Source organism: Cololabis saira, chromosome 9 (assembly GCF_033807715.1).
Source record: "Cololabis saira isolate AMF1-May2022 chromosome 9, fColSai1.1, whole genome shotgun sequence".
NCBI lineage: Eukaryota > Metazoa > Chordata > Actinopteri > Beloniformes > Belonidae > Cololabis > Cololabis saira.
The window spans coordinates 18,828,241-18,900,329 of record NC_084595.1 but is presented as its reverse complement, the minus strand read 5'-3'; the positions used below and the strand labels follow the sequence as shown (position 1 = coordinate 18,900,329).

The 72,089-nt window shown below is 43.1% G+C and overlaps 1 protein-coding gene across 1 annotated transcript; it reads right to left on the bottom strand.

The window, feature by feature from the left end:
• Positions 1 to 35,351: 35,351 nt before the first annotated feature.
• Positions 35,352 to 55,659, bottom strand: fgf5 (fibroblast growth factor 5). Its single transcript, XM_061729889.1, has 3 exons — positions 55,452 to 55,659; positions 51,684 to 51,787; positions 35,352 to 35,990 (listed from the first exon to the last, which is right to left on the bottom strand). Exons 1-3 carry the CDS (start codon positions 55,657 to 55,659, stop codon positions 35,616 to 35,618), a joined length of 687 nt encoding a protein of 228 aa, XP_061585873.1. The 3' UTR covers positions 35,352 to 35,615.
• Positions 55,660 to 72,089: the final 16,430 nt, after the last annotated feature.

Genomic DNA, 72,089 nt, shown 5'->3' with positions numbered 1-72,089 from the left:
AGGAAAAGTGATAAATCAGCAAGTATTTTCAACTTTGCAAGTACTGTTCACCTAAAATACATTACTTTCTTTGTCACAGCAGTGACTAAACCTTTGGTGATAAGTTAAGAGGTAGATACGTTAAGTACCTTTAGCCCACATTCATTGCATTTCCAACAAATGCAGTTAAACTTGGAAAAAAGTAATTTGGATGAGATTGTATTTAGGGGAATAGGCAATTATTTCTTCCATTTATCTGAACTAGAAAGAAGACTAGCGGATGGATTTTGCACAAAATTGTTGGGTCTGTTACAGCGTGTGTGTGTGTGTGTGTGTGTGTGTGTGTGTGTGTGTGTCTGTGTGTGTTATCATGATTGAGATGCCTAAAATAACAAAACTGTGCAAACAGAAGAAATTATGGAAAATTCAAAACACGTGCAGGACAAGGACTGCTTTGTGTTAGACTGCAGTAAAAATGTGCCGATATGAGAACCTGGAACACGTTAGGAGGACGGATTCTCAGGTTCGAGGAGCAGATAGGAGCTTAACTCGTGTGTTCAATAGGCCTTCGCAAAATAACAGCGTGGGAGATGGTTTGCAACACCGGGGTGGTCTCACCATCAAATCTTATCAAAGATAAACTTGTGGAATTTGATACATTTATAACGAGGATTTTTGGGTGAAAGAAACAAAACTGCATCCAACCTCTTCATACTGCCTGATCACTTGCAATTTGTTGCAGATGTTAGTGCGGCAGTGCACGTTAAACATTAATAAATACTACTTGCATATAGCCAAACTGGCAGATTACAATATTAATAACAGTACATGACACACTACACATGCATGACGCAAGATACAAGTGTAGAGGCCTCCCACAATGCATCTGTGTAATGCAAATACACCAGTGAGGTCAGGCCAAGTTAAACCAAATTAAAAATGACCTCTTACGTAAACAGCTTCAAAGAAAAGCAGCAAAACGCAGACAAATGTGAGTTTAATGTTAAACAGAGGGAAACGTACGTCCCTCCAGGTCCAGTTTTTCAAGAAAGAAAGTGTCTAGGAGCTAGACTTGTCATTCTCGAGACCGGTCTTGGTCTCAAGACCACTTACTTGTCTTGTCTCGGGTCTCTGGGTCTCGCCAGGTCTCGGACTCGGATAATTGAGTTGCCGTTGTCCACCAAGGAGACAGAATCTGTTGATCAGCAGTTCCTTCCTCTTGTTAATGTACAGTCTTCAATCTTTAATATTTAAAAGTCAGGTTTCATCTCCAAATTAAGTCCAATTTAAATCGGTGACATTTACGATGCATTACTTTTCTGAGGTGGAGGGGGGTGTTGGAGGCTGGTTATTTAGTTAGAGGACTTTGGGACTAGTTAGTAGTCGTGTCAATCCTTAAAAGCACTTGAGTCAATCCTTCAATTCTCTGTGTTATTGTGCTGCAGTTGAATACAACCTCATATGGAAACTAGCTGAACCAGGATGGTGCTGATGTTCTACAACTCACGCAGGAGGATACTATTATACAACTATAGCATTCTGAGTAAATTATATATTAGAGTTATTACTTCACTATCATACGATCTGTCTTTTTGGCTTTTTTGGCTTTTGAAATATAGGTGTCAAGGCTTTTGTCTTATATATTTAATTGTTATATATCGTAGACATTTCTGGGGAAGACAAAAGCTGCAGTCCTGGAGGACGGAAGAGCAGGGGCTCTTGCATCTAAGTTACATGCTGTTTACATGCTGAACATCCAGAAAGGCTCTCGGTTGGTGCTACTACCTCCACCGCCCACGTTAGGCTCCATGTGATGTCATCACCGCAAAGCCCATAGAGGCAGGTAGATGGACTTCAGACAAAACCTCATTAGTATCTGGGAAGTGGATGATTTAGAGTCTATCAATACTAAAAAAAATACCAACCAGTACTATAGTTTTCTGCAGAACACTGCTGGGTGCAAGCCATCTAAATCATGCACAATCCCTTCATTGCATGCATTTAGTGATTCCTTCCACATATATAGACATATTAAAACCCAATCTTGGTACGTCCAAATTTAATAAAAGTATTGTATAATCACTTAAAAGCAGCAAAGCTTGACTCCAGGTCGGAATGCAGTGTGAACAGACTGGACATGATTCCCAAAGCAACCAGCACAGAGGAGCCGCAGTGCTCCTCCTGCAAGACAACTTCAGATAAAAATATTTCTATCCGTTCACTTTCAGCTTTCAGAAAAACAGGAATTTTTACGACAATTTTCTGGCAACAGCAATGTGGACGTTCATCAAAGCTGCTTCCCACACTCTGCTGCAAGGTGCTCCGGGGTCTGCTGGAGGTCAGTGTTCTGAGCAAACCAAACAGATACTCTCCGAGCTTCGGCTGCACCTGGGCGCGCTCTCCAAGGAAAACCAAAGAATCTGAGTCTGTTGCAGAGCTCAACTGTACCTGACCGTGTCAGGAAAAACACAAGAACCCTCTCAGTATAGATAAACAAGGACTGCACAGCCACACACCACATGCTCGCCTTCACACACCACTCTCACCGCGGCACTGCCTGCTCACGCCACTAATTATCTCAAACTAATTAAATTAGTGGTAGTAGTCAAAAAAAAAACAACAACAAGAACAACAACATTCCAGAGTTATAAACAACCCTACATCTATAATTAGATGGTAAGGAGTGTACATTTGCATTAAGGACAAGAACGACGAGAAGCAAAACTAGAAAAACCAGAATATGCAACAGAATGACATTACCAACCTGGATAACAAAATAAATTGCCATTTTAAATCTTTGAAAAGAAAACAGTCAATCCACCTGATGATGGAGTAAATTGGGTCCCTAAAGACACACCAAGGTTCTTTTAACCTTCACACGAAAGTGTGCGCAGGTTCGACTAGCAACGTACAAATTACTGCTAAGATACACAGAATGAGACTTCATGGCCTCTGCTTCCACATAGGGGGCTGGTACCTGCTTATTTATGACAAAACAGGAATAAATTATATATATATATATATATATATATATATATATATATATATATATATATATATATATATATACATACATACACACATATATACATATATATAAAGCCCACTTGGAACAAGGTAGTTTTATTAAATATAAAATGGTTGGGGAAAGGGGGCAGGCAGTTGCCTCTTGTGGTATTTGGGGAGGGACTGTGGGGGGGGGGGTTGCATGTGTGTGTGTGTTGGGGGTGCGTGCTGCGTTTCCACTCAACCTGACACAGTATGGATTTTGTTCCCATCCTAATGGAATTGCAGAAATATTTGAGGGGAATCCCATTACGTAGCAATCGGAGTGCTGTAATAACCTACTCTCAGTCATTTTCCCACTGCGGTCGGCCTCCTCTCGCTCTGCCAGGGCTGTCAGGAAGTTATCTTTGAGTTCTTTTCCTGCACTTGCCAGTGTCCTGGAAAATACAACACTTGAACGGTTTAAAATGTTTCCCTTAACCTGGAAAAAAAAGAAAGTCCCGTAAAGTCTTAAAGGATCTTTATTTATGGAGCTTTCCACACTTGAGCGTACTGTGGCTTCAGAGCAGCTATCCTTGCTTTAGCTCGAGTACCTAAACATCATTGAAATGGGTATATATATATATATATATATATATATATATATATATATATATATATATATATATATCTCAATTAAGACATGTATTATTGATTTTCCATGACAAGACATAATACATTTCCTTTCCCTCTTTCCAACATTTATGAGCACAAAGAGCACAAAGACAGAACCTGTAAAGTTCTTCTAGCTCTCCCAAACACACCAGATTTCACTTCTTTGTTAAATACGGTTAATAGGTCAATTACATCTTAAACTGCAATATGCAAATTACTTAACATGATACTGAGGCGGTCTTTTTCACACTTCGCCTGGCCTGTTTCCATGGAAACATGAATTTTGGCACAGACCAACACCCCCACACCTGAAACAACACTGGCACTAATATTTGAAGACTTAACACTGCAGTATGAGTAACGGGACTCTGGCACGCATCCAGAACCAACTGAGCGAAGAAACCGTCAGATCCACACGGAGATAAAATCCCAAAAAAGACAGTAAACAGGTCGCTGAGGATAACAATCCACAAGAAATAATGATTAAATTCTATTTTTATGTTAAAGCTACAGCACAGTGGCACAGTAGCCAATATCACTAATGAACGCTGCTCTTTACAAAGATAATCTGCATTTATTCACTTTTTTTGCTCACTTTCCCTGGGTGTTCCGTCTCCAAATGTGTCCTTTTTATAAATTTTATTACATTTTATTAAGAAAAAATAGAAAGCATTGTGAAAAGCTTAATCCACAGGACACCAGAATGAGAACACATGAAGCAGATATTTACTGCTTACATGATGCTTAAGCTTCAGGACATAACCAATGTCTTTCTTGCAGCCAATATTGAAGATGTTTTTTGCCCAAAAAAATAAAGCTCAGCTCAAGGTGCTTCATATTGTTTCAAAGTAGTCAATTAATTAAAAGTCAATAAAATAATTATCATTGTTGGGAAGAAAAAAAAACAAAAAACAACAAAAAAACGATTGCATCTAAACTTTTCTTCAATATAATGCTCCATCCTGGGCAAAGCACCAGGCGACTGGAAAGGAAAAAGTCCCCCACATCCTCAGTATGACCTCAGGTCCCACCAGGAGCATTTGAGGAGCATACTGGCTAATTGACATCACAAGTTTCCCAGAGGGTTTCAACATCAGGTGAAAATCTTGTAATCTGCTCAGTAAAACAAGTTTTTTCTTGCCATATCGCGAACATCTCTTCATCTCTGTCCAGCCTCTACTGGTTAAGGCATAGCTGATGTAAAGGTCAACACCGGCTGCACTGCAGCACAACACAGAGTACTCTACAAATAAAGTTTGGTTGATGCTTTCATCATAGCAATAAAGCACGACTACATTTCTTCCTTCTCGAGTCCCAGCCTCTTGTATGATTTAACTGGCTCACACTATTTGCATTCCTGCAATGGATGCTTGGATATCTCCTGCATCGATGAAAAGACTTTTTTTTTTTTTTTACCTTGTCTGCACAATACCATGCTGGTAAGAACCTAAAGCATATATATGTGCATTTTTATATAAAATATATATGATATATTTTTAAATATGTAACATATATTTATTTTATTAATATATATATATATATATATATATACACACACACACACACACACACACACACACACACACACACACACATACATACCTACCGCGACTATATGACCCCCAAAACTGCGGCGCGAGCATGCAGGTCAAAGAGCAGATGTGTATGTCTGTGTGGTTTGGTGTGTGTGTGTGTGTGTGTGTGTGTGTGTGTGTGTGTGTGTCCAATAAATGCTCCACCTGAAGTGTATCTATAGTGGGGGAGGGGGGGGGGGCAACCCCGCCACCCGAGAGACCAGAGGCCGACAAGGAAGAACCCAAACCCACCGCCTGCGAGCCCCCCCCCCCACCCGGCGAGAGGCCCGCCTGCCCGTAGAGACAGAGCCGCCCCGGCCGCCGACACGGGCAGGTGCACCCGCCCCCGCGAAAGCGGAACTCCAGGACCAGAGGAGCGCCCGCCGCACCCGCGCAGGCCCGACCACGGAGGGCCCCAGACCCAGGCATACCCATTCATCCATCCATATTCTATAATAATATAGTATACTAACAATAATAATAATAATAATAATAATAATAATAATAATAACCATCCTTGTTATAATATATATGAAAAGAAAATATTAACGTTATGCAAGTTCTGATGAGAGCAACACACATCCACAATTAAATTCAGTAAAACTTGATCACAGCCGTTCAAAGTCAGCGGACCGGAGTACTGATCTCACCGCCGGCACGCAGTGGTTCAGTCCTGCAGTCCACTGCAGTTCTGTTATTGATGTTCTACGCAAGGCTTTAAAGCAATCACAGTTTACAAGAGATGTCTGGGATGGGAGTCAAGTTATTTTGGGGCATTCAAAAAAAAAGGAAAACTGATTTTAGGGACAGAAAACCTCAATCAAAGGCTATAAGACAACCTCGAAGACATCTCACCTTCAACCCTGAAGGCATCATCAACCATTCACCCACGTACTTCTGAGTGGAGCTTCAACAACAACAACAAGAAAAAGAAGACCAATTACTTTCGGCTTAAGGTTTTTTCTCCCACTAAGTGAGTTTTTAACCTGCCATTGTTTATGTTATGTTTATGTAATAATTGCGTGGGGGTCATGTTCTGGGTCTCTGGAAAGATCCTAGAGACAACTTCTCTTGTAATAGTTGCTATATTAATAAAATTGAATTGAAAAATGAATTGAAAATTGAATTGAATTACTTTGAGCCTTTCAAAAACACCATCACCTGGAAGACCAGTGAAGGGTAGTCCTCAACTGAAACGCCTGCATGTTTAGCTTAAAACTTGTCCTTTTCATTTCAAATCCAGACCTGGTTCCTCCAGCGTCCAAATGACCAGACAAGCTAACTCATATTCAACATTAGCAGAACATCAGCTCCACTTTCCGTTCTAGACGGCACTTCAAGTGCCACAACAAGCAAAGAAAAACAGCCAAATTCTGCTTTTAGCAGAACTTTAACTTAATATCACAGTGAAGGGGGGAAAGGGTTTGAATGTCTGAATTTACCAAAAATCTGGAAGGGGAATTGTAATTTATATTAGCCCTTTGGCCCAAGCCCCACAATGAGGGTCTTAGAGGAGTTGCACGGTGGTAAAAGTGCAGGGACAGCACATATTTGGAGGCTAAAACCTCACTTCATCTTCTGAGTGAGTGAAGGATTGCTGCTGGGTCACGGGGGCCCAGGCCCCAAAGTAAACACAGGTGTTGAGGAGCCAAGTGACTGGGGTTACCCCATCCAGTAGCTAAAGCAACACACCAGTCACGGAGAGAGAATCCTTTTTCAGTGAAAAATATGGACCACTGCAAGCTTCCAGTTTCCCATCAATTAGAACATTTCTCATCAAGCCTCATTTAAGACGGATAAAATTTTTACACAAGAAAATTACAAGAAAAGAAAAAAAGGCTATTAGAGACTAATGAATTGGTAATAAGCCGACGGTAACCGAGCCCTGTGTTTTAAATATCCTGTTTCTGTATTATGGTTCGGCAGGTGCGCGGGGGAATTAGAGCGGGCTCGTTGGTAAAATAAACCAAAACCAAGGCAACAAGTCTGTCTTTCGGATATGAAAAGGCCTACTTGCTGTTGTGAGAATCAAAAAATAAGAAAGGAAATACATAAAAAAAAAACATCCTGGACATTTGAACAACTTTCCATCTTGAGTAAACAAAAATGATTAGAGTTTTCCAAATTGGCAACCATAAAGAAAAAATGACAACAAAGAGGGATTGAGACTGGCAACCAACCAGTGTAAAAGTTGGGGGGGGTAGTGTGGTTTATGTTAGACAACGAGTCAAAATGTATTACGACAAAGGCTTGTGTGTTTTAAAGGATTAGACATGAAACACTGCCAGCAGCTTGACACGTTCATAGATTTTGCAACCGTTTTCCTACTCAATCACAAGGTAAACAAACGTGGTTTACGTTACAAAGAAAGTGTTTTGCATTTAAATGAAGCTGCATGAGGCCTTTCTTATGATGCACTGCAATGCTGTACCACTAGACTGATCAGTTCACCCTTTACAATCCAAAATGCACCGACCTCCTTACCCCCCCTTAAATGACTCAATTCACGTTCATACCGAGGAGGAATGTTCACTGCCTCACACTGTCAGCAAACAGGTTTTTCAGTTCCTCTTAGGGACTTTAAACGAAACATCAAAGAAAGGACGTTTTAAGCAAACCGTAGCCACTTACTACACGAGAGTTATTCCTGCCGATCCTCTCCGTTCAGAGATCAAGGCCGGGAGATAAAGACTTGAACTATTATGATCTTAATGGGCTCAAAAAAAATACAAATAAATCACCTTGGCTGGAGGGAGTTAGAGGTGCTTTTATAAATCCCGAAGGGTAAATGGTGCCAGACTCACAAGAAAAAAAATAAAAAAATCAATCAACCAGATACATTCGTCCACATATCGGAAATATAAGGCAAGTTTTTTTCTTTTCTTTTTTTTTTTCAAATATAGCTGGGATTTGTATGTATTGGTTAATGTCACTTTCATACTTCAACACTTGCCAAGCTGCTTGGCTGTTCACACTACATGACTCATAGTCTTGAAGTTGTGGGGGTGCTCACACTACGAGACTGATACCCCTTTTCCACCAAACCGGTTCCAGGGCTGGTTCTGGTTTACAACTCGTTCAACTTGCGAACCAGCTGAGAACCGGTTTGCTTTTCCATAGCTCAGGTGCTAAGGGGAGCCACGCAATTACGTTGCTGCAAACATCAGTTACTTTACTGCGTTGGCACGAAAGTTGAAGCAACAGCAACGTATTTGGTCTAATAGGACTTGGTCCCTCCGTGGACCACATCTCTAAAAGACAGGTTGTCTCCTCCTCAGACCACTGCTGCTTTGCTGCATCCAGATTAATTCTGATTAATCTAAATGCCTCCGTCTCCCAGTCTTTGCTTTTGCCGTTGGTCTTTATAACTCCGCCCCCTCCGCTTACGTAGGCGGTTCTTTCCTCTAGCCCTGCAAAGAGTTGGTGCTAACTTGGAACCGGTTTTTCTGGCCCAGAGCCAGTTCTTTGTCCGTGGAAACAGAAAGCCTGGTTCCAAACTCAGCACTGGCCCAGAACCAGTTTGGTGGAAAAGAGGTATGATATGCAATAGAGGGGGTCAGTCACTACACAATCTCTGAGCAAGTGGGTCCACCAAATGGTCTCCAAACCACGTTCAAAACAAGAAAGTACTATTTAAAAATGGTTCAGGAAACACACACACACACACACACACACACACACACACACACACACACACACACACACACACACACACACACACACACACACACACACACACACACACACACACACACACACACACACACACACACACACACACACACACACACACACACACACACACACACACACACACACACACACACACACACACGGTTTTGAGTAATTACAAAAGAAAAGTGCTTGGTGAGATTGTCATTGGTGGATGTACACCTTCAGTCTGAGAGCTTTGCAACTAACAAATAGGGATTTAAATTCATGCAGTCTGAAACCGACCTAACCCTAACCAAGCACGACTGACGACAAAGCTGAAAAGTAAGAAAGTCCTCGGAAAATCCAAAGTCGGACGGGGCTCTAATCTGATTGTGTGGTTTAAGACTTTGTGGAAAAGCTTTCAATGTCCTTTGTGAAATATCTTGTATAACATCCTATGACAGTTTTGTAAAATGTAGGAATGTTATGATTTCAAAACAGCAGGCCAAAGAAAAATCTCTGGGGTACAAAAAAGAAAAGAATGGGGGTTATTTTACTTTTGAGCCTTTATTGTGAAATACTGTTTTTAACCAATGCAGTGAATAGTTTGGAGTGAGAAGACTCAAGCGCTTTTAAAAAAGAAAAAACAGACCATGTTATCCACTGCAATTTTAGGTTTAATGGAAACTTTTTAATACATTTTTTTTATACACATTTTCACGGTTCTGGCATCACTGAATGTGATGTAATCAGTCATATGACCAGACTATATGACCATTTGAAGAATCTTCTGCTGCCTTCGTCTTCTGTTGACTAGTTTTGTAACGGCACCTGTCGCAATAATTGGTCCAAAACTAAAGATGTTTCCGTCCATCTTCTTCAAAGTTGAGATCTCCTTGCAGGAGAACTAGATCAATGGAAACACCGGTACCCGCAACAGCAACTTGTTGCAGTTTCAGAAATGTTGTGGAGGAAATCTATCTATTATTGGCGATTAAACTTTAAGCCTAATTCATGCTTCTCTGTCAAATTAACGGTTAAATGCAGGGCTCTGTCGCCCAAAGTGCACTTCCGAGATTCTGTGATGACACGTTACGACGACAGACTACAAGGAATGTGATTGGTAGATTTATTCCTTTTCGAATTTTCCGCCAAAATTTCTTTGTCGTCGTTTTCAAGTCGAGTAAAAAGCTAGTTTAATGCCATGTCTGTAAAAATGACTGATGATGAACATTTAGTAGCTATTTATCAACATAATTGGTTTGTGTTCTTGCTCTGAACTACATATGGGGAAAAAAAAGAAAAAGAAACGTGGCACTGAGATCTACGGTGCTGCAGAAAAGGAAGCTAGTTGTGTTATTACAGAGCAACCAATAACAGCAGTCTAAACGGCGTAGGTTATGAGCCTACCCTAAATGATCTGCCTTCATTACTTTTCCACTCCCCTCTCTTGTGCTCACCCCATCTGTCACTGGTCTTCCCTCTTCTGGTGGTAACACTGTCATTCTCACAGTTGTTGACCGGTTCAGCAAGATGGCACACTTCATTCCTCTTCCCAAACTCCCCTCTGCCAAGGAGACTTCTCAGCTGGTCCTGCTCCACATCTTCCGTCTCCATGGCCTTCCCATGGATGTGGTCTCCGACCGGGGTCCGCAGTTCACCTCTATCTTCTGGCGGGAGTTCTGCGCTCAGCCTGGGGCCTCCGTTAGCCTGTCCTCTGGGTTTCACCCCCAATCCAATGGCCAAACGGCGCGCATGAACCATGAAATGGAGATGGCACTACGCTGTATGGTGTCACGGAACCACTCTTCTTGGTCCCAGCAACTCCTGTGGGTTGAGTACGCCCACAACTTCATCAGCTCAGCCACCGGTCTCTCCCCCTTTCAATGCTGCTACGGGTACCAACCCCCACTCTTCCCGGCACTTGAGGGAGAGATCACCTGCCCCTCCGTCCAGGCCTTCATCTGTCGCTGTCGCCGCACCTGGACCCAAGCTCGAGCAGCCCTTCTCCGAGCCTCGGACCGCTACTGCTTGTCGGCCAACTGGCGTCGCACTCAAGCGCCGACCTACCAGGTTGGCCAGAAGGTCTGGCTCTCCACCCGGGATCTCCCTCTCCGGGTGGAATCTAAGAAGTTGGCTCCCAGGTTCATCGGCCCTTTCCCCATCTTGAAGGTCATTAATCCCGCCGCAGTGAGACTTCAACTCCCCCAGACCATGCGCATCCACCCCACCTTCCATGTCTCTCGGGTCAAGCCAGTTTTGGGGAACCCACTGGTGCCCCCCACTCCTCCTCCATCGCCTCATTGATGGAGGACCAGCATACACTGCTCATCGCCTGCTGCGCTCCCGCCATCGTGGCCGGGGGCTCCAATACCTCGTCGACTGGGAATGCTATGGTCCGGAGGAGAGGTCATGGGTCCCTGCTGGTCGCATCCTCTGCCCTCGTCTCATTGCAGACTTCCATCGGGAACACCCTGACCAACCCTCCAGGTCGACCTCCTCTGCTAGGGCTACTCGTCCTGGGCCATCGGGCCTTTCCATGTCGGTCGTCTCAGAGGTGGAGGGGGTCTCTTCCTCCTCCTCGGACAACGAGAGTTAACTCCCCCTGACCCCCTCCGCCCACCCGGCTGAGGTGATGGACTGGTCTGGCTCTGAAGAGTATTAGGCCCTCCTGGCCCCCTCCTCCCGCCCAGCTTGATGTTGCTTTTTGGGACGTCAGGAGCCGTCCCTTGAGGGGGGGGGGGGGGGGGGGTTCTGTCATGATCAGTCCTCTGCTCTGATCTGCCTTCAGTACTTTTCCATTACCCTCTCTTGTGCTCACCCCATCTGCCAGCCACGCCCACCTCGTCACTCACTCCACTTACCTGCTCTCCCAGCTCCTCAGCAATCAAGAAGCTATATAAACTCCACTCTCCTCTTTGCCCACTGCCAGATTGTTTCTTTGCCATGCAAGACTCTCCAGCGTTCTCTGCCCTGACCTTCCGTTGCCGACCCTGCCTGTTGGACTCTGCCTTGTCTCCTGCTCTCCGGTGCCTGACCTTGTCTTCCAAACCTGACACTGATTCCTGCCTGATCCTGGTCCTGCATTCCTGCCTGCTCTTCGCCTCTGTTGGGAAATAAAGTGAATCACACTACTACCACTTTGTGCTCTGTGTGCTGCTTTTGGGTTCTCTGCCGGCCGTAACAAAATCAAGCATTACTCTTGTCGCTTTGTAATTACACCAAGCAGTAGGTGGAGGTGTTGGCTCTTTTTGCGGCACCGTAGCCCAGAAGTATCCGACTTCCTTTCCCTTACTTCCTCTGTGTGGGTCAGACATGGCAACAGAGCAAATGAGACAGATTTTATGTGAATTGGAGATTGTAAATATGGAGAAACAGTATTTTTTTACTGACATTACAGAAATCTGCTTAAAGACAAAGTAGAAGTGGGAGATATGCAGTAAGAAATACCGTACCAGCAGGCTAAAATCCCGTTTTCTGCATCGACTCAAAGACACAGTAACATTTCTGAAGAGGCTCCCCAGTATGGCAGACATACGTTGTTGGTTCAGTGTAAAAGGATAAACCATGCTTCAATTAAGGCTGGCAATTAAAGTGCCATGTGTTGACAGGATGAGCTTTCGAGCCTAATCAACTCCATAAGTGACCTTTGAAATCTGAGTGATGTGGAAAAGAAAGAAGAAAAAAAAAAAAGAGGCAGTGAAGTCTACCTCGTGATGAGAGACATGAAATCAAGCAGCCAAAACCACAGGATTAGTGGTTAAACAAAACAAATAAAAAAAATAAGGCAAAAACAAACAAACCAACAAAACAAACAAAAAAGTTACAGCTTGAAACATTTGCTGCATAATTCTTGTAATGAGCTCTTGCTCCCACAGTGTTGCACTCCGACAGGACTTGCCATCGTCCAAGCAACACTTCTGATTATTTCACAAACTCTTTAAAAAAAAAAGAGAGAGTCACATGACCAGAAGTCGAACCAGAATCCCACCAGCTGCTCTTGGTCACTCTCATTGTAGACGGGAGTTTATGTAACGCTCCGGCCATCTCTGTTGGGGGTGAACAGCTGTTGCTGCATGGCGACTGCACTCCAAGTGTGTTTACACATGTATAAACACACCGCTGCACTGCATACCGGAGCCCAGAGCCCCTTTCCTGTGCCATATGCCTACATCTTTGCAGCCACTTATTCTTACGATAAGTTACCGAGAGAAGCAGAATGAGATTTTTAGTTGTATATTTTTGTTTAGACCGTTTGTATCGTGCATACCAAAGGAAGTGTGTACGTGACATATACATTTTATTTAAATTATATGGCCTCTCACAATAACAAAATGCAACAAAAGGAAATTACCACTAGACTGATCAGTTCACCCTTTAAAATCCTTTCTGGGGCTAATGCAGAGGAATCTTATGAACCCAGATTTGGGGATTTTCACATCCAATTTGACTGCAGTTTTCACTCTCATGAAGCAGTTTAATCCCACTTGACAACCAAAGTCAGTCGTGTCCTGTATACCACATGTGTAGGTTCTGCAGCGGCAAATTGCTCCCGACATAATTAATGGAATGCAATTAAAAAAAAAAAAAAAAAAAAAAAAAAAAAAAAGGTCCTTTGAGGAATGAGTAGCTCACATTCCTCCTTAATTTGTAGCCGTTGCTTTGCAAATAAATATTCAGCAACTGGATAGTTGGTGTTTGCTGAGAGACTTTAGTTGCATGGCGGGGAACAGATGTTGCATGTTGGGAGAGACTCTTGTATTCTGCAGATGAACAGATTGAAGCTCTAGGAGCAGATGGGAGCTCTCAGTAATATGGTGATTTCTTCAGAAACAACACGCGTACGCTACCAGAATATTTTTCCTCCGAGTGCTTGGGAAAAAGAATCTTATGAAAAATATTATTTTGGGCTGGTTGACGTTTGAGGGAAATTCCACTCTGCACGATAATTTACTTTATTTTGGGCTTTTTATAAAATCCTCTGTCACCTCCGATTATAATGAGGCGAATGTATCAGTTACACATGTACTACATACGATATTCTACCTGATGTTCCTTCGTACACCGTGGCCACCGTGGCTTCTGAGGTCGTGGCGGCGGCGTGTCATTCACGGCTTTCTTGAGAGGTGCATATTTTTTCAGCGAGGATCAAAAGAATCACTGTCATCGTTCTCGTACCGAGTCCTAGAGACGGAAAGAAAGCATGATTAGATGGTTTTCACTTGGGGAAAATGCTCTCTGATGTGGATATTCTTGTCCAATCACAGCAGAGGAATCGGACTGGAAAGTGCCAGGATTTGGAATTAAACTTGATGAGCAGGCTGACAATACCTCAAATAAAATTAGAGTTTAAGTCGACGTGAACAAGCTCTCATCCCGGAATGACTGTCGCTCAAATGTCAGCTGAGCGGATTCTGCTCACGCCGTAATCCAAAGCAACACACACGAAATAATTTGGAGGTATTTATCAACATTTCATCTGCTGATTAGTGAAGAATTTCCTTAGAACGACAACATTCTTGCAGGTCTACTTATTTTTGGTCGTATGCTGCTCAAAACTTTGTGGCTGAACGCCAACTAATAAAAAGATTGCAGAGTTAAAAACAACTCTAAGTTTAATATTAAATGGCAAAGAGTGCAGCTTTTGTTACGGACCAAAATATCAGTTTTCAGTTAAAACTAAATATCAGTTTGCTGCAAAATAGACTTGTAAATGTAAACATGGAGCTAAATCAAAATAAATAACTTTTTCAAGTGGAAAGAGTCCATACCGACAAAATTAGGTCATTTTAACTTTATGCATTCAAAATAAGTGTATAAAAAAGGACTTTTTGTAACATCAGCTCCATCAGGCTCCCATTACTTTCTACCGACAGCAGCTTGCATGGTATCAGTAGTCAACTTGACTCACGACAAGACGGCATCATATTAAAACCCAACGACTCCCACCTTTTCAATCAACAAACTCAAATTATTGCATGGATGACAAAAGGGGCCGAAAAATATCCAATAAAACTTCCCAAAAGATCTTTCTCTAAGAAGTGGGGCTCTGGGATTTAAAAGCGGTCCATTTTTGAAGCGTTCCATAGAAATTATTGTGAAAATATGAACATTAACAGGAATTTGTCCATATTATTTGAACACTGACATACAAATGAATAAAAATAGGTTAGACGAAGCGGATATGAACTTTAAATGGGCATTCAAACCACAGCAGTTGGCCTCTTACACTGTTACTTAAAACAACACATTTTGCATTGTTTAATAAGTGAAAACACAAAAGATCAAAACATCAAAATTAACTTGAATGGATTTGATTGCGACTGCTGGTGTCACGGTTCTCAGAATTATCTGTGCATGTGATGTAAAAAAGGTAGAAATTCAACCACATTGAAATACTTTTTCCAGCTAGATTCAACTTCCCTCTAACAAACCAAGACTTCATTTGTGAAATTTCCAGTTATGTCAAGTTATGTCCATATCCCATTAATTTATAGGAACATTTCCAACTTTAAACATGCCCAAAGTTAGCAACTTTAACTTTATGGGGATTTATCTTTAAATTGATTATAATAATAAAATAATAATAATGCAAGCTTTAAATGAATAAAACAACACAAACCCACAAGTCTTACAAGACCACACAGCAAAATCTAACCATGAGTGAGTGAGACGTGTTTGAAAGCTTCAGAAATGGCTGAAGAGCCGATTTAGCGTCATTTTGACAAAAAGGGTCACAGTGTTTTATTTTGGGCATCTTGTATTTCGCCTGTAAGTAAAGACAGATGTTTCATTAATCAAGTCATTAACGTGAAATATGGAATGACTTCTAAAATGTGGAAACATGCAGGTTGTTATTTATAATCTGTTGCGCCCGTTTATAAAGCGGCGATGGCATTGATGTGTGTGCTTGCGTGGAAGGATGTGGTGGCGAGCCCGAGCCTGGCAGTACGAATGCGCCTCTGGACCATGCTTGCAGGGGAGCGCTCCAAATTTATGCAGCCGTCCAAAATCACAAAGTGCAAGGAAGGCAATTGGCTTGACAGCACGTGTAATGGAGACTGCAAAACCTGGTTACCCGAGGGCCCCGGAGCCACGGTGAGTAGCGGGGGTTTGGCTCGCTGCAGACGGGCTTCTCGTGTCAGTCACATCCCCAATCTTATTCCTGCTAACATCTGGAGGTTGGACCCGCGGAGAAATGTATTCACAGTGCGTGTTCGTGGCACCGGTTTTAGTTGGCACGGCAAGTGATAGCTCACTTTTAATATAGAGTGGAGAGTTAGAGACCCGCGGATTCTTGAGGCCGACTGTAAAAACGGAGCAGCACAAAGGACAATGAGCACGGCTGTGGCTCGGGCTGCGGGGAGATCGCGGGGAGCCCGGTGGAAACCTCGCAGGAACCCTGCGAGCACGCGAGGTCAGCATATGTGCTGACACGGACTTTTGGGCCCGAGCCAGAGCCGACACGGAGAGGAAACAGACTCCTCACGTCCAGCCCCCCCGACCCCCCCGATTCCTCTTGGTTGTCTCTGCTTTTACCGTATTTTCCGGACTATAAGTCACGTTTTTTTTCATAGTTTGGTGCCGGGGTACCGGGGGTGCGACTTATACTCTGGACCGACTTGTGTGTGAAATTATTACCGGTATATCATTTCACATGTTATTTTCACACTAAACCGCAAGAGGGCACTCTAGGTCTAGGACGATGAGTCTGACGTAAGCGACGTAGAAGAGGAAGCGCCGCATCTTCTACCTCCGGAGTTAGCGGAGTTGTTTAAAAGTGACACCGAGGATAAAGATTTCATTGGATTTTAGTTATTTGGAGTGACACGGATGGTTTGGTAAACTTCTTAGCAGGTTATTTATGCTATAGCTATCTGAATAACTCTTAATATGTTATGTTAACATACCAGGCACCTTCTCAGTTGTGTCATGTAACGTAACCGTACAATTATTCAGCCTGTTGTTGTCGTCTCTATTCTATTTTAAATTGCCTTTCAATTGTCTGTTATTGGTGTTAGATTTTATTAAATAAATGTCCCTCAAAAATGAGACTTACTCCAGTGCGACTTATAGCCTATATGTTTTTTCCTTCTTTATTATGCATTTTATGGCTGGTGCAACTTGTACTCCGAAAAATATGTTACATCAATTGTTGCTTCTATTTCAGAAAAAAAAAAAAAAACTCCCCTGAGATCAAATATTATGACTATATTTCTTTGAATTGAAACAAAAAAAGGGTTCAATCATGTGGCAGGTTGGGAAGTTTAAATGTTTAAAAATAGGAAAATAAAAGAACTATTGTGTTCTCCTGCAGAGAAGAACCAGTTTAACAAATCCAGGTGTTTTGCATGCTTGAATCTAAATTGAAACCAGCACGTCAGAACAATTCCTCGATTCTGAAGGCCCTCAGACCGACCGCCACAGGCCCATTCATTCACGTTTCCAATGGCATATTGAATTTCCGTGGTGCCTGATGAAAGCACCGTGTCCTTTTGTTTGGCGTTTTTGTGATGCGCTGGCACATCCCACCCCTCCTTTGTCACAGCCAAAAGTGGAGGAGCTTGTTGTCCTTAAAAAAAAAAACCGAGAGGGCAACAACAGGGCAACAACAGATTAGCATTCAGTACAGCATCTCCACTCCCCTGGTATGTTATTACTACAGGTGCGTTCATTGATCAGATGCACGCTACAGGCAAGGCTCAGCCTTAATTGAAAACAGCTCTATTTATACACCTGCAGGCACTAAAAGGTCTCCAAGTGAGCACAGGGGAGGCTGAAAAGAAGAGAAAGGAAGCGGTGGGAGGGTGGGGGGGTGATGGGGCTGTGAAAAAAGATGTGCCCTGGGAGACATAGCTTTTGGCCCGCAGAGAAGGCAAAGGCATTCCCGAAACAGCACGGCTGGCCAGAGCAACAAGAGGAGAAGTACGCAGGTGCAGGAACCTTCGGGGAAGCATATGTCAAGGAGACGAGGTTTGTTAAAGAGAGGCAGAGATGAATGTAAATGCATTCTTCCCAACACGTTTTACTCCATTTGCACAGATACTTTATGAAAAGCAGCTTCATCCGGTTTGTCCACCGTGTTGGTGCCAGTTTTTTGAGAACAGATCATCATTCCTCTCACTCAATCACATTGCAGGTGGTACTTTGCATCGGGGGGGCTGTATTTTTACAATGCAACAGTAAGAGGAGGTCGCAGAGTCAGTGTGGTGGAAGTCCTCTCAGAAAACCACAGAGGGAAGAGCGCTCTGCAAACTCGCCGCTTTTGATGGGAAACAATCTGTCACGTCAAAGTTGTCTGGAAAATGTCAAATATTCACATGTGGGAAAAGAAAGCGTTTAATTGTTTTAAAAAAGCATGTTTTTGGTTGTTTTTTTTTTGCTTTCAGATACTTTTAGGTAGTTGGTATTGAAAGCAAGTCTCGGAGCCCAACTTGAAGCAGGGCAGGTCTGTCAAAAGGTGAGTGGCAAGCGAAATTAAACCCAAAATGCATTGTCAGTTTGCAGAATTACTTACTTTACGTAAGAATACATGCAAAGTTTCAAAATGGCATGGCAGTTGTTTGAAAGGACAAAAATAAATTAATAAATTAAACAGTTGCTGCAAATAACTGCATCCAACCAAAAAGTAGCCGTCAATTCAAATTTATTGCCCATCAAAACCCCCAAATCTGAGAATCAATCAATTTTAGTTTCATGTCCATATGTAGAGAGTTACGTCTCCAAAAACTGGAAAAACGGCAAAGGTCAAGTGCAGAGATCAATGTTCACAGATGGTTTTCAAACAGATGGATGCTAGAATCACTTCGTACATTTAGATGCCAAAGGAAAAAGAAATCTGTGACGACGAGACAAAGAATTAAAGCTCTGCCTCACTTCTATTTCACACAGTTGCCTCTTTCCTCCTTCGAAGCTCAAAAGACGAATAAAGAACTTTTGCAATCTTTGGAGAGGAAACATAAGTGTGAAGCAAAAGCATATGAATCAACAATTAGGATGTTGTGATGATGCGTTAGTGGTTTGGAAGAGAGTTATGCTCGCTGGGAAGAAGGTTTGTTTCCCCTCCCGGGACTCACAGTTCATGCTGTTAATCTAATCCCACCACAGCTACAAACCCATTCGAAGCATTTTCATACTGCAATACTGATTTTTTTCATGGATTACGCTTTTAAATTCACTTTAAAAGGATATTATCAAAGTCCTGCATCTTGTTCTGTATTCCACGAACCGATCGCGCCTCACAACTGTGACCGCAGCCGTTCAGACTACCTGTGTATACAACATCCCGATGTTCCCGTACAACACTTCCCTGGATCCTGTTGGGACAAGATGAAACGCTGTGTGGCCTAGTATCACTGTAAGTGCAGGTGTGGAGTCTCCCGTTTCACCAGTGTCACTGATGTTCAGACATTTTCAGGTGGGGGGGTGGGACATCTGCACATTTGGATAAGCATCTGAGGGTTCAATCAAATTCAACACCTCGCAGGTAAACGTTGGGATACTCCAAAGCTGTGTCGGTGTGTGTGTGCGTGTGTGTGTGTGTGTGTGTGTGTGTGTGTGTGGTCGGACGGTCTCAGCCGTCTGTTCAGGCTTGTCATCAAAGACGATGCCACAACCACACGGCTTTATCCAGGCACAGAACAATATCTGTGAGATCACTTCTTCCCTCAGTTGGTCCTTACGTGTTTTGGCGCGTCTCTTCTCACATCTGGTTCAAACGAAACATCTTTTCCCCCCGAAACAAGTTGATGAACTGCTCCCATTTATCCTCACTTATAAATCCCATCATAAAAGAAATATTCAAAATCCAGATGCGCTCATGTTTTGATTAAACAAGCACCAAAAAAAAAAAAAAAGCATTGTATGTGTTCCCCACAAGACTGCCCATCGACGAAGATAGAAATCCCATCTTAAAAATGTAAATTAGAGCCGTAAATCAGGCCAATTATTGGATGTTTCGTAATAACTGGCATCAGAAAACAAGTGAGAATACCTGGCTGATTCACGTGCAGGTCTGTCTGCTGTGGTGTCAGACGGGCGATAGAGCCCCTTGTTTTAGTCAGACATCCCCTACACGTCCCTACAGGAGCTCTCTGCAAGGGGGTAGAAGAAGGAGCTCGGGGACATTAGCAGTGTAATTTACTGTAGTCACACAATCTGTTGCATCATTGCCGTTGTGCAGATGAAAACATACCGGATCACCGTAGGATGATACGACACACCGAGGAGAGCAGGGGGGGGGGGTGGGTACCTGGTCCTCCAGAGCCCCCATTCAGCATGTTTTAGGTGTTTCAGGCGTGTGGAAGCGAGGAAACATCCAACACATGCAGGATGAGGGCTCTGGAGGACCAGGACCGGCCACCCTGATGTAGAGCATTGCATAGTGAGAAGAGGACACACCCTTTATTACCTCTTTCTGATCTCTCACAAAACATGTCTTTGACAGGGTCTTTTCATAGACTGATATGAAGAAGAAGGGAACATGGCTGGCTGGATCAGCGCATGCTGACCCAACACACCAGCTGTTATTACTTATAACATATATATTATATTGTTTATTGTTTATTTCTTAATACCAAAGAGCGAAATTACCGGAGTCAAATTCCTTGTTGGACAATGTTCGAACCTGGCCAATAAAGCTGATTCTGAATCTGATATATTCTGATCATTGAATCAGGCTGAACATCCTCATTTCACAATGGTGCCAGGATCATACCTGTCAAGTCTGTCAAAAACTACCGTATTTTACCCCTCTTTCCCGCCATCCTCCCGTATTTGTATTTTCCCGTAAATTTCCAATTTTTTTATATAATAATTTTTAAACTGCAAACTGAATTGTCACTAATCTCGCGAGAACTGCCACCTGCTGTAGCCTGGGTGCCAGTTCTTGCGAGGTTGATAGGTGTGGGCAGAAGCCACTTACTGAAGTTAATGCTACAACAGCCATATTATTGTTAAAGTTACATGAAATAAATGGAGATTGATGCAGTTTTGGAGCCAGCCGCGAGCGGCTATTCAACAGAACTGCAAATTTTCTTACTCCTATAATAAATTCAACCAAGAGAATCAGATGTCGCCCCTTTTGAAATGAAAGCGATGGCGTTGTAACGCCCACTTTTGAGGTGCAGCAAACGCACGCGTGATGTTAAGGTTAATGAATCTTCACTGATCCCGTGATGTCACAGTTTCGCACACATCTCCAGGGTTTACTGGATGACATATGCAGAAAGTGCTTTCAAGCAAATAATTGTTTTCCTTCCCATGTAACATTTAAAGCCCTTACTTCCTTTGTAGATTTTATAAGTGCAAACCAACCAGGTTGCTTGATATGGTTAGTAGATGAGGTTAAAGGCCACATTACACACGGGTCAAACCAACAAGAGCAGCGGTCGCTGACCCAAAGTGAAGCCTTGATGACAAAGACACCAGCACAGCCAGCCACCTTGGCTGTCAATTAAAGGAAAATAGCTCTTCAAGAATTAAATAAAACAAAAACCTTAACAACCAGGTCCTCCTCATTTATTTCCTTTCTTTCGTAAAATCTAGGAGGCTCCTTGGATTTGTGCCGTTTCCATTGACCTTTCCTGAAGTCTGACTTCAAACACGACAACTGCTTAGCTCATCAACGACCTGCCGGAGGCTCCGAGACCACCAGATGTGCGCAGTGGGTTTTCCGTTTCATTACGCACCTTTTCGCAAAATTTGAAATCCTGCAGAACATTTTAACAGCAAAAAGGACTTTCCCTTCATAAAAATCAGATTTGGAGGCGAGCTGAGGCGAGCACTGAGCCCCTAACCTCCGCCTGCTTCACGTGGAGGTTAAGGGTTTCAACTGTAAAAATAAAGAAACCGAAGACCATATTATGCAAGAATTTGAGGAAAAATGAGGATGATTGTGTACATCTATGAACAGACACAATGTTAAACATATAGATGGATAGAGGAAGCTGCAGCTAGGGAGATAGTCAACTGGCCTGTCAATCATGCTGACAGCACCACCCAGAAAGGCCATGTAGGGCAGACAAGCTGCTGCTGATGTATGACGATACACTCGCTTCCCCAAGTGTGTCGTCTCTTTTCCTTTTTCATTCTGAACAAAATCATAAAACACAGACAGGCACCCAGCTGGGCGACGCAGGGTCTGACCTACTGAGAGCAACTGGACTGCTTCAGCCTCCCCAGAACCTTTTCCATTAAAAAAACGGTCAAAAATGAGGATCAGCAATGGTTTTGATGTCCCCCCAAGGATATAACGATTAAAAGGCGTGAACTATGATGTACAACTTAAAGTTGTTTTCGTCAACAAAAATTATGACTCTGTAATCTATGATTATGAATAATATTGTCGTCAACGACCTTTATCACCTGAGGAAAACAAGACGAGACGCAACGAAAATGCTGGTCATGTGATAATAAAGATAATTAAATATATAATGCAATATCGTAGACGAATAAAAACGAGACTAAAATGTAGATTACAAAATAAAAACTATGCTAAAATGTGTCTTAATTTTCATTGACCAAAATGAGACAAATGTTCTAACAAAGATCCTTAATCTCCATGTTTTAAGTAGTTTCCTCTGGTTTAGTTCTGCTGCTGGGTGACGTCACGTCCTCAATCCCAGTCGCTGCCCGCGGGGAATCAGATCCAGAAGATGCAGCTGCAGGTTAGAGGCTGATGCCGTTAACGCAGAGCTCTAGGTTCACGTCAATTAAAAACAAAGTTACATAGAAAAAGTGACCGATGGCCGGCCACGCAGAGATCTTCTCTGGGGCTGGGAGAAGAAGAAGAAGAGACCATCTTTGGATACACTTTCCTACATAGACGTGGAAAATAAAACCGAATGTGTCGTCGAAAAAGAAAAAGATGGGGAGAAATGCGGAAAAATGTATATGTTGTAAACTCAAATTAGAGCATCTTCTGTATCTGGAATGAATGTATTCTTGAGTCTATAAGGTAACAATAATATAATAATAAGATACATTTGTTTGAATTGTAAAAAGGGTTTGGCTAAATACAATCTTTGACTAAAACTAGATTAAAATGGTACTGGACAATTCTGACTAAAATAAGACTAAAATGCTCAGACTTTTAGTCGACTGAAACTTGACACGACTAAAAGGAGAATGAACGTGACTAAAACTAATAAAAACTAAAATGATAGCTTGACCCAAAGACTAGACTAAAACTAAAGTTGAAACAGGCTGACAAAAACAACACTAGTACAACTTTAGACCGATAAATGCTCAACCTTTGATGGATAAAAAGGTATAAAACCAGTTGTCATGTGATGCTGAACACAGAATACATCTCGTGGAGGAGCGTTGGTGTGGCTTTAACAAAGTTCGCGTAACTACTCTTCACTGGCTTGTGACTGAGTTCCACCTCTTTAAAAATTGTATTTTTAGAAGATAACAAAACCTGTTGATCTAGAATTTCACAGAATTTGTATTTTTCCCCCGTTAGTCACAGAAACAGCAGCGTGGACGGAAGTGAACTCACGTCGGCCGGTTGCAGCTGCTCTCCTCTCCTCACATTCCTCCCTGCTCCGGACCGTGCCCTTGTGGCCGAGCTCCACCAGCGTCCGGGGCAACTCCCCGCCCTGCAAGAGACCAGAAAGGGAGAGGAGTCCAAGTCGGCATCATTCTTGGATGTTTAGGCCTGCGGAGCCGTCACCGCTCAACCCCCACCCCGACTAGCACTGCCAGATGAAGTACTGGAAACTAGTACTTGTACTACTACCATTCCGTTCTGCATTGATTAATCACATCTCATCACCCCACCCAAGCAACAGATGGAGGGGGGGGGGGGGGCAGCTGTGCAACCTAGACTTAGTCAAGACCGCCTAAACCGAGACCAGGACACTACCAAAACCAGGAGGACTATCAAGACAAGGACTAGTTCAGCTCCAGACCAAGACCAAAAACAAACCTAGTTATTTTCTCATCCTGCGTGAGTTGTAGAACATCAGCTCCATCCTGGTTCAGCTAGTTTCCATATGAGGTTGTATTCAACTGCAGCACAATAACACAGAGAAGTGGATGTCTGATGTTGAACTCACTATAAATGTTTTCATCAATCAGCTGAGATCAAATATGTGTGGCGACTGCACCGCACCACTATTGGAGGATTGACTCCAGCGCTTTTAAGGATTGACACGACTACTAACTAGTCCCAAAGTCATCTAACTAAATAACCAGCCTCCAACACCCCCCTCCACTTCAGAAAAGTAATGAATAGTAAATGTTACTGATTTAAAATGGACTTAATTTGGAGATGAAACCTGAATTTTAAATATTAAAGATTGAAATGATCAATTTGAAATTACATTATTATATGTAATATATATCGATATATATTTTCAAACGCGATATGGTACGAGACAATATCGTTTATATCGATTTACATTTTTTATTTATTTTTTTTTTATATAGCTTATTTTGTGACAAATTGACTTGAATGTTTTATTTGAGATTTGCACAAATGTTTTATTATTTGCACAACTATCAACCTCAGTGGAAAAGTCTGCCTGTTACTGTCTACATTGTATTAATTGTACAGTGTATTTTAATTTAATTGTTATGCAGGAAAGGGATATTTGTTTTATTTTATTCAAGAAACATTTTTATTCTATATATGCAGGCAGTTTATTTTTATTTCATTTGTTTTATACATTTTGATATTGTGCAGATCTCTGTTAATAAAGGAACCTGTGTGACATTTGGCACGAGGCTTTGTATTAAAATTGACTGTTTTTTTAAGGGTTTGCCTCAGAAAAAAATGAAGCTAACAGAGATGCTATGCTATAATGCTTTGGGGGAAACCCCAATTATGGCACAGAAAAAATATCGAGATATATATCGAGTATCGCCATTCAGCTAGAAAATATCGAGATATGACTTTTGGTCCATATCGCCCAGCCCTAACCTGATGCTTAATCAATCACAACGATATGCAAATATTATTCATATATTCATTCAAACATGCCATTATAAACACAAAACTGTAATTAAATACAGACACACATGCAGATGCACCAAAACACAAATAGTTTACAAAACTACATTAACACAGGAAGAACTGCTGATCACCAGATTCTGTCACCTTGGTGTGCAACGGATCTGTTATCCGAGTCTGAGAACTGGCAAGACCCAGAGACCCAGAGACCCGAGACAAGACCACAAAAGACTACAAGTCTAGTACAACCCCATGTGCTTTAATTTAATTGTGCAGGTTCAGTCTGATTTCAGGCCTTTCATGTGTGCACGTGTGACAGCTATCCTAAGAGTCTGTGTGGATTGGCAGCTGCATGGCTCCTATCACTGTTCACATTCATTAAAGCCAAGCCATAAAGTCATCATCTAAAAACCGAATCCTGCTGTCAGATCCTGTCGATTTTTAGATCAAAGCTGCCACAAGTCCACTTCCCCAGATCCCAGCAGCTGCTCGGTCCACCAGACAGGAAAACTTCTATTTTCCTCCAACTTTGATGTGGCTCACCAGAAGTGAGTCCCAGACATGTACCAGTCCTAAAACTGGCCGGAAAATCATTGTCTTTATTTTTAAGGATCATTAAATAAGTCTCTTTGAATTTGCCTCTCAGCCCACCAGGACCTGGACAAATACTTCAGTCATGTCAAGAACCGCTCACTTCCCAACCTGCACGCTTTTCCCAGAGCACACGGCCAAGAAGGTTTATAATTAGTGGATTTATCAGAGGTTTTACCTTATCAGCACGACCGGGGGAGTTAAACGACCGGGGTGGACTGTGCGGTGTCACAACACGGGGTGACTGAGTTTGATTGAGATTGACTGCAGCTGATTATCGGGCCAGATACGAGTTGTTCTGCTCTCTGTGTGGACACAGGTGTTCAAACAAAGCGGCCACGCAGCAGCTCACATCTCATTAGAGAGGCTGCCATCTACATGTCAGGGCCGGGAGTGGTTTTTTCCTGAATGATAGATTCAACTTCGACCGTTTGTCCTGCAGATTTAACCCTAATAAAAGTTGATTAAGACGTAGTCATAAATATTGCTATTATATACGAATACTAAGACTCCTATAATGAAGGCTCATCTCAACAGCAGAATGGTTTAAACCGAACCCCAACTACAAAGCCTATGCGTGACCCCCATCTAGCGTCCAACAGGCGGTACTGCAACAGTTCTGACAGGCAACATTTCTTCTTGGTCTTATAAATGTCGATTCTTTCAAATAAAAAAGCATTTTACGACGAAAACAGACAAGTACACGTGTATCTGTGTAGTTTTAAAGTATAACAAGTGGATAATGAAACCCAGGAAAACGCATATACATTTTTTTTAAATAATGGAATACCACAAGCCAAATTTCATTTAAAATGTATTATTATTATTATTATTATTATTATTATTATTATTATTATTATTATTATTATTATTATTATCATTATATTTCTTTATTTGGTATGGACATCACAATAACATAGGACAAACCAAATGCACTGTTTGAGTGTTTTAGCATACATGCTAATTTGCAACACTTGTCCACAGGAGGCTTTTAAAAAAATAATATAAATACAATACAATAAGATATACAATAAAATTAGAGGATGACATAAGATATAAAGCAAAGACAACATTCAAGAGCAGAACCAGACCTGACCTATTCATGTAGACACTGTTGTTTAGACTTGAGCCATAGTTTGAGTCCACTGTTGAAAATATTGCCACACGTTTCTAATTTTAAATTAGTCGGTAAAGAATTCCAGAGTTTTGCACCCTTCACAGAAAAAACCGACTCACCAAAAGAGGTCTTATACTTTGGGATACGACAGTCACCATTGGTGCAGGCCCGTGTGGTTACTCTACCAGAGCTCTGATGCCTAATAACCACTTCAGGGAACAGGGGTGAAACATGATTATATAAACATTTAAAAACCAGTTTAAGACTACTAAAATTCACAAAGTTTTCAAAAGTTAAAAGGTTGTGTTTTCTTAAAATTTCACAGTGGTGCCATCTCATAGGTTTCTCCAAATGTTTCTTAATTTCCTTGTGTGGGGGAGGTAGGCCAGATAAATCACGCAAAAAAATGAACATCACCACTGCTGAAGATATGATGCTCCATACTGCATTATATAGATTGTACTAAACCATTTTTAAATATATAAAATCGGTTTTATTTATGTTATACATACTGTAGCACCGCCGAGACTACTTCGGAGAACACAGAATTCTGTTTTTAATGGGAGACATGAACACACCAGAACAGCTCTCACCTCTCCAGTAGTGATATTCAATACCACCGATTTCCTTTCCGATATTGGGTAAAAATCAGGCTGGTATCGGCAATACCGATTCGATACCAACATTCAGAGTCACTTATTTATCTATTTGTACTGAGGTAGCGGCCTCATTCACAATACAGCCGAGCTGTTACAGCAACAGAAAAACCAGTGTTTTTGAAACAGGTGTTTCCATCACTAAAACATATCCTAAGTAAAATAATAAAACCATTAAAATAAATAAGAGAATAATAAACAAAGATAGGAACTACTATAAAAATGAAAATGATAAAAAGTAGTTCCTACCAGCAGCGTGTCATTTAAACAAAATCTGAATAGTTTAGTTACTTTCCACCGTATTCCTGTTAATGATGTAGATTACCACAAATGACTGAAGTATCAAAAGTATCAATATTCTAGTTTGAGAATCGATTTTAGAGCCTAAAGATCTGGTATTGGAATTATCAATATTTCAGTATTGATCTGCATATCACTAGTTGCCAGTTGTGTAGAGTTTTCAGGCCTCGGTGTCCTGCTTGTTTTAGGTGCTTCCCAACACAGCTGATTTTAATGAATGGTCGTCATCAGCCTGTCATCAAGGTCTGTTAGTGACACAGCTAGTCGTGTCATGGGTTTGCTGGGAAACATCCACAACCTGCCGGACACCGGCCCTCGAATACCGACTTTAGACTCCCCTAGTTTGTGTAGCTGCTGTTTTAGCAAACCTTGGCCAGGATAAGCTGAGGGAGTGGCATGCTTTATCTAATTGCATGTAGGAAATTACAAAACACCAGATGAAATCAATGGAGAGCAGTGATTTCACGGTGACCTGAGAAAAAAGTCCTTCTGGTTTCATGATTTCTCTCAGGATTTGGGTGAAGTCTCCCTCTGCAGGAAGACAAATGTAGTTTTCACAGAGGAAGTGTGCACTGGAAAGTTAAACAAAGTACGCAAACTTATGGTAGTTTAATTGTTATTACGAGTCAAAGCATGGTGTTGCTGCGGTCACCAGTCCATCAGTTGCAGAAGCCCCTATAGTCTCTGGGTCTTTTTCTTTTGAACTTACAAATAAATGTCAGGTTTAGATGTGTTTTTCACAGGTTCGGCTTACTTTAGACAAAAAAAAAGTCATCCATGATGTCGGCCTCCCAATACGGTGAAACTCTAAATGTTTCAACGCCTTCACAGACGGCGCAGAAGCTACTGTATTCTCATGTAACTTGGTACAGTGTAGCCAAGGAGTTGCTGAATTCAGGCAGTGGTATCTTTATGCATATATGCATTGCTATCATGGTGTTTTCCACTCTGCAAACTAAAAAAAAATTGACAAGGATAAAAATGTCATTTTCTTTCTTTGGTTTATCCCAATTTGCTCAGGCATGTGAACATTCACAGTTTTTCAGATACTGGAAATGTATGCTCTGAGGTCGTAGCTATGCAATGAGACCAAGATTATGCATATTGTCCTTATAATTGTGGAGATATTGTTGATTTCATTGGATAGGCGTGTTCAGGAGAAGTTCACCTCCAAAATCCCTCAGGGGTTAACAGGTTAATTCCTAAATGAAATGTTCTCAGCTGCTTCAGCAGGGATCCCGTGACTCTTTCCTGTCAGACACATTTTTCTTTTTAAATTGTTAATTTGTTTAATTTCGTCATCCAAAATGACTTGCAAAGACGTCCACGGAAGGTGAGGCAAGGATGGAAGATGTCCTGGATGTGAGAGCAACCGCACAGGCCAACGTGAGGGAAGGGAAGAGAAGGGCTGAGCAGAGGAGGAGCGAGCCGGTCCACCAGGGAACCTGCCGCTCATCAACGTTATACAAAGACTGTCACGCAAGCTTCATCTCACTGGTGCACCAAGTATTTCCTTACCCAGAAATAAAACTCTGCTTTATTATTAAAAAGCATTATGAATTATAAATGTGCGGCTCCTGTCGTTGTTTTCCTGCGACGAACAGCTTTCGTGGCGTTTATTCTTTCTTTCTACACACTAAAACATGCGAATAATGAGAAACCCGTGAAGAACACCACAATAATATTAAACCAGTCTTTCTTTTTTCCTTTTCCAGCCTAATCACTCGCTTGCACGTCTGGAACATGAAGATAATGGATATAATGCTTTGATATTCCGGTTTGAACTCCTTTGGCACGACTGCACCCAACAGTTCCCGTAGGTTCGGCGTTCGGCCCTGTGTGTATTCTGAGATCTGGTGGTCACATGGGACGCCATGGCCGAGCGTCTGAGGTCACTTTTACTTTCAGACAGCATGTAGTCTAAAGTCTAAAAGTCTAAAAATGAAGATTAGCCTGCAGTTAGAAGAGTGTAAGTCTCCAAGCACGCTCCTGGCAAGAAACAGTGCCCCAACAAAGAGGAAACAACAGAAAGGATTACAGAAGTCAGCTGTTTTCTTAATGTTGTAAATGTTGTAAAAGAGAATAATTCAAGTATACCAAAAATATAATAAGGAATAATGAGGCGACACAACCCCACACCAATAATAATTGCTGCTTTTTTTCTTCTTCACAGCACCGTTATTTATTGTGTCGACACAATGCCAAGAGGATAAAACATAAGCAGTGGTCATAGAAGAGCAATTGTCACTGCACATTAACTCTGGAAAGGGTTGTAAAATAATAATATCCCAATAATTGAAATTAAACGTTCTGCTATGAGGAAGATTATTCACAAAAAGCATTTTTATAGGCAACCCCAGTTGATCGTCGCCGATAATCATTGGGTATAAGTCGTGAATGCTGGCAAGTCGCAAATTATTCGCTGGTGAGTAATCTATACAGTACAATGTCAAAATCTTCTTTACAAGTCACTAATAAGTTACGCCGTTTAAACGAGCAAAATGAAAAAAAGCACATGCTCGCATTTTAGAGAAATGTTGATGCCGACCAGATCAGTAAGACCCGACAGACGCTTGATGTCTCCACATTAAAAACCGAGGATTATGGTCGTAAGTTTTGCACATGACTTTTAATTTTAAACAAGTTTATTTTAATTAGAAAAATAATCTTTATTTACTTGCAATGTCCTTTACAAATCTAGAATATTCATCAGTTTTAGGTAGTTTCGAGTCATAACTGTGGTTTTATTCTACAGTGTAGAATGTCATTGAACATCCAATACTGAAGTACCGATACTTAACCAGATCCGTATGCTCTAAAATCGATTCTCAAACTAAAATATCGATACTTTTGATACTTCCGTCATTTGTGGTAATGTATATCATTAACAGGAATACGGTGGAAAGTGACTAAACTATTCAGATTTTTTCCAAGTGACACGCTGTTGGTAGGAACTACTTCATTTTCATTTTTATGGTAGTTCTTATTTTTGTTTATTATTCTCTTATTTATTTTAATGGTTTTATTATTTTACTTAAGATCTTCTTTTAGTGATGGAAACACCTTTTTCAAACACTCACCTCACCTCACCACTCACCTCAGTATACTTCTGACTTTAAAATAAATAGATACATAAGTGACTGAATGCATCGGTATCAGATCGGTATCGCCGATACCAGCCTGAATTTTACTCGATATCGGATCGGAAAGGAAATCTGTGGTATCCAACATCACTACCCAGCAGCAGCCCGTTGCAGCAGCCTGTCTGTACTGGAGGCGTCCGGAGATGCTTGTGTTTACCCAGCCTTGCTGAAAATGGCCATCGCGGTGAGAACAGCCTCATTGGACTGGGTTTCAATACACTTAATGCCGTGTAAATTCTTGAGACAGTTCTATATAAAACTCCCAGGAGGTGAGCAGCGAGAGTGGAAGTCACATAGATCCGGTTTCTGCCTCATTTTGAGGTTGGACCTGTAACAGACTCCTGATTTATTTCTGCATGAGGAAATGTCCTGGATCTGGTCGTCGGTCTGGAGGAACATCGATGATGAAGAAGCCGGAGAGGGACTTACAACTCAAACGGGCTCCGTCTGTCTAGTACGTCCTTTACCTGCTGAACTTTGAGCAAACACAAGATATTAATGAGGTCAAACGTCGAGTCACCAGCGTCGGGAGAGCAGGAAGCCGGTTTCACGGAGAAATGGACGTCGACGAGGGAGCAGCGCTCGGGCCTGTTTTACACCAAAGTCAAGATCTGTCGTGACCTCGGAGGATTTGGAGAACATCAGGCAGCGCAGAGCTGTCAGCACACACACACACACACACACACACACACACACACACACACACACACACACACACACACACACACACACACGCACCTGTCTTTCATTAAACCACCATGCTGCAGCTTCATGTACGAACGCTGACCTCTTCTGGCTTCTCTGTCAGATATTCAATACTCACATATGTCAACATGGCGGCTCTTTTCCAATTCAAGTAAGCTTTTTTAAACCAAAGTAGCCTCTAAAAGCTCATCTGTCGTACTCTGAATGTACGCTGGGGCGAAGAGACGTCCAGAAACGTGTAGCCAAGTGTCATATGATCAACCTCAAACCTTAAAACACCTCATCACACATATGTTTTACTTGAAAAAAAAAAACGTTTTTCAGGATGAACTAAGAACCTAACGCCTGAGTATGACCTCCTGATAGACTTGTAGTCCTCCAGCCCGGTCATGGTCTCAAGACCACTTTTTTGTGGTCTTGGTCTTGTCTCGGGTCTCTCGGACTCCCCAGGTCTCGGACTCGGATAACCGAGATCCGGTGCACACCAACGTGACAGTCTGGTGGTCAGCAGTTCTTCCTCAGTTTTGTACTGTTTGTATTTTGCATCTGATTTAATGTTTTGGAGCATCTACATGTGTCTGTATTTAATTACAGTTTTGTGTTTATAATGGCCTTGTTTGAATAAATATATGGATAATATTTGCATATCGTTGTAATTATAATTATCGGTGTAATCTGATTACTATTATGGGAAATAATGTAATTTCAAGTTGATAATTGTATCTTTAATATTTAAAATTCAGGTTTCATCTCCAAATTACCAATAATCAGTAACATTTACTATTCATTACTTTTCTGAGGTGGAGGGGGGTGTTGGAGGCTGGTTATTCTGGTAGATACTTTGGGACTAGTTAAAGGAGCTTGAGGCCGGATTGTGGCAGGATTTATGAAAAAAATCCGTATACATTTTAAGTTTTCTAGTAATAATGTCAGATGAAGCGTTCCAAACCCAAAAGAATGAGCCCTCTAGTGTATCTCTCCGTTGCCTTGAACAGGCTGTGTGCTGCAAAATGTGCTGCAATTCGGTCCCGAATTTCCCGCGCTGGGCTGCAGATGTGACGTCACATGACGCTGCATGCAGGTTCTTCCCGTTCTCCCGTGCCGGCTTCACTGTTGGCTGCAGTACCCCCAACGGCCGTCGTGGTGAAGGGTGGCGCTAGAGAGTCTCATTTCTTAAAAGGAGCCTCAAGCTCCTTTAATAGTCGTGTCAATCCTTAAAAGCACTGGAGTCAATCCTCCAATAGTGTAGAAATAGCGGTAGTGCAGTCGCCACACATATCTGATCACAGCTGATTGATGAAAACATTTATAGTGAGTTCAACATCAGACATCCACTTCTCTGTGTTATTGTGCTGCAGTTGAATACAAGCTCATATGGAAACTAGCTGAACCAGGATGTTGCTGATGTTCTACAACTCACGCAGGATGAGGAAATAACTAGGTTAGTTTTTGGTCTCGGTCTGGAGCTGAACTAGTCTTGGTCTTGATACTCTCTGGTCTTGGTCTCGGTCTTCACTACAAGTCGACCTCCTGATGAGATCAGGATTCTCTTACAGGTCTCACGCTGTGATGGTCGCCGGCAGATCTAGATAGTTTTTTGTAAATATTCTTAAATGTTTAACGTTCACAACAAGAACATTTACAACCAAGATAGTTAGATGTGCAGTGAACCAAGCCGCAGAACTGAAACGTTTTATGGCTGAATTAAACCAACAAGAGTTTTGGCAGGAATGTCGGGGGCGTGGCCGCAGCGGGGTGTGTGGGCGGCGCCACCGCGGGGTTGGAGCTACGTCAGGTGATAAAGCTGGTTGGTGTGAGGCAGGAAGAAGGCGAGATGGAAACCCGATAACCCGGTGTGCCCCCCCCCCCAAAAAAAAGAAGACACAGCAACATTGTGATGAATAAAAAGTGCTGGAATTCATCCATGAAACGTTTGCCTTTGTGCTGCTGTGCGCTTTAATGAACAGTTTCATGAACTTATGCTCCAGTACTGACAGTGACGTTAAGTAAAAAAACAAAACAAAAAAAAAAGACAAAATAGATTTATTTCCTTTAAAAATGTACACCGAGCTGCAGCAGGACAAACATTCACATGGGAGGACAGATGCAGGATGCCTGTGCATGTTCCTTCGTGGCCGGTGCACGGCTGTTTGTCATCTGATACACCTCCAGCTGGAACTCAGGGTTCCCAGCTTTCTCCTTGATTGTCACAAGTCTGTTACGGGGATGCGTGTCGCCTGAAGTCCCTTTCCCCGAGCTCTTACCTCAAAATGCTTGAAGATACAAGTGTGAAGTATTTGTAACTTCATTCATTTGCTGCATTTAAAGCTGAAATCCACAACAATGTTATCCGTTTAAAGTTATGCTTTAAGAGGTTTCAATAAGACGCCCTGAGTCTTACTGCTCCGTGTATTAAGTTCTTCAGTTTCAAAATAAAGACCACGTTTGTTCAGACTAACACGGTTGTACATGACAGGACTCTGACTTGGATCTTTCCAGTATCTTCATCAGTGTTCCCCGACTCCGGTGCCCGATGTTTCCCTGATCCAACACACCTGATTTTAGTGAATGGCTCAGCTTGTCATCAAGGTGTGCTGAAGCCAGTGTTGTGCAAGTTCATACTTCTCATGAACTAGTTCAAAGTTAGTCCACATAGTTTAAAAATGAATAGTTCACGTTCATAGTTCACCATTTTCACTTTGAACTAGTTCAAATTCAGTTCATTTCAATATTTTTAGGTATTTTAAGTTTGAATGAAAGGCCACCTTATCCTAAAACCGTCTGACTCTTTGGGAGACAATGTGTAAAAATCCTGCAGATAATCATAAGCGGAGGCATCATCTGACGGCTCGCTGACGCCTCACTTATGGCACTTTTCCACTAGTACCTACTCGGCTCGGCTCGCCTCCACTCGGTTTGGTTCTTTCCACTTGGGGTCTAATGTACCGAGTAGATACTTTTCTGTATCTACTCTGCCGAGGTTCTAAGCGGCTGAGTCGGGCTGTATCTGACATCATCACACTGCAGGCCACCGATTGGTCGGGGGGTTGGAGTCAGACGTCTGAGTCAGGATGTGACATCAGCGAAAGAGCGACTGACGGCGGCCTCTTGTTAATTTTATGCGACAGGTAATGGCAGCGCAGAAGTCTGTTTCATGATCCAACTCTGAGGTGCAGATGTTCATAAACCTGGTGGCTGAGGAGAGAATTAAAAAGGGATCTAGACGGGCGATAAGAAACGACCAGATCTACCAGGAGCTCTGTCACTTCATAGCTGCTAGCGGCTAACAACGGACTTTTCAGCAGCGCCGAGACAAACAAAAATTTTAAATCCTCGCCATTTTAAGCTTTCTCACTCTCATTTTTAACTTGATATCAAACACAAGCCACAGACCCAGCAGCACATATATCATCTCCTCCAGGTTCTACATCTTTAGTGTTGTTGTCTTCGTTTAGATCACACAATCAAATACGTCACAGCAAGTTCGCTCCAACCTCCTACTTCTGCTCCAGGTGCTGAATTGTTATGGAAAAGAAACCAGGCCGAGTTGAGATGAGTAGAGCCGAGTAGGTGCTAGTGGAAAAGTGCCATTAGGTTTTTTATGTGGAGGAGTAAAGGTCCGATTGGGTGTCCTGATGTCTCACGTGATCTTGGAAAAGAAGCCCTGCCCCTCGGGTGTAATTTCAGCTGCTTGTGTTCCCAATCTTATGCAAACGCAAAAAGAAACTTGAGCCAATGAATACCTGAATGCATCTCACTGCCCACTTACCCCAAACAAGTTCTGTTTAGTGCCAGAGTAGGAGCTACAGTACATGATGGAGGTGACATCGCAGATGCTGTTTCCAATCTTAACGCCAAGCACTTCACCCAAAATATGCAGGGAGTTGTGGATTTCAGCTTTAGCAGCATCATGCATCCTGAGGGTCCTGAGGATTCGCCGTCATGCGTGTTTCAGATGTTTCCCTGCCCTGAAACACCTAACTGGAGCTACCGCACCACTGACAGACCTGTGCAGACCTTTGTGACAAGCCGATCCAATCATTGGGATCAGGTGTGCTGCAGTGGGGCATCGTCTAAAACGGGCAGGACAGATGCCCTCAGCACCAGGGTTGAAGAGTGCTGACGGCAACATAAAACAGGACAGAGGGTCTTCGTCTCGACAGCAAAACCTCCAAAATGTGACGATGGCTTCAAAAAAGCCCTTTAAAGTTTCTCCTCCACTTCATCGATTTCTGGAATGATTTGAATGTTTCTCAGAAACATGTAACGGCCGTGAGCCTACCCAAACCTGTACTTGGGCCAGTATTTGACTTGTATGCGTCTCTGTCCGGTTTCTGCATGGACTTTGGGTTTCAGCGGTGGAGATTTGGGGGGTGGAGGCGGCGGGGGTTTTTTCCTCCTCTCGTGGCTCCTCTCGGAGATCTGGAAGCTTCGCTCGCTGTCGTCGTGCCTGCTGACCCTGGGTAGGAAGTGGGTGGAGACGTGCTGGGATTTGACCCGTGGGCTGGAGCCCATCTTGGCCTTGCCCCTCTTATTGAGGGCCACGTACCAGTCTCGCCCAGTCCGGTGGTTCCTGTGGATCACAGAAGCATACGTGTTGTAGCTGTTCTCCTGGAAACGCTCTCTGAACTTGCAGTCGTCTGAGAACCCCTCCTAAAGGAAAGAGGGGAAATGAAAAGGTGTTACCAAGTCCTGGCGCTTAACATTCGCCTCTTTTTCACAAGTTGGCAGAGACTTAACAGAGAATAATCATTCATAACTCGAGGAGAACACATTTTGTTTTACTCGGACCACTGTGACCGGTTGTGGGTCTAGAGGGGTCAACGGGAGTCCAGCAGCTCCTCGTTGCAGCTCTGGCAGCACTGGTTTCTAATGCCATTTCCTGCAACACTTGTAATTAAGGGTTGTTTCGGCATATTAAATGAGATAATACAGTAAGTAATTATCTATGAACATCTCTCAAATGTGGCAAGATGTGAAGTTGGATAAAGACAAAGCTAAAGGAAGCTAGGTCATTTTGATCTGGATCTGTGATGTCACATTACCCCGTAAATCTGAACCGCACACTGAATGACACATCTCAGAGTTATGCTGCTCCAATGAGTTTGACACGTTTGTTTTGCGTGAATTTTCGGTCTGTCAGCATCACTCATAACACACCAAACCTCACATTTGCGCAAGTGTACATTTTCTCAAGCAGGGAGGCCTTTTCCACGATTGCCTGTGAACGCAACACTCAAACGAATCCCCTCCTCTCAACTAATCCACCATCTGAGATGATGGAGGCTCATGGAAGTTAACAAGTAGTTTTATCTCTTACTTTTCCTCTAGCGTTACAAAACTCATTAATATTGGTCTATTTCACATTTGAACTCATTTTACAAATAGAACACATTCTTTCATCTACATTTGGAAATTTTACAGATATTTTCAGAACTGAGTCAGACACCAGTCTCAGCAAGGTACATAGACAGACAGACAGACAGACTTTTTCACAGAATTTTCTTTTTTTAAACGTCCTTATGAAGCCTCTAATTTATGTTTAGTTTATCCCCTGATTTTATATATTGTCCTGCATTCCCTTTTTCGTTGGAATATCCCATTTTGGCACATTATGTTTGTTGATTAATCCCATGCCATGTCTCCTGAGCAAGTAATCCGCATGTTAATATTTAAATTCAGGCTATTAAATTCACAATGGTCAGTGTATATGAGGCAATTCATAACAGTACAGTCTCTTCACAAGAGGTCTACTTTATTGTTATTATTTGTATCCTATTTACCGGTAACTTCCTTTTCTCCCCATTCACCAGCCTGTATTTGTGTGAAGTCTTTGACATGTTTGTGTGTTTGTAAATGGGGTGAGGTGCAATAAACTGCCTTTATGTGGATCAGCTGTCTGAATCTGTCTGAAGTTGTCAATGCACCAGTACTGAGTCTGACACAATGTACACCTGTTTCATTGTATTTTAGAAACAATTCTTAATCCAAAACTGGATTATTTCATACATCCACAGATGATGGTGGCCTCCAGAGGAGATAACTCAGTGTGAATCTCCAATAAGACAAAAAACTGTATCCTCTTTTTTTCCCCTCTATATGTCGTAGTTACATCAGAATTCAGATGAAACAATGATCAGGTTTCTAAACCAGGACGCTCCTCATCGCAGCAGTGCCTTGACGGATGGGAGAGATCTCCCTCGTACTGGTCAAAAATGATGGTCTGATGTATCAGGATAGAGTCTCAAATGTCCTTACCATGCTGTCAGATATGGAGGACCAGAACTGACATAATTAAAAATAGAAGCAGAAATATAGTTTGTTTTTCCTTTTACAAATACGTGCATTTGTTATTTTTACATTCACTCTTCTCCTCTTTTTACTTCACCTATGCATTTCTGCCTCGTTATGCAAATTAGGAGGGCTGCCCTTCCTGGTCCAGCTACTCTACTATTGGTCAATAAACAGGAAGGAGCAGGAATCGGGCTAAAATTTAGACTATTGCGCAACCGGCGGTGTCAATGTCCTTGTAGCGGGAGGCTATATCCAATCTGAAGGCAGCTATTGATCTGATTACTGATAGTCCTGCACCGGTGACTGGGCAACCGGCACCGGTAACTGAGAAGACGACTACACACGTAACTTGACCGGTAATTTCGGTGTCAAACCAGCAACTCATTGGATGGCCTACTGTCCCCGACGGCCCACAGGATCGACAATAAACTTTAACTTTAGTGTTTCTTGAACTTACAAACAGCAGAAAAGCCTGATCTCACGAGTGCTTTTTTCATTTCTGGCAGCTGATGGTATAAACAACAAGGTGGTGAGAGCAGCATTGTACATACACTCCAACCAATGTATCTTAATCTCAGTGTGTCACCGCCGGTTGCACAATAGTCTTAATTTTTCGCCCGATCCTGCTCCTTATGCAGAAATGCATAAAGTAAAGTAAAAAGAAGAGACAAGGAAATGTAAAAACAACAAATGCATGAATAAGGAAAATGAAAAAACAAAAAATATATATATTTCTGATTTTATTTTTAAAGGAGCCGTCTGTAAGAAATGGCCAAAACTGGTACTGCAGTCACTTTCAAAATATTGTTGAGCGGCGTGTACCCTCCCCCTCCTCCCCCCGACCAGAGGTTGCCAGGTAGGCTGCAGAATGCAGCAGGAACGTAGGCTGCCATGGCTGTGATAATTAGAGCCGAGCTGGCAACCCGGATGCCGAAACAATACTGACTTGGTGATTGGGAGATAGGTGGAGGGTGGAGCTTCAGAAACAATACTGACTTGGTGATTGGGAGATAGGTGGAGGGTGGAGCTTCAGAAACAATACTGACTTGGTGATTGGGAGATAGGTGGAGGGTGGAGCTTCAGAAACAATACTGACTTGGTGATTGGGAGATAGGTGGAGGGTGGAGCTTCAGAAACAATACTGACTTGGTGATTGGGAGATAGGTGGAGGGTGGAGCTTCAGGCCAAAACAAAAAATGACAACATAAACATCAGTTGAGGGCTGCAACTCCTCTTTTTAAACTGGAATATCCTGGCTTGAGTGCTGTTGTCAGTGACATAAGTATTTGAAATGAACATGATTTTTAAATGTCTGTTGACATATCGGGGTCATTTTATGATTCGTTTTATTATTGCTCTTACATACAGCTCCTTTAATTATGTCAGTTTTAGTTAGGAAGCACAGAAGTGAACGGTGACTGAATCTACGGTGTTCCAGCATCTCACAGAACCATGAGCCCAAAACTTGCAGCCATCCGTTGACTAAATGTGCCTGTTCAAGTTGTTTTAAATGATATGATATGTTGTCTGTAAACTCTCAATGAAAAATAAAACGCAGGAGGACTACATATTGAGAATGTGCAGTAAGGTGGCAGGAACTCAGTTTGATGAGTTGCCAGTGTTGGACAAACTCCAAACAAAAAGGCTGACTGCACTCACCCTCTCTTTGCAGATTTTAAACTTCTGCTGTCTGGTCCCAGATGAGCTGGACAAACGGGCTTAAAAATGCATTCCTGCCTCCGTCGTAATGCTTATAACTAGGGATTTCCCAATCAGGTTTTTTTGGCCCCGATCCGATTCCGAGTATTGATTATTTAGTATCTGCCGATAGAGAGTCCAGATCCAATACTTTCGGAGCACATTTAAAATAATGAACAAATGCAAAATAAACAGATCCAGTTTATCCTTTATTTTTATTTTATTTACCTTATTTTATCATTTTGCATTTAAACAGTGCCGTTCTCTTTGAGGTAACTCGAACAATCAAGTAATAATAGTGCAACTATTAACTAATGAAAATAGTGCAAATTTAAACATACATTTTAATTAAATAAAAACATCAGCTCAACTTAAAATACCCAGCAGGCATGTAAACAAATAAGTAAATAAAAGAGCAACAGTGTCATAAAGTAAGGCCAGTAATGTGCTCTTTAGACTGTACTCTTACTTCTTACTGTCCTTTTCTGGCTTAAAGAATAAAATGTTTGTGTTTGACGTTCAACGTGATCGGCCCGATTTCCGATCACGTGATCGGATCAGGACATCCCTTCTTGTCACCGTGTGATTCTGTGTGTGGATGAATTTAATTGTCCTTCTGGGATAATAAAGTTTACCAGACCAGACCATGTCGACAGCATTCACCAAAGCCGTTATTGATCTTGTCAATGACAACAAAAAACAAAACACTGCTGGCAACCGATGTGACTGACTTTGGGGAAAAGGCAACTCTTATTTGGACCAAGGTGACAGCTTCTGCATCTAACCCAGCAGCAGACTGGACCTGCGACTAGCAGGGCGGACCACCGGCATGTTGATCTGGACTGAAAAACCAGACAGTCAACAGCTGGGTCCGACTCCAGACCTCCGTGACCCTCAACAAGACGGGGAGGGTTTAAGACAAGCATTGATGGACGGGTTTTATCTTCAGAAAAGAGAATTCTCTGCAGCAACTGCGGGAAGCATCTTTGTGATGTGGAGGGATAACAGGACTAATGAGTTAACCCTGCATATGTTGGTGCACTCGTCACGCAGATCACCTGTTGCAGGAATGTTCCCGTTGCATTCCTCAACGCAACGGGAACGTTTGATCCCGACGTCCACAGGAAAGTGTCCTTGGGGAAGGATCGTGTGTATAAGACTGCAGTACAAGTAGATTATTGTGGCTTATGGTGTAAAAGCAAAGATCAACAAGGGCCAGAGAAGCCTGATACACCAGACCAGAACCAGGTTCAGCTACTCCAGGAGGAGAAGACACGAGTCTGGGCAGCCCTGGACCAGGATGGAGTTCCTGATCCTGACTAGGCCTGGTCCAACCAGACGGCGTTTTTGATCACTGGTTGAACCAAACCTGGCAAACATTTTGTTTCAAGCCAAACCTGGTCCAGAACCATGTTTGGGATGTCTAACTGAAACCCTGGCGCGACACAACAAAGCAAAAAAGCAGAAATTCATGCGATGTTCCCAGTTTGCCCCCTAAAAATAACTTGGGTGGGAAACTTTGATGCGTACCCAGGGATGCCTGCTGTAGTAGGGGTTCGTTGTGTAACCTCCTGTCGTTTCGAAACAAAACAAACCGTTCTGCTTTGCTGAGGAGTGCAGCATAGCAGAAAATGATGCCATTACGATGTTCGGTAAACATGCCAGTCACAGGAGAGCACTCGGCAGGCCGCTGCGAAACAGTGCAAACCTTTAAGTTGCTCACTGCTGTTCCTTTAGGCTGTTGTTTTTAAAAGATTTTTTTATAAAAATTGTGCGGCGCTCGAGATTCATCGCCCTGGATGGGCTGAAGCCGAGCAACATACCAGCTCTGGTAGCAGTCAGGGAATAAGATGTTGGAAAACAAATCCGCTGAAGCATGTATGAATGTGCTCCCACACACACACATACACACATACACACACACACCCACGGACAAGCATGCATACCAGGAGGAAGCCGAGGCCCCTGCCGGGCTTCATACTGTAGGATTTAATAGCTGCAGCCAGATTCCAGAGATCTTCTTGTTAAAATCAAATTGCTTGTACAGCTGCTTAACGTGGCTCTCGCCCCGTTGGATTGGTCCCACCCTTCTCCCATGATGCCTAATTTCTTATTTCAAATAGTGCACATCATTTTTTTTAATCCATCACGAATACACGGGACAATGGTGATTTATCAATTCCAATTTTAGTTATTTCTGAAACTGAAACTTGAACTTATTCTAGTCTTATATATTGACTTTATAACTAGTGTAACTAGTGTAATGTGCTGAAAAATACTTGTTTTTTTTAATCCACAACATAACAGGATATAAATAGAAATGTAAATCGCAGAAAGGTTGGAAGATTGGCTTTGTGTATATCTGCTTCTACACTGCGTGACATCCAACCATCCATTATCTGTGCTCTCTTAATCCTGTTTAGGGTCACGGGGATCTGCTGCAGCCAAACCCAGCTCTCCTTGGGCGAAAGGCAAGGGTACACCCTCAACGAGTCACCAGTCCATTACCGGGACAAATATAGACAACCACACACACCCCTACAGGCAATTTATAAAAAACAACTAACTTGTTATTAAAGTTGCTTTCGTCAACAAATATTATGACTAAATATCCTCGTCAACAAACCTTTATCACCTGGGGTCCGTTTCACAAAGCAGGTTCAACAAACTCTGAGTCTAATCCTGAACTCTTAGTTGATCTACTCTGAGATCGGAAACTCTGAGTTTTCGGTTCCAGAACAGCGGATTTGAGTTAATTTACTCAACTCTAAGTAGTTTCACCTGGAGTTAAGCGCGTGCGCCACAACTATCAAAAGCCAGTATCTATAGAGCCCTGATACAATGATTCACCATGGCAACCGGCGACACATACATACTTTTTTTTTTTTTTACTTTATTAAACAATTTAATTTACAAAATCCCTTTGAGGAAACATTACCGTAGTTTGCATCTGAAGATCCACATACTTCACGCCGTGTCCTTTTTCACCCGAATGGAATTAGAGATTTTAATGCGCGCATACGGCGAATTTGAACATGTTTTTCGAAAAAAGAGTAAAACCGCAGCACAGAATATAATATAAAATTAATTTAACAAATCTCTACATCATTCACCTGCAATCCTGTGGAACCCCTTGCTGGCTTGGACAGGTTTATGTAGGCTTGCCACCCGTCCCTTGAAATATGGAATTGTTCTGTAATTGGGAATTAAAAGTTGCGTTCCGTATTGAACCAATACAGACACATATTATGCCAGGGTTCTCCAACCCTGGTCCTGGAGAGCACCTATCCAGCATGTTTTAGATGTTTCCCTGCTTCAGCACACCATGATACAAGGAGCTGTGTCAGCAACAGAACTGTCCGGACCTTGATGACAAGTTAATGACAGAGGGATGGCAGAGAACGGTGAAGATGCTTGAAACTTCTCCATATCGACCTTTCCTGACCTGGGGTTGTGCAAACGTCACCAGTTAAAAGCAGCGAAGGTCAAAAATGATTGTAACATCAACCTGCATGAACAGAAAGATCCTCGCTGCTGCTGTAACCATCCTGTCTGACACTACAGGGGTACATGCATGATGTGTATGTCTTCATCTCTCTTCTTCCTCTCCTACCATTTGTCTACAACTGCGGGTGACCTTTTTTACCCTCCAGAAGATTGGAGCGGCTGAGTGAATCCTGCAGAGCGATAAGAATCTGCTGCTGTGAAGACATTCACATAGTAAAAAAATAAAATGACGTGGAATGAGGTTGCAGGTGTCACCTGACACCATGCTGTGAGGCCTGAGTCCGTCTGAGGCCTCCGAGTTTACATCCACAGGCAGCAAATATTCCTGCTGGGAAGGAGCTTCGACTGCGAGGGAGAAGGAGCGGCTCAGCATGGTAAATCTTTACATAAAGAAATGCAACTGTAACCCAGGTTAGTTGAACCCTCAGTTTGTTACTGTCCTTTAAATTCAGGTTGTAGTATTTATGGTTGGTTTTCAGTGTGACAAAAACTGATGCGAGTGACCATATCAACTTTTACATACCACTCTTTGTATGCCCTCCGCTGACGCAGCGTGGTGAGTGCTGATGAAAGTGGTAGGACACCTGAGTGCACTCAGATTTTTTTTGTTTGTTATTTTCATTGGCCAATTGTTTTTTTTTTTTTATTTAGTTGAAATTTTGGGACAATTTATTTTTACATGTACATACCAGACATCTCATATGGGTTATTTTATTCATTTAAATCTTTTTTTGGTAAAAGTAAAGAAAAATCCTTTGTGACCTGTAAAGGAAATAGAGCTGTATATTGTGAACTAACTTGAACAGCATAAGTACTGTAGTATTTTGATCCAGTACTCACTTTCTGTTATATATATATATATATATATATATATATATTCATTTATTCATGTACTCTTTTGAGATACTGCACTGTGAAGAATCTTGTGGGTTCAATATATTTTCAATATATATTTTTTTCTAAACTCAATCTGTTGCATGTTTGGTATCTGGGGTGGATGTTGTCTGATTTAACAAAACTTGCAGTCTCCTCATCGAACTTTTGAACAGAAACGGCCTCAATCCCTTAATTCATTTAACTATCACAAAGTGACAGGAGCAGAGAGGGGTTACACAACTTTGATCAAAATGCCAATTTTAAAGCTTCTCTAAGTGCGTTGCCGCCTTTGGCTCCAGTCTTCAGCTGCAGAACCAGTTCAACCCATCCTTGCATCCAGATTATTCCTGTTTAGAATCACTTAGGGTCCTCTGCAGTCCATCTCAGCCACCGCCAGGCCTCTTCTGAGCTCTCCAGTGGTTAAACAGACGACCCTGAGCTCCTGCAGTCCAATGAAAATGCGTTCTCGGCCTCACAGAAAAGGAGAGGCTGACGGCCTGTACGAGATGAGGTGCACCTCTCCTGGAGAGATGCGGCAATTCCCAGTACCCTTCAGTTTCTGCAAGAGGTCAAAGATGTGCTTGCATCTTGATAGATCTCATTGTAAAAATCATAAAAATTTAGTTTCTAGTTATTTTTAACGGTGACACAATTACACTACCGGTCTCAAGTTTTAGAACTCCAATTTTTATAGTTTGTCATTGAGATTTATGCATTTTAATGTCTCGTTGTACTCTGAAATGACAGCATAGAGTATTAACAAAATAACTCATGAAATCGATTCATAAACCAAAAGGTTTTATAAATTTGGGACTCGTCAAAGCGGGCGCCTCTGGCAGAGATCACAGCTCAACACGCTCATGCGTTCTACAATCAATTATTCTGCAGCACATCTTACCCAGATCTGCTGCAGAGGTTCCCATAAACGCGTGACACTTTTGCTCTCCTGCCCAGTTCATCCTAAACCAGCTCAAATGAGGTTCAAACGTGGAGACTGAGCTTGTCATTTCATGTTTCCAAGTGTGCTTTCCAGTACTTTTTCCCTAAGGAAGATATGGCATTGGCTTGGACTTGTGTTGTGTGTACGGTAGTTATCTTGCTGCAGGATGAGCCGCTGACCAACGAGGCGAATACCAGAGGAGGCTGCATGGTGCTGCTAATTAAAGTTGCTTTCGTCAACGAAAATTATGACTAAATATCCTCGTCAATGAACCTTTATGACCTGAGGAAAACGAGACGAGACGCATCGAAAATGCTGGTCATGTGACGATAACGATAATTAAATATATAATGCAATATCATCGACGAATAAAAAGGAGACTTAAATGTAGATTACAAAATAAAAATTCTGCTAAAATGTGTCTTCATTTTCTTGACCAAAACGAGGCGAGACGAAATGTTCTAACAAAGATCCTTAATATCCATGTTTTAAGTAGTTTCCTCTGGTTTAGTTTACTGCTGCTGGGTGACGTCACGTCCTCAATCCCAGTCGCGGCCCGCGGGGAATCAGATCCAGAAGATGCAGCTGCAGGTTAGAGGCTGATGCCGTTAACGCAGAGCTCTAGGTTCACGTTAAATAAACACTTAAAGAGAGAAAAAGTTAAATAAAGAAAGGGGCCGATGGCCGGCCATGCGGGGATCTTCTCTGGGGCTGGGAGAAGAAGAAGAGACCATCTTTGGATACACTTTCCTACATAGACGTGGAAAAGAAAACCGAATGTGTCGTCAAAAGAAAAAGATGGGGAGAAATGCGGAAAAATAAATACGTTGTAAACTCAAATTAGAGTCTTCTGTATCTGGAAAGAAGGTATTCTTGAGTCTATAAGGTAACAATAATATAATCATAATAAGATAACCATGTTTGAATTGTAAAATGGGTTTGGCTAAATACAATTTTTGACTAAAACTAGACTAAAAAGGGTCCTGAACAATTCTGACTAAATTAAGACTAAAAGGCTAAGACTTTTAGTCGACTGACACTTGACACGACTAAAAGGAGTATAAACATCACTAAAACTGATAAAAACTAAAATGACTAGACTAAAACTAAAATGCCTCTACGCTGTCCTTCAGACCAGTTTTTTCTCAATGTCAGACACTTCTTTAGTCTGTCGATGGTACATGCTTCTCTTTCCATGATGGTTTCTGCTCCATCTCCTTCTCCTCCTCCTCTTCCTCCTCCCTGGATTTCTGCTGCCTGAAACATTCACGCAGCAGTTCATCTTATGGATGTGATTCTGGATCTTTGTTGTTCGATCCTAGTGGCTTCGATGCTCACTAATTGCTCACTTATCCCCCAGCCCTCCTCCTTCCGCTTCGTGTAATCACAAACACAGTCTCTAATCAAAAACATTGTCTGTTTCTTTTATGTTAAACTCTAATCCCTTCTTTTTTTCTCCACTTACCATTCATCGTATCAGGCTTTAGATGCTTTAGACACAATATGTACACTTGATCTGAACGATGTGTGAAGGGTTTACGAGTGCGTATGATGATCCAGGGTTTGCTGTGGTAAACTTAGCTTTCATTTAGCATATTTTTACAAGAGTTAGAAAGCAGATGATGTATTACTCTTCCTCCAGAACTCACGAACCTCACTGTCACAGACAATTGCACTCATAGATGGATTTTCATCTCTATCTGACTACTCTATCAACTGGTCCAAATCCACAGTTTTGTGCATCAACTGCAATTTCCAGAATACAGCCACTACTAAACTACAATCAGGAAACATCAGTTATCTAGGCATAAACATCTCCCTTAGGCTGTCAGAGTTAACAAAACTAAATTATGTTCAGCTCTTAAAAAAAATACAGGATGATCTTACCTCAATCAATCAATCAATCAAATTTTATTTATATAGCACCTTTCGTCCAGGTACATGAAATACAAGGTGCTTTGACATTTTGATTGAAAAATAAGCATAATAAACAAATAAAAACTGGGAGACCAAAAAGATAAAAACTGGGAGACCAAAAAGATAAAAACTGGGAGACCAATGCACCCTGACATACAATATAAAATATATAAAATTTATAAAAAGATAAAGGTTCAAGGATTAAGGCTAAAAAGAAATAATCAGTCCACAACAATAAAAATAATAAAAACATTATAAGAGATAGATAAATAAATAAAACAGATACCTTTAAAAAAAATTTTAAACGGAATAAAACTAAAACTATAAAATGTGATGCTACATAAAAGCCAGACCAAAGAGATGAGTTTTTCTTCGCATTTCACTCATGGGGAGAATTGCCACCATCAAAATGATGGTTTTACCAAAAATAAATGATCTTTTTTCAATACTACCCTTCAAGCCCCTTCCTCTTGGTTTAAGTCACTGGACTCATACGTGGTGGGACTTTCTGAAAATAGCCAAAGTCTCACTTTTTCCATGTGATCGCACACCCATCTGGAACAACCCAGACATTCTGAAAAATGATAAAAAGACGGTAAACAGTGGAGAGACTAAGGAATAAAGCATTTACAACATATAATCATAAGTGGAAAGTTTGTATCTTTTAACACACTCACTGTTCAATATGGAATTAGCAGTAACATTTTTTTAGAATACCAACAACTCAAGTCCATAATAAGTAAAAGATATAAACCCAACCAACTGAATCTGCAACTTCCCATGTTTAAATACTTTCACTATGACCAAGAATCCAAACTTGCAACTTATATAATAAGTATAAGACCATGTCCTTAGTTGAACTCATTACCTCACAGTGTATTTTTGGGGGTTTTTTTGCACAGAGGTGCAGGTCTGGGTTACATTTAAATCAGGTTTGAGGCTCACATTGACCTCAACCAAGTTTGTGATTTTCCTCTGCGCCGGCATAAGCTGCATTGACTAAAGAAGAAGCATCCGCTGATGAACTGAACGCACGCTGGTACATTTCTAACGAGCCGCGGCCGAGAGCTCAGTTTGAAGAAGGACGCCAGATCAAACCCCCGGCTGACATGGTTTCAGGAGCTGAGGCAGCGTGAATCACAGCATCAGCACCCGCAGCAGACCGTCCAGCTCCCCGACCGCTGCGTGTTTACTCCAAATAACCATTTTCACTTTGTGTATTATCAGACATCCCAGACAGGACTTAATCTGCTCATATCCCTGCCAAAGCTGCCCCAGATGACTCGCTGGTGCGTTCGGTCACCGCTCATCAGCCGGCCCGGTCGCCTCGGCCAGGCCGAGCTGCTGAGGTCTGATTTCAGCCTCACTGCGCTTTCAGAGGAAAGGGGGGGATTTCAAAGTCCCTCAGAACTGTGGCGAAAGATTACGGCAGAGTGCAATGACATGTTGATGTTGGATTTATTTTGTAACGCAGCACTGATGGAAACCAGAACAAACTAATCAAACAAATACAGCTGCAGCAGGAGCGTTTTCAGTGGAGGACTACACTCCCAAAGATGGCAATCGTACCGGCAGAATTGAAGCCAAATTAAACTCTGGTGCAGAGAAGAAAGGTTTGCATGACATGTGCCCAGAGTACCACTGATTTCAGGAGGTCGAGCCACAACAATGTGCAATTTATGGGTTGGTTTCAGTATTTCACTGACAAGTTTCCTGCTCTGATTCAGTCTTAGGTCAACTTCAGCGTAGACGACTTTCAGACTACACAACCTGCACTCTACACAACCTGCAACCTGCGACAGATGACGGCTGGCATTACGCCGACACTGCAGCTTTTATTGCTCAAATTGTGTTTTTCTTCTCTCATGTTTGCACTGATCCAAACGTTTGTGAGCTATTCATGTAATTGTTCAGGTAAGACTCTAATGTGAGCTGGCCAGGGCCCCCAAGGGACCACATGCACAGGATTTCTATTCCATTTCAATGTATTTTTAATTGCATTATTTAAATTAAGAGGATTTATATAATTCCGATAAAACTCCAGCAGAACCAAACTCATAGAGAGTCAGCGATTGCAGGAAAGAAGACAAATAACAACACACACAATATGCCGTGCAGACAGGAGGCCTTCAGGAGTTCATTTCGAAGTTGTTGTGCACTGGAAGCCATCTAATGGTGCTTTTCCACGAGTACCTACTCAGCTCTGTTCGCCTCCACTCGGTTTGGCGCTTTCTCACTAGGGGTCTAACCTACCCAGTAGATACTTTTTCTGTAACTACTCTGCCGAGGTTCTAAGCGGCTGAGTCAGGCTGTCTCTGACGTCATCAACCTACAGGCCACCGATTGGTCGGGGGGTTGGAGTCAGACGTCTGAGTCAGGATGTGACATCAGAGAAAGAGCGACTCGCCGCTTGAAGCCTTCTCTCCCTCCGTTGTTTCATTTTATATTGAATATGTGCCACAGAGCAAGCAGCAGATATATCAACTCATCCATGTTCTCCACGTCTTTGGCGTCTTACTTCTTTGTTTGTGTCGCACAACCGAGTACGTCACAGCAGCTTCGCTCCAACCTGCTTACTTCTGATCCAGGTATGGAAAAGAAACGAGGGCAAGTCGAGGCGGACTGAGTAGGTACTTGTGGGAAAGTGCCATAAGCGAGCCGAGTCGGGCTGAATCTGACGTCATCACACTACAAGCCACCGATTGGTCGGGGGGTTGGCCAATCAGATGTCAGAGTCAGGATGCGATGTCATTTCAAGAGCAACTATGACGGCGGCTTCCTGTTTTTTTTATTCGACAGGCAATGGCAGCGCAAAAGTCTGTTTGGTGATCCAACTCTGAGGTGCAGATGTTCATAAACCTGGTGGCTGAGGAGAGAATTAAAAAGGGATCTAGACAGGCGATAAGGACCGACAAGATCTACCAGAAGCTCTGTAACTTCATAGCTGCTCGCGGCTCCCAGCTGACTTTTCAGCAGCGCCGAGACAAACTAAAAAAAAATTTTAAGCGTCGCCACTTGAAGCTTCTCTCACTCTCATTTTTAACTTGATATCAAACACAAGCCACAGACCCAGCAGCACATTTATCATCTCCTCCAGGTTCTACATCTTTAGTGTTGTTGTCTTCTTCGTTTAGATCACACAATCAAATACGTCACAGCAGCTTCGCTCCAACCCGCCTACTTCTGCTCCAGGTGCTGAATTGTTATGGAAAAGAAACCAGGCCGAGTTGAGATGAGTAGAGCCGACTAGGTGCTCGTGGAAAAGTGCGATACTGTAAGTAATAAACAAATGATAATGTCAAGAAGGAAGACAAAAAACTTTAAACAGTGGCCTTTTGTGGAGCGTTGGCTACCACCTCTGTACAGAGATGTGCTTGGATGTAGAATCAGGGCTAGGGAGTGTTGCCATGGTGACACGAGCAGCTTTATCCAGTATGTTGTGATGTCAGGGCTTACCTTAGACTACATCTGCCAGCACCTCTCCAACTAGACCACCGTACCAAGACTCTGACCTCAGGTGACCCCGGCAACGCAAGAGTTGGATGATTGTTTAGGCCGAGGTCACACAAACTGTATTTGGGTCACTTGTGTCCTGTGAACTGGTCACCCAGCAACTATCTGGTCCCCAAAACCTTTAAGTCCACAGATATTATGTCTACGACTTTACCAGCAGAAACACGTGAGGAGGAGCATGAGAAATGCTGCAAAACTTTAATCCCGTGGCCCTTTACTGCTGGTTGTCTAGTCCGACTCCGATCAATAACGGCAAAACATGTGCTGTGATTTGTTGTCTCTGCGAGCTACCAACAACGTTTTTTTTTCCATAATCGGGTTTTTATAGGTTTTTAAAATTCCTCTTTGTGAATTCAGCTTCTCATCAAGCCCAGCGGCAGCAGGCGGTTGTTGTTAGCAAACCTCTGATTATATCCCTGACCCCTGATCCCTGAGCGTACACAGTAGTCAAGACCGCCTAAACCGAGACCAAGACCAGACAGTATCAAGACCAAGACTAGTTCAGCTCCAGACCGAGACCAAAAACAAACCTGGTTATTTCCTCATCCTGCGTGAGTTGTAGAACTTCAGCACCATCCTGGTTCAGCTAGTTTCCATATGAGCTTGTATTCAACTGCAGCACAATAACACAGAGAAGTGGATGTCTGATGTTGAACTCACTATAAATGTTTTTATCATTCAGCTGAGATCAAATATCTGTGGCGACTGCACTACCGCTATTTCTACACTATTGGAGGATTGACTCCAGTGCTTTTAAGGATTGACATGACTACTAACTAGTCCCAAAGTCATCTAACAGAATAACCAGTCTCCAATACCCCCCTCCACCTCAGAAAAGTAATGAATAGTAAATGTTACTGATTTAAATTGGACTTAAATTGGAAATAAAACCTGAATTTTAAATATTAAAGATTGAAATTACATAATTTATCATTATAGTAATCAGATTACACCGTATATCAGCATCACTGAAATAGACCTGGTGCTTAATCAATCACGATATCAAATATTATTCATATATTTATTCAAACAAGGCTGTTATAAACACAAAACTGTAATCAAATACAGACACATGCAGATGCACCAAAACATTAAGTCAAATGCAAAATACAAATAGTTTACAAAACTGTATATTAACAAGAGAAAGAACTGGTGATCACCAGATTCTGTCACCTTGGTGTGCAACGGCATCTCAGTTATCCGAGTCTGAGACCTGGCAAGACCCAGAGACACGAGACAGAGAGAAGACCAAGACCACAAAAAAGTGGTCCTGAGACCAAGACCAAGTGGTCTCAAGACCGGTCTCGAGAACTACAAGTCTACAAACAGGTGAGCAGACGAGGAGGGAACAAAGGACATGTGTTTGGAGGCAATAAGTCAAAGAACGTGACTAATATTTTTATGGAGGCCTGAATGGTTGGAGCATAAATCTTTGATATCTACTTAAATGTGGGAATGTAAACACCCTTTTTTTTCCTCCAAACCAATTGTCATCACGCAGCAACATGCTAATTGCTTGTCTTGTGTAACTGTGCAGTCAGCAGTCCTGCCGACGGGGAATTTACGAGTGCGAGCGGAGCAGGGCTGTCTGAGGTGCTTACCGTGGCATGCAGCCGTCCTCTCCTGTTCATGGCCAGGAATCTGCTGCTGTGAACCCCTCTGATGCCGATGACCCCCTGAGAAATCGCAACCAGCTCCAGGACACCTGGGAGATACAACAAATGGCAGCTGCTGATGATTTATTGACAGCGTGGTGTATTTTTACTCCACTTGTCATTTCCTGTACCTCACCTCTCACCTGCAGCCTGGACAGCCAACTTGACATGAGCTACTCGGCTGTCGGCTCAGCTCTGCTTGTCTGGATGTGACGTTTGTTCCACGAGATTACCGATGTTTAGACAAGCAACTTTTTTGTTTTTACCTCAAATATGTGGTAATTTATATTTATTTGTTTCGTTTTTTTCTTTTTTTTTTTACTTCTTTTCATTCCTGCTTGCAAGTTGACCCCACAAACGATGGCTGGATTATTCTGACAATCTCATCAAACGCTGGACACGACAACTTGATCCAGGTGTGTATTTATAATAATCAGCTGAAAAAAAATCTTAAATACAAGTAGTTGTTCCATCGGTTTTGTGGTCTGGAGCATTCTGATGAGTTCCAATGAGTAAAGACGTCAGCCATGGTCTTAGAGAAGCAACTATTATTTGCAATCTTAAAAAAAGGGTTATGAGGTCGTTTTCAAACTATGTGGGGACCATCGTTCTATAATAAGACATGATTCACCATTTGAGAGAATTCACTACGGATTCCTAACTTCCTAACAATTAAAAAAAGGCAGCGCTGGTACATTTTGTTTGGAAGGTTGCCAGGAGAATTTTTTTCCACTCGCCAAAAAAGAAAAAGAAAATCATGATTGTATGGCTCCGGTTTGCCAAATTACATCGGAATAAACCAGATTCCTTGTCCAGAACTAGCATCCTCCCAGAGGTAAAGCACTGTGGTGATCTGGGGCGGTTTTGCAGCCACAGAACCTGGGCATTTTGGGTCATTTAGTCAACTATTGTACAACTCTATGTTACAGCCGAACGTGAAGCCATCAGCCTGACGGCTAAAGATTGATTGAAAGTGGGTCGTGCAACAAGGCATTGATGTTCAGAGCTCCCCACAAGCACGCTGGCAAAAATACTGTATCTAAAGAAAATAAAATATTGTAGGTGTTTTACTAATCCAGACAAAATCCAAACCTCATTCTAATGAAAATGCTGTTTAGGGACTTAAGTGAGCTGAGGCAACGCTGTCAACCAGAGTGGACCGAAGCGAGACAAACAACATCTAAATATAACAAATACCATATTTTCCGGATTATAAATCGCCCGGGGCTGCTCGGTGGCGCAGTGGGTTAAGCAGCGGCTCATATACTGAGGCTACAGTCCTCCAGCAGCGGTCGCAGGTTCGAATCCCGGCCTGCGAACCTTTGCTGCATGTCATCCCCATTCTCTCTCTCTACCCCTTTCCAGTCTGCATCTTCAATAAAGGGCCACTAGAGCCCAAAAAAATCTTAAAAAAAAAAAAAAAATCGCTCCGGAGTACAAGTTGCATTTTGGTGGGAAATTTATTTGATCAAATCCAACACCAAGAACAGACATGTCATCTTGAAAGGCAATTTAAAATAAAAATAGAATAGAGGCAACAACAGGCTGAATAATTGTACAATATGCTTACATTACATGACACAACTGAGAACGTGCCTGGTATGTTAACATAACATATTAAGAGTTATTCAGATAACTATACCATAAATAACATACTAAGACGTTTACCAAACCATCCGTGTCACTCCAAATAACTAAAATCCAATGAAATCTTCATCCTCTGTGTCACTTTTAAACAACTCCGCTAACTCTGGAGGTAGAAGATGCGGCGCTTCCTCTTCTACGTCAATTACGTCAGACTCATCGTCACTTGCAGTTTGCCTTCTTGTGGTTTAGTGTGAAAATAACATGTGAAATGATATACCGGTAATAATGTGTTAATAATTTCACACCTAAGTCGCTCCAGAGTATAAGTCGCACCCCCGGCCAAACTATGAAAAAAAAAGCGACTTATCGTCCGGAAAATACGGTACTTCCAATAGGTAACAATCACTTTAAGCAACATGTTGTGTATTTACTGTAACTTTTCCACTCACCTCTTTTGCATTTTATCTCAGTTTTTCGAGAATAAATAATGAGCTGGTGCTTTAAATCCTGCTGTTTCTCATTTGAGGTTGTATTTGTTTTCATTATCAGGCCATTATATCTCATAAATACCATCAAAACCTGCTTATTATGAGCCTAACCTGAACCCTAACCCTAACTTAGTGATATGAAACATATACAGATTCCCTTGTAGTCTGTGAACAACCCCCCCTCAATTCTCAATTCTCTGAGACATCCCTCGTGATGCCGTGTGGTTGTAAAACAATCTTCATGTTACAGATCTAAGACGTCCCGTCTCCTGCTCATCTGTGGTCCCGTCATGCAGGATCCAGACCCGCATGTCTGTTGAAACACATGAAACCTGACGACGCTTCTAAAGGGCCGTGAGACGCAGACACGAGCGCCGCCCCACCGGGCGCTTCGGCTGCTTTGTTGGCGGCTGAGCAACGGAGGATCTGATGCTGCAATAAAAACTGCAAGTCAGATTTATGGCTTCAGTTTTTCTGGTCTGAACGACACAGGACTTGATACGTAAGAAGGTAAAAAGCGGTGCTGGATGCTGAGCGTGATGAGCTGTGCGCGTCTATTCGGGTCTGCAGAGCTCGGCTCCAGTTTCACGCGCCGGAGACGCATTCTTTAAATGGCTACACAAATTTTGAATGTTCTGGCTTCGTTTGTGTTTTTCTAAGTCTTATTTACTAATTATATTTGAATTTCATAAAACCCAAGGAACTGTTGTTGCCAGAAGCATAGAGACAGCTACATAAACACTCAGCACTCATGTCTCAAAAGTTTGTTTATACAGAGAACTTTACCCTAACCAGGAAGGTGCGTGAAATAACTGGAATAAACTGGTTTGATGCATTCATTTGCCATTAAATGTAATCACATGTTAATCAAAGTCACAATAACACACAGAAACAATGTGCTTTACCCAATAAAGTACTGGCATTTCCATGAAAAATAAATATAAGTGAAACCTTGGAGTTAAGAGCGAGTTGAGCTTCTGTCTGCAAAAATGATCTCAAGGAAGATTTTTCAGTATTTCTGGATCCGAGCTGCGCAGTTCAGGAGGGATTTTGGATCATTGCTATCTCTGCGTCTTCTCTTCTCTTCACTGCATCATCATAGTCTGTGCCTGATCTTAAATGTTTTCGGTTCCAAGACTCAAATCAGCGGAAAAGAATCAAAATCTTCACAAACAGCTGAACTTGAATGAAAGAAAAAAACAACCCATAAAAGTTCTAAAAACAAACCCCTTTGAAGACTCGTTTACCGAAAGCTGTTTATTTTTATTTATTTATTTATCTGCTGTCTGCACAGTGGCGTTTCGGTGATGTCAGTCATGTTGATCTGCAGTCCTGCACATCCGAGTCTCAATGCTGCACCTGTTACTTCCACAAATAGTCTACCTGCCAATGCCGCGCACACAAACGAGCCTGATGACTGCTCAGGTATTTCACAGGGTCGAGCTGCCTAAGTTTAGGAGCTCGCTGTTGACACTCTTTCTGTAAATCATTAGATTTCCTTTTTTTAACCCGCGGTGCTGTTTTTCTAAATAGCGGTGAACTAATAAGGTCAATTAGAGCAAATGTGAGAATGCGGGAGCCGGCATGCATGCCCCCCATGCCCACCGGATCCATCCGAGCTCCAGAGGGAATGACTTACTCATCTGGTTGGGCTCATGGCTGCCGTTGACTCTGCCGTCGGGGTGAATCTGGAGATGGAACCCGATGCCGACCCGACAGTACAGCCTGCACGTCCTGCGTCCCGATGCGAGCCCGTCCTGCGGAGGCCGGACGCGCTCCTCCGCTGCGGCGGCGGCGCAGACCAGCTGAGCCACGGTCAGACTCAGCAGGTACAGAGGAACATTCATTCTTCCACGAAGGACACTCTTGCTTAGGCCACTTGGAGCATTTTTGTGTCGCTCCCGGCGTCTTGGAAAGCGTGCGCACACGGGCGCGCAGCGCTCATGGGCATTACCGCGGCTGCGGTAGGATATTTATAACGCCGGTGATCTCACTACTACCCGATGCATGCCTGAGCTCTAAAGGACGCGCTTTCATCCAGATTTTGTCACCGAGATGCCACTCCTGCTCAGCACCGACCCACGGCAGCGGGGCGTGAGGGAAACCACGAGCTTTTACCCAGACATCGTCCGCGCCAGGACGCGCCGAGCGCCACATTTTTACGCACAGAGAAAATCCTTGTGAACATTACGCGACGGACTAATTCCTGAAAACGCGAGAAACATGTCTCGGTCGGCGGCGCGCTTCTTCATAAGAGAAGGACGGGATGTAAAACAAGGAGATGAGAGCCTCAGGTGGCGCGGCTGCTGAAGACGCGTCTCGCCGGGAGACCAGGCGCTGCTGTGTCGGCTCTAGTCCACGTTATCTGTGACACACGTGCATGGCTGCGAGACAAACATCATGCAAGTCGTATTTTTAAGCTGTTTACAGAGGCAGAGCCTCCACTTCAGTCACCGTGGCATGGGTTGGGGCAAAAATCAGCTCCCATATTGAGTTTAGCTGTTAAAAATCTAACGGAGTGAACACCAGGACTTTCTAAGTTTTGGGCTCAAGAGCATTATTTATATGGGAAAGCATCTCTCCTGGAGCTGGAAACAGGTGTTAGAAGTGAAAAAGATGAGAGAATCATGATGGATCATTGACCAGATAGAAACCACAACCAAGAAATTAAAATTAATTCGAAACCTTTGGAAACAGTCTGTAATATTCAGCACAAACACAGATCAGGGACTTTGGCTGTCGTTTGAAGAAATGCACATTCAAATTATCTAGAGATTTAAACTTGCCGAAGAACATGAAAAGAAGAAGAAAAAATTATTTAAAAAAAAGCAGTTTAGAGCAAAAAAACATTTTTAACTTCACACAAAAGTGGTTGCAAATACACTCAACAGAACACACAGGATGAAACACTTAAACAAAAAGGTCAGTTGTAGAAGTTTTTTTGTGACCTGTGAAAATCCTGCCTCGTTGACTGGTTCTACACTTATCATCTATGTGATAACTTCAATATCTCCCAGCACAATATTGACCAAATGTGTATTCAGAGAGGTGCTGCATCTGGTTTTAACCGTTTCGGTTTGTTGTTTTGTTGCAGGAAAGCATGTTTGTAACATTCCACATGTTATCCTGCAAATCCTTAGTAACATGAACCCTTTCTGAACCCCCTAAATGAGCAGTTTTCAGTCCCTAATCATAACCACTTTATTCATCCCTGAACATAACCAGAAGCAAAATTGAATGTTGAACAGCAGCAAAAAAATACTGAAAAACAGTTTATGAAGTAGCGGTCGAATGTCGGTTGGAGTCTCGTGTTCAGCTCAGGCTGTGTGATGGTTTGAAAAAATGTCAAATGTTTGCATTTTGTAATGAAAATAAACAGATATTGTTAAAAACTAACATGAACTAACATTGCAAATAAATGATGGTCTTCCTTTAGTGGCTAATATGCCATCAACCCAGTTTATACATTTACAAATGAACAAAAAAACCAAGCAAATGTTGAGGCCGTGTATTTTTAATCTGTGCCATTGTTGCACGTGTTCGGAGTTGAGCTCATTCATCCTCTATCTTTGCTCTGCCTTGTTAGTAATCTCATCCCTCATTGTTTCCAGGGGCCCAGCAGGGTCTGACTGTGATTACCTCGCGCGTTCCTGCGGATTACAGCCGGCATGGGGGCCTAATTGTCTCTGGCACACAGAGCCCGGCCGGGCTCGCACTACCTTTTAAGTAAACAGCAGGACAGTGTTTAGGCCCACTGTTCTAATGGCTCGCCATTCCTCCGAGGTCATCCAAGTAACGGTGAGGTAATTCCCCCAGAGCTGCGTAAACACGGATGATCCTGAGTGATCTTCCCGCCCGACTGATCCCAGCTTTTACTGTCTTTTTAGTCCAAGCAAACTGCAGACGTCAGGTTCTGCTGCAGCTCGGACCTGTCTCAGCCCACGAGCAATGATCATGTCAGGGTGGAGGGGACTCCCTGGGACCATCTGCGTCTCAAATTAATAACTCCTCTGATGTTCAAACGCTCTCAAGCAGTCTGCATCGACATATTTGTGGAGAAAAGTTTCATTTAATTCGAAGCACTTTTAACCAAGTGAAGTTCCTTTCAGGAGCAGGTCTCAGATACATATTTCTGGATCAAAGGGAGGTTTCGGTGAACTCTGAGTGCGTGAATGATGAGTGCACTTCCTCCTGCTCCAGGGAGGCCCGGCTGTCCTGCACGTTAGTTCAGCGATGTTTTATGGACTATCAGGGCATCCTGGTGTCACCTCCCAGGAGCTGTCACATGTTGATCATCTTGTAAAGGAGATCTCACTTCGTTTTACTTCTTAGCAGGCGTGTTTTTCTATATTATCCTGTTCGTTGTGTCATTCATTGAACTGAATACTTTATACATCACGTTGCCAGACATCAATCAGCTACTGCAGATCCTGCAGTCGCGCCTAGCCTTGACCGCAGACTTGAGCGAGGCGAGATCAAGCCCAACACTCTCTGCCCTCGTTTCTCCAGAAGTGTCTACTGGATTTGACATTGATAGTTTGAGAGGTTTTCATGTGTGCTGAAATCCGCTGCAACTCTGACAAACTGAAGAACTTTTTGAGTCCACGAGGAATGAAGCCTTGAACTATTTTTGAAACTTCCGCCTCGTTTCCACTTGTCCTCCATCGGTTCGTGTGAGGAGGGACAGTTCTTCATAAATAGGTTGGCTCAATGCTAATTATGCCAATGTTGGGAAAAAAACTAGTTTTGCTTATTTTCCCTTGTTCTTTTTTCTTCTTCATAATAACCAAACCTTGCAAGCCTACAATTTCATTACATCAACCAACACAAATACAATTACTTTCCAACTTGTTTGCTTTTTATACGGCACAGATGTTCTTTGCAAAATCCACCACAAGAGTTAACATTATTCAACATCCGTGGGGCAAAAAGTATTTAAAAATAACATAAAACAGACCCACGCGGAGTGAATCTTGCAAATATGTCAAAGATTACGGAGGTTCACATAGAAATAAAAGGACCTCTGGCCGTACGAGTGAACAGGAGTGAGTGGAGATGAAGATTTATCATCGTCAGATTTCATCAGTAGAAGTTCCGCAGCTGCAAACTGAACTTCCTGTGACTCTATGAATGAGAGTCCAGAAATACATGCGTCTTTGCTGATGAATTACATCCAAATTCAAAACTTAAGCTCGTGGTTTATATGTAAAAACTTTTTAAAAAGCATTTGACTGAAGCCTTTTAGAACACTGTACAAGTTCTCAATTTCAAGCTTTACTGTTCCTGGAGCTAATGGTCAGAATGAAAGAGTTGTTCCAACGATGACTGTTGACCTCTTTTTTTATTTTATTTGTAGAAAAACACTCTTTAGTTGCTAAATACTTTACAATGTTTCATCAGGCTCTTCAGCTGTGGCTTGGCTGGGCCTTCCGCTCTGGGTGAAAAAAGGTCAGCCAAATTTTCTTCATATTCAAATACAATTTAACGATTTACAGTGTTTATACGAATGTTTTGCACAAGAATAAAAATGTAATCTGAAGTGTGAAGAGGCCACACACAACCTAATTACTAGCAGCTGATTATACTGACTTGAGGGTTACGACTCCACAAACATGCCGAGGTTCCCACCGTCAGGAGCCCCTATACAACCCCACCGACGCGTCGTCTGCAGCGAACGAGACATGTTATTCACTCCGAGGACCTCTTTGAGCTACAACAGATCCCCATTTCTCCCCGACCTTCCCTCGTTCAAAGTTCAGAGCTTGTCCTGAAAGACAGCTCTGAGAAATGACGAGTTTGCGAGCAGGAAAACCCGGGAGGGAAAGTGTGATCATTTCTTTTGACCCGATGCCTGATCCCAGCAGTAGAGCTACTCCACTTTTTACAGACAGACCACCTGCACAAGAGGAATGGCAGTCTGGGCTCAGGTGTGCACATAAAAAGGAAATGATCTACATCCATCCAGCTGTACGAATGACCTTGAAGGAAAAATACTGACTCATGAGTTTTTGAGTACTTTCGCACTGTAGTTCACCATAGTGGTGCAAACCCCTAAATGAGTGTATGTATAAGCTTTAATACTTCTCTTCTTGGTCAGTTTGCTTTTTGTCCAATGAAAAGTCAAACAGCATGTTTTATCACCAGGAGGACTTTGCGTTTCGTTCTGCTTGTATTGATCCAGACTGTAAATATTCAACATGACCGTGTAGTTTCAGTAGCTGTTGTGGACTTTGCCGCTCGGTTACGCAGCGCTTTAGTTCCACCATGTGGCGTCTTTGTGTCATGCGCAGAAACGCCCGCTCACCGGCTTTTGTTGTTTGTTTGTTTTGGTCATAGCACAAACACTCGAGGACTGAAGGCTTGCATTGAGTCCACTCTTATAATCATACCTGTCAAGTTTGGGATTTTAACACCCGCGGCGAGCCATCCCACCACCCCAACCGAGGTCCCGTATCCCTTACATTTAGAGACAGGTGCACAATAAATCTAAAATACCAACTTGTCAGCCATTTACTAAGTACAGTTAGGTGATCAGAATCTGATAAGTCTGTCTTCATTGACATTGAAATCATACCTGTCAATCTCCCGTTTTGGCTGGGAAACTACGGTATTTTACCCCTCTTTCCCGCCGTCCTCCCAAATTAGCATTTTCCCATAAATTTCCCGTTTTATAATATAATAATTTTGAAAACTGCAAACTGAGTTTTCACTAGCCTCGCGAGAACTGCTGCTTGCTGTAGCCTGGGAGGCCATTCTCGCAAGGTTAGTGGCAACAACGGGAGCAAACTCGGAACAACAAATCAGAGATGGATGGATGTAACCAGAGAGAAGACATTTCTGCCAAAAAAGACTTTGTGTAAATATCTCTAAAATGGGAAACCGAATTTACTTTCCCAAAAGGAGCAGGATGTGTAACCAGTCAGTGAAGGCCAGAGCCACATGAGTTCAAATGTAAATGTTTCACTTGAAGACAATCAATGTGTATGTAAACTGAAAATATTTTAAATACATAAATATGCTTTAATTCACTTTTTGTGTTTTTATTTAGGCTCTATTATAGGAATTACATACATAGGAATGTCCACAGCATCTCAGTGTCAACAAAGGTAGAACTATCAGATTCTGAGCACATAATTGTAGTTTGTAAATGTCTGACAGGTAGATATTTGAGATTTCTTGTAGATTTGTCTTAAAATGTAATACTGGACCTCGGTTGGGCTGGTGGGACAGCGGAGGCAGAATATTTCTCTTATTTTTAAATCCAAAACTTGACAGGTATGATTGAAATGCTGTGAACATTCCTACGTCTAAACAAAAAAAAGGAGATATAATTGTCATCTGTTGAGTGAGTGCTCAGTAATTAACGTAAGCTAATATTTATCAAATGGGGATACGCAAACATTATACTCATACTTGATTTGACTCAACTTACCTTTGATGAGCTGCGTAGCCTTGGTTTTAATGCGAGTCCGGGAACATCTCAGCTACACATTTGTTGAAGTCATCACAGAAGGTGAAAGCAACGTTGTTTTTGGCACACAGCATTGCTATTTCTACCTCTGCATTTATGACCCGATGGTATTTACTGTGACAGATGCTGACATCGCCTGGGAATGTCTCTGTGCCTCAAGCCGGAGCTCGTGCTTGGTGGAAAACACTTAAATCCCAGTTACAAACCTTACAGAACACGTGACTGTATCCCCTCCCGCTCCTCTTCAGGATTCGCTGTCCCATTTTTCCAGATATTTACACAACTTCTTTGTTGTTGTTTTTTGTCAAGCATTGTCATGAATGTTTTCCCCTCCATCACACCCATCCATCTCTCTCTTTTGTTGTTCCAGGTGTTTGTTCCCACCTCGCAACAACTGCCACCCGGCCTACTGCTGGTTGCAGTTCTCGCGAGGCTAGTGGCAGAGTTCAGTTGGGAGACGAAGAGGAATTTCTTTCATTATATTATTTTATCATTTTTATTCTATAAATGTAGCGGCAGCGGGAAAGAAGGGTAATAATACAGTAGTTTCCCGGCCAAAACAGCAGAGTTGGCAGGTATGCGTCTAACTTAAGCTCTTGCCCTTTAGAAGTGGAATGAGGTAAAACATATTGAGTCTGTGCTTGTTATTGGTGCTGTGTTTCATATTTACTCACGCAAATGTGGAATAATTCATCTTATTTCATTTAAACTCGATCTCCTGAGTAATAGCAGAGTTTCCAAATGCAGTAGCGTCTTGTTGGGGAAAGCCGCTTTGAAAGACTTTAAATGTGTGGCTGCACATTATATTTGTTTTAGCAACTTACATTTAGTACATTTAAAACTTTTCATATTTTTTACATGTACGTGAAACTATCGATGATCTCTGGGTGTTTTTACTTTTCTAGTTTCAGATTGCATGTGGTGCTTGTGATGCTTTCAACAACAAGGACACCAATAAGACTACACACTTGTTTGAAATTCAATGCCATCCATCCATCCATCCTTCTTTCCATCCATCCATCCATCCATCCATCCATCACCCATCCAACTAACCATCCATTCATCCATCCATCCAACCATCCATCCATCCATCCAACCATCCATCCATCCATCCAACCAACCATCCATCCATCCATCCATCCATCCATCCATCCAACCAACTATTCATCCATCCATCCATCCATCCAACCAACTATCCATCCATCCATCCATCCATCCATCCATCCATCCATCCATCCATCCATCCATCTAAGCCTAAGCAGGGAAGTCACTTCATCCAGCTCATCAGGGGGGAATCTCAAGGTGTTCCCAGACAAGCCGAGAAACATAGTCCCTCCAGCGAGTCCGAGGTCTTCCCTGGGGCCTCCTTCCTGTGGGACATGCCTGGAAGACCTCACCAGGGAGGCGTCCAGGAGGTATCCTCGCCAGATGCCCAAGCCACCTCATCTGGCTCTTGTTGTTGCAGTGGAGCAGCGGCTCTACTCTGAGCCCCTCCTGGATGACCGAGCTTCTCACCCTGGAGAGCCCGGACACCCTGCTAAGGAAGGAAGCTCTTGTATCCGCGATTCTGTCTATCCTCCTCCTTGAGTCAACACCTCATCGTGGTGGAGGGATTTGCGTGTTCCAATGATCCTAGGAGCTCAGTGGTCTAGGGCTTTATGCCACCTGGTAGGGTCACCCAAGACAAGCAGGTCCTAGATAAGGACCCAGACAAATTGCACCTCAAAAAACACCATATGAAGATTAAAACAAAGGATCACTGTTTTCCCTTGCCCTGGCCCACCATCAGCGCCCCACCCTGGAGCCCAGCCTGGGGTTAGGGCTCGGTGGTGAGCGCATGGTGGCCAGGCCTGCACCCATGGGCCCTGGTCAGACTCAACCCGAAAATAATCTGTGGGCCGCCCTTCCCTTGGGCTCACCGCCTGTGTGAGGGGCCATAGGCGTTGTGTGCAGAGTGAGCTGGGTAGTAGACGAAGGTGGGGACCCTGGTGGACCGATTCTGGGCTGCAGAAGCTGGCTCTAGAGATATGGAACCCGATGTGTCTGCAGGGCCGGTTCTAGAAAATGATGACTAGGGCTGCATCTCAGATCAGAGGGGGTGCACATGCCTGGCACGTTATTAACAACAATGTAGCAACAGAAAATAAAACATAGCAACAAAAATAAATATAACCATAAATATACAGGACTGTCTCAGAAAATTTGAATATTGTGATAAAGTATTTTATTTTCTGTAATGCAAAAATGTCATACATTCTGGATTCATTAAAAATCAACTGAAATATCGCAAGCCTTTTATTATTTTAATATTGCTGATCATGGTTTACAGCTTAAGAAAACTCAAATATCCAATCTCAAAAAATTTGAATATTCTGGGAATCTTAATCTTAAACTGTAAACCATAATCAGCAATATTCAAATATTAAAAGGCTTGCAATATTTCAGTTGATTTGTAATGAATCCAGAATGTATGACATTTTTGTTTTTTTAATTGCATTACAGAAAATAAAGGACTTTATTACAATATTCTAATTTTCTGAGACAGTCCTGTAAACTTGCTTGCGTCTTTGTGATTGAACCACTTCGGAATATCCATCGTTACTTTGTTAACGGAACAGCAGAGAGCAGCGTCTTGCTGGTGCAGGTAACTGCTGGAAGCAGATGAGTGACGTACACTGGCTGATTTATGGTTCCACGTTGCAGCAACGCAGAGCATACGGCGTGGGATTACGCGGGGACGCGAACGTACGGTGTGTGTCGCCGCGTACCCTACGCCGTAGGCTGCGCCGTCGATTTAACGCGGAACCATAAATCAGGCTTAACGAGCGCGCAGTTGTCAGTTTTCTTTTCGTCTTTTCAACTGAGCATGCAAACACATAAACTGAGGGTGCAATGCATGCTTATGCACCCTCGTAGAACCGGGCCTGTGTGTCTGAAGTGACAGAAGTGATGACACCTTGCCATTGGCTATGCCAGCCACCAATCAAGTCCCCGACCTTAATGACAACACTTTATTATGGTTCCTACAAATCATTTTGAACAGTTAATAAAACCTGTCTCTCCAAAGGCTGTTGTGCAACTGAGGACAGAATGGTGACTAATAAAAGAAAACTATTGATTGTTCCACATATGGACTAAGCAGCATCCTGCGCCTTCACTTATATGAACCTACAGCAGCACCTGTCCAGCAGATTGTTGATAGTCCGCAGGAACTCAGGTCCAACAGCTGAAGTGTGCCGCTTAGATTTGTGGTGATGAAATGTTCCCTGCAGAGACGTCGTTTGAGGGTCTTCGGCTGCTGTTAAAACAACTGAGAGCAGCTGATTGGCAGCTGCAGCTCATCCGACAGGGGGGATGCAGCTGAAACTTGGGGCTGGCGGTACGTTCATGTGGTTCAGCTGAAACTTGATCCTGAGACTAACAAAAATGTGTATCACTGCAAAAACAAACCCTCTAGAAATAAGCCTAATATTCCTGAATCTAATCAAAACTATCTCTGCCAATCAGACAAGAAAAATGTTAAAATTAGCAAAATGTTTTGGGAGAGGAGGCTGATTTATTTTCTTGGAAATACGTTTTGGATGAAGTTGTACTCTTTTTAATTAGCATAAGTAAATATAAAGCAAAACGTATACTGCAAAAAGAAACAGTTAGGAATATTGACAAAAAGTCAAACCTCTGATGAGGGTTAATGCTAGACCGCGGACTAGGGGTTGGCTCCGAAAGCTAGTCAGCTTTCATTGGGTTTAATGGTAAAATGTCCAACTTTATAGAAATAACCATCCAGTGATAACAGCAACAAACAAAACAAAACAGCAACAAACAAAACATAACTGTTTAGTTGTCAATGATGTGTAAACTCCCACATCAATTAGAATTATATTAACCCACACATTTATGCATAATTAGGGCAGTATCCCCCTTTATGCCCAAGAGATGTGAAATGGGGATGAGCAGATTGTGTGAGGCTGAACGTAAAATGTAACATTATTTGGCATCGGTTAGCAGCACAAGCTAAGCCTTTTTAGATGTCCTGTCTAGGTATCTCAGTAGGACATCCACTTTCTGATGTCCTTTGACAGCTCTTTGGTCTTGGCCATAGTGGAGTTTGGAGTGTGACTGTTTGAGGTTGTGGACAGGTGTCTTTTATACTGATAACCAGTTAAAACAAGTGCCATTAATACAGGTAACGAGTGGAGGACAGAGCCTCTTACAGAAGACGTTACAGGTCTGTGAAAGCCAGAAATCTTGTTTGTTCATAGGTGACCAAATATTTATTTTACCAAGGAATTTACCAATTCATTCGGTAAAAATCCTACAATGTGATTTCCTGGATTCTTTCCCCCATTCTGTCTCTCATAGTTGAAGTGTACCTATGATGAAAATTACAGGCCTCTCTCATCTTTTTAAGTGGGAGAACTTGCACAACAGGTGGCTGACTAAATACTTTTTTGCCCCACTGTGCTGACCTGCGGTCCGGCCCTTTGACCACCTCAGTATCAGTATCTAACCCCTAAAAGTAAACTCAACTCAACTCAACTAAACTAAACCTAAACTCAATTCAAGTAACTAAAACTAAAACTAAACTGAACTAAACTCAACTCAACTCAACTAAACTAAACCTAAACTCAGTTCAACTCAAGTAACTAAACCTAAACTGAACTAAACTCAACTAAACTAATCCTAAATTAAACCTCAACCCAACTAAACTAAACTAAACTAATGTCACTAAAATCCCCAAACTATACATGCATGTAAATGTGCTGACTGTTTTCCAACAAATAGCCTTTAAGCATTTAGAGGTTCAGAATTTAGAATGAAGCAACTAGGATTTACCTGTACAAATGAAGGAAAATAAATAAATGCTAATTACGTCAGCCTGCATTTGTTGAAACTCCTCTACAGTCTCGTTGTAACAGTGTGTGGTTTTGTTTATTTGTTTACATATATATATATATTAAAAAATATGGCACATAACTGTGCATCTCCTGCAGGCGTCTGCTGAGGAAGCACATTACTTGGAGCTGGAGGGCAGGAAAACACAGAGAGCTCACCTTCCCCACAGATAGTTGGAGACACTCTGCAGGCAGACAGTTATTCGGGAGCGGCACGGCAGAGAGACGCTCTCGTACAGCGACGAGGACGCAGACATCAGCTCAAAGTGGGCCTGAAGAGTAAATTTGTCCGTGTCGGCAGACTGGTGGATTGAGTGAACCGTGGGTCTGAAATAGAGCGAGCGCACGGTAGATGATGGTGTTTGTGTATTTTTAGACCTTCAGAAATAATGATGAGGCAGCAACATCCCAGTCAGACAACAGTAGGAGGAGCTAGGCCCTTAAGGCAGGTTTGGTGTGGTGATCAAGGTTGCGTGCCACGCGAAGTCTGCACTTTGATCTGTTAGTCGCTTCCCCTGGGGATGAATCTTTAAGCAAGGCTGAAACCATGGTTGAGTTTTTCCTGGTGAGAGCGAAATAAGGATTTATATCCCAGAAATTTACCAGAAAACGATGTTCCAGTGGGCGTGAGGCTGGATGGTGAACACAGCGAGCTGCATGTGATGAACTTGACCAGCCGTACTCTCTACCTGTATGAAAACAAAACTCTGTTGTGAACTCTTCCCATTTAAGGTCTTTCCATCTGTAGGAACTAGACTTGGAGTTCTCGAAACCAGTCTTGGTCTCAAGACCACTTTTTTGTGGTCTTGGTCTTGTCTCGGTCTCAGACTCGGATCATTGAGATGCCGTTGCACACCAAGATGGTCAGCAGTTCTTCTTCTTGTTAATGTACAGTTTTGTAAACTATTTGTATTTTGCATTTGATTTAATGTTTTGGTGCATCTGGATGTGTCTGTATTTATTAAAGTTTTGTGTTTATAACGGCCTTGTTTGAATAAATATATCAATAATATTTGCATATCGTTGTGATTGATTAAGCATCAGGTCCATTTCAGTGATGCTGATATACGGTGTAAACTGATTAATATAATGGCAAATAATGTAATTTCAATCTTTAATATTTAAAATTCAGGGTTCATCTCCAAATTAAGTCCAATTTAAATCAGTAACATTTACTATTCATTACTTTTCTGAGGTGGAGGGGGGTGTTGGAGGCTGGTTATTTTGTTAGATGACTTTGGGACTAGTTGGTGAGTCGTGTCAATCCTCAAAAGCACTGCAGTCAATCCTCCAATAGTGTAGAAATAGCGGTAGTGCAGTCGCCACACATATCTGATCTCAGCTGATTGATTAAAACATATATAGTGAGTTCAACATAAGACATCCACTTCTCTGTGTTATTGTGCTGCAGTTGAATACAACCTCATATGGAAACTAGCTGAACCAGGATGGTGCTGATGTTCTACAACTCACGCTGATGAGGAAATACCTAGGTTTGTTTTTGGTCTCGGTCTCAAGCTGAACTAGTCTTGGTCTTGATACTCTCTGGTCTTGGTAGTGTCTTGGTCTCAGTTCAGGCGGTCTTGACTACAAGTCTAGTAGAAACCATATGGTAAAAAGCAGGCCAGGCTTGAAACAAGCAAGATGGCTGCTGCTCTCGCAGTCTTTCAAAATGCAACAGGGACCAGCAGCAAAGGCCTTCGTCTCTATTTGGGGGTCCTACTCCCCTTCATGCCGTTTTAGAGGTAATTTCTTGATACCAGTCTCGTTGTTGCTCTGCCAACAACCCAAACTGTGTTTCTCTGATTGGTTATACCATCCGGCGATGTCCAGAGGCAGTTTCCTCGGAGTCGAAGCCAGAGGAGTCAGTCGGACCAGCTCTTTACATCGAAGTGGAAAGGAGTTTGTGATGGGCGTGAGGTTGAACCCAAGAGCAGATCGAATGCCGGTCCAACAGTTCAATTTATTAGCCAACAATAAGGTTGTACAAGCCAAAGCTAACGTGGTAGTCCACAACCTGAACACGGCCAAAATCAGTCCCTCTTAGATGCAGAACCCTTCAGGCCGGGACTCAGAGCAACCAGGAACCAGACAAGGGACGAACAGGCCGGGTCGAAACCATACAAAACAATCCAGAAAAACCTGCTAGAAGGCTGTGCATGGAGCTAAGACAATCAGGCAAAGACTGAGTGGGTAAATACTGCCAGAGGCAGCTGGACTCCATGACGGCTGCTCGTAACTCTTATAGACAGGATTTCTCAGCTCGAGGTTCCCGTTTGGTGGCTCCTCAACTTAGCAGATGATGTGGTCCTGTTGGAGTCATTGAGCCGTGACATCCAACTCTCACGGGGGGTCCGCAGCAGTTTGACGTGACGCGTTGATGGAATTACCTCTCCAGGTTGGGGGCGGGATGCTGATTCAGGTGGACTTATCATCTCAGAGTCAGACCATGAAAGCATCACCCCCGAGGGGGTACCCCGATGATGGAGTTAAGGAAAATGGAGCAATGGGGAAAAACAGGTAGGTCGATGCAGAGTCTGCTCTACTGTGGACTGTGTACCGGTCTGGTGTCCGGCAGAGACTCAGAGAAAGGTGAGGCATGGATGGATGGATGGATGGATGGATGGATGGATGGATGGATGGATGGATGGATGGATGGATGGATGGTTGGATGGATGGATGGATGGATGGTTGGTTGATGGATAGAAAGATGGATGGATGGTTTAAGGGATGGATGAATGGATGGTTGGATGGATGGATGGATGGATGGATGGATGGGTGGATGGATAGTTGGATGGATGAATGGATGGATGAATGGATGGATTCTTCCCTTTAGGAGGGAAGAAACCTTGAGCAGGACCAGGCTCATAAGGGGGGACCCCTATATATATAGCCATTCATCCATCCATCCATCCATCCGCCATTCCGCCGCTTATCTGGAAACCGGGTCCAAACCGGGATAACCGAACTTCCATCACCCCAAACACTTCCTGCAGCTCTTCCGAGGGGAGTCCGAGACATTGCCAGGCCAGCCAAGAGACATAGTCTCTCCAGCGTGTCCTGGGTCTTTCTTGGGGTCTCATCCCGGTGGGACATGCCTGGAACACCTCCCTAGGGAGGCGTCCAGGAGGCATCCGATAGAGATGCCCAAGCCACCTCAGGTCACTCCTCTCAATGTGAAGGAGCAGCGACTCGACTCCGAGCTCCTACCGAGTGACCGAACTCCTCACCCTATCTCTAAGGGAGCGTCCAGCCACCCTGCGGAGGAAACTCATCTCGGCCGCTTGTATCCGCGACCTTATCCTTTTCGGTCACTACCCATGTTGGACCCGGAGTCCAACATGCACCGGGAACAAGTCTGACCTACTGCCGGCAATGCGAACCAGACTCCTGCTCCGATCATATAGAGTCCGGACAGCCCTTAGCAGAGGGCCCCGGACCCCATACTCACTGAGCTCCCCCCACAGAATGGCACGAGGGACACGGTCAAATTCCTTCTCCAGATCCACAAAGCACATGTAGACTGGTTGGCCAACACATGAACTCTCAAGCACCCTGCGGAGGGTGTAGAGCTGGTCCAGTGTTCCATGACCGGGACGAAAACCGCATTGTTCCTCCTGAATCCGGGGTTCAACTACTGGCCTTAATCTCCTCTCCAGTACCCTGGCATAGACTTTCCCGGGGAGGCTGAGAAGTGTGTTCCCCTTATAGTTGGAACACACTCTCCGGTCCCCCTTTTTAAAAAGAGGGACCACCACCTCGGTTTGCCAGTCCAGCGGCACTATCCCCTTCCTCCATGCAATGTCGCAAAGGCGGTGCAGGAGTCCCACAGGCTAACATAGCCCAGTAGGACTCCTTCTTCAGTCTGATGGCATCCTTTACTTCCGGTGTCCACCACCGGGTTCTAGGATTGCCGCCACGATAGGCACCGGAGACCTTGCGTCCACAACTTCGAGCCGCCGCATCGACAATGGAGGCAGAGAACATGGTCCACTTGGACCCAATGTCCCCAGCCTCCCCCAGGATCTGAGCGAAGTTCTCTCGGAGATGAGAGTTGAAGACTTCCCTGACCGAGGGCTCAGCCAGACGTTCCCAACAGACCCTCACAATCCGTTTGGGTCTGCCCGGTCTGTCCAACTTCCTCCTCTGCCAGCGCATCCAACACACTACCAGGTGGTGATCAGTTGACAGCTCAGCCCCTCTCTTCACCCGAGTGTCCAAGAAATATGGCCGAAAGTCAGATGAAACGACAACAAAGTCGATCATTGACCTCCAGCCTAGGGTGTCCTGGTGCCCTGTGCACTGATGGACACCCTTATGCCCTGGCGTTGAAGTCCCCCAGTAGAACAATGGAGTCCTCAGTTGGAGCACTATCCAGTACCCCTCCCAGGGACTCCAAGAAGGCCGGGTACTCCGCACTGCTGTTCGGCCCGTAGGCACAAACAACAGTGAGAGACCTTTTCCCGACCCGAAGGCGCAGGGAAGCGACCCTCTCGTTCACCGGGGTGAACTCCAACAAATTGTGACTGAGCTGGGGGACTATAAACAAGCCCACACCAGCTCTCACCCTGGGAAACTCCAGAGTAGTGGAGGGTCCAGCCCCTTTCAATGAGCTGGGTTCCAGAGCCCAAGCTATGTGTAGAGGTGAGCCCGACTATCTGTAGCCAGTATCTCTCAACCTCCCGCACAAGCTCCGGCTCCTTCCTCCCCAGCAAGGTGACATTCCATGTCCCCACTGCGAAGGTTTTGGTCCAGGGATTGGGTCGTCGAGGCACCCCGCCACGACTGCTACCCAGCCCACATGGCACCAGCCTCTCATGGACCTTCCTGCGGGTGGTAAGCCTACGGAAAGGCGGGCCCACATCGCCATTTCGGGCTGAGCCCGGCCGGGTCCCAAGGGCAAAGACCCGGCCACCAGGCGCTCGCCTTCAAGCCCCAACCACAGGCCTGGCTCCAGGGAGGGGCCCCGGTGACGCCGATCCGGGCAACGTGACAGTCCTCGATTTCTTCCTCTTCCTGATTGGCTTTGTGAACCGCTCTTAGTCTGGCCCGTTACCTAGGACCTGTTTGCCATGGGAAACCCTACCAGGGGCGCAATGCCCCAGATAACATAGCTCCTAGGATCATTCGGCAACATAAACCCCTCCACCACAGTAAGGTGTCGGTTCAAGGACAATATATATATATATTTATTTATTATATATTTTTTATATCTATGTCTGTAAACATGCTGTGTGACCAGGGCGGAAGATCAAAGGGAAGTGGCAGCTTAGTGGACAAACAAACTGTGCTGCTCCGTGTTGAGTGATGCAGTGACGAATGTGTGTGTGTGTGTGTGTGTGTGTGTGTGTGTGTGTGTGTGTGTGTGTGTGTGTGTGTGTGTGTGTGTGTGTGTGTGTGTGTGTGTGTGTGTGTGTGTGTGTGTGTGTGTGTGTGTGTGTGTGATGGGGGGGGGGGGGGGTCACAGAGAGGACGATGACACCAGAGGAGAAGCACGATGGTACAAAATACCACCGAAGTGTTTGTGGGTGCAGGAAGTGTTTGCCGTGCCTCCCTCCTCTCGGCGATCACATGCCTTCATGACGAGACCGGCCCGTTTACAGGCCGTGTGCCGTCGTGGGTGCAGATGTACCGCGTCCTGGATCTCTGATCACGGATCCATGTCAGGACTTCACGTGCAGAGTGTGATTCCTCCAAACTGAAGGTCTCTGGATCGAGGCGTAGCTCACATGCTGCGGTGTCCTGAACCCCACACTGACCTCCACCCAGCCACGAGAGCTCCCACAGCGCTGGTCCCAAGCCAGGGTGAAGGCTTTCGTCAGGAAGGATGTCCATGATCCACTGTAGAAAATCCCGAAGAAAAAACCCAAAAGAGTTGTTTTTATAACAGGGAGAGATCAAAAACTTCCTC

Coding starts and splice junctions, on each gene's coding strand:
- fgf5 (XM_061729889.1), bottom strand. CDS start 55,659: ATGAATGTTCCTCTGTACCTGCTGAGTCTGACCGTGGCTCAGCTGGTC. Junction 51,788..55,451: donor CCATGAGCCCAACCAGATGA/GTAAGTCATTCC, acceptor TGTATCTCCCAG/GTGTCCTGGAGCTGGTTGCG. Junction 35,991..51,683: donor GAGGACGGCTGCATGCCACG/GTAAGCACCTCA, acceptor TCTTTCCTTTAG/GAGGGGTTCTCAGACGACTG.